We start from the raw sequence: 67,827 nt of genomic DNA on the forward strand, positions 1-67,827 counted from the left end.
CTGTAGCTGAATGCCAGGCCAGGTGAATCTGGCCACCCATCTCATGAAGTCCCTACAAAGTGCTGGAGGTGGAAGCTAGAAACCACGTTCGGAGAGAAGAGCCCACATCAGGTGAGGGTGTCGGGACTCGCTCTTACAGCCAGGTCAGCGAAGGGTCCCAGCTGGCGGTGGGGACAGAGGAAAACGGATGAGTGCAGGAGCTGGGCAAAGGCAGGGGGCTGCTTGGACGCGCAGGACTCGCTGAAGCAGATCATGAGCTTGTAGCTGCAAGCCCGCTACAGTATTCCCATTGGCCCTATGGCAGCGATCGTGGTTTTCTACTGCCCCCTAGTGGAAATCTGTTCACGTCTTTTGAAGTCCTGTTTATCACCGTTGAAACAGTTCCGCAGCAATTACCTGGATTCCTCCGTTCTGATAAAGGGTGGAACCAAGCAGAACAGCAGGGAGTAAAAGGCTTGTTTTCGCTTCTCTGAATTCCACCCTGCCTCCCAGAGATAACCGCAGTGGGGCTCGGAGCGTGCTGGACTGTTATCTGAGCTTTGAAATCTTCAGGGGTATGGCAAGAAAAATTCCGAAACCTCAGCGAAGGATTCTTTTGCTCACGTGTCGCTTCCTGCCTTAGAGAAGATAAGCATTTTCAGACCACAGCAAAACAGCAGTGACGGAAAGAACAAGTTGCTGGAATTCTACTTTTGAAAACTATGATAGAGGCAAAAAGGAAAAAAATGCCTTTGGGGATGGAAAAGCCTGGACGACTAGGTATTTAAAGTTGATGCTGATGTTGTGAATAACTGATTCGGGGATGTTCTTGATGCTGTTAGAACTAGTTTTCCTGTCGTGAATGTTAGTCTGTTTGGGGTTCACTCAGCTGGTAGAGTCTGTAGGTATCTTTAGCCAAATTTGGGGAACAGCCAGCCATATTCCCTGGAGAAGTTTATCAGCGCACCCTCTTTTCCCTCTCCTTCTGGGACAGTGTTGAGTTATGACCCCGCTGTTCTTTCTCCCCCACCCCGTCTACATTGGGCAGTTGCTGCCGTTCTGTCTCGGGCTCGTTCATTCTTCCTTCTGCTCCCTCTAGCACGATGTTGAACCCTCAGGTGTGCTCTTGCATATTTTTTTGGCTGCTAAATTTTTCGTTCCAAAATTTCTTCATTTATGTATATCCCGTTTTTAATGCAGATCCATTTTTTCTTTATTTTTATGGTAGTGGGCTTGAAAATATTTAAGAATAATTCAGGAGATAATGCTAGCGTTTACATCTAAAACGATGTCTTCACTTCCATTCTTTTCTTCACTCAGTTTGAGACATTACTGGTGGTTGATGTGAGAAAAAAATTTTGGTTGCGTCCTGGCCATTCCAGGCATTTTGCTGTGAGGCTGTGGTCTCCCTTTGAGCTGCTGTTTTGGTTTCTGCTGACAGTCCTGCCGGGGCGGGAGCCCAGGGTCCCCCTCAGCCCTCACTGACATCCAGCTGGGGTTTTGGTGCTGCCGAGAGCCCGGTGAGAATTCTGGCTCCCGCTAAGTGTCCTCTGACAGGTGTCATCTGACAGTGTTGTGGTCTTAGCTAATCCAGTCATGAACTTGAAAGCCACGCCTCCCCACCTAAGGGGTCCTGCCCACCCGTGATGCTCCCCTGTCATCACCTGGAACCTGAGAGGGAGTGGCATTGAGTAGCCACTCCCCTGACACGCCCCCATAAAGGTCCATGCTAGGGACCTTGCCATGTGACCTGTCTCTTGGCCTCCCCAGTACCTGCTTGCTCTCTGGCTTCCTGCAGACAGACTGAGGACAGGTATCCCCTGAGCATGGCCCCTGTGTGTCTGTATTCCTCACCCTCTGTTCACTGCTTGGGCAGGACAGTGAAGATGGCAATGCTAACATGCTTTGCATTTCTAATTTGTGTGCTGGCTTCAGGGGAGGTGAGGCCTAGCAGGAGTGGAATGTGGACGGAGAAGCCAGGAGAAGGTGAATGTTGCGGCTTTGTGTGTCCAGGTTGTTTGCTGCGTATCTGTCAGGATAACTGATACTGCTGGAAAAGCAGGGACGTAGGTCTTCAGTTTATTGGGTGGACTTCATGGTAAAGACCATTTGTTCCTCTCAGGGTTTTGATTCAGACTGGATTGTCACAGTGACTTCATTTGCTAATTTCTAGTGGACTCTGTTATCACTAAGCCTGGTTAATAAAGACTCCTTCATATATCCTAGACTTGTGTGATGGTCTCTCTCATACCCCGCAACAGACAGTAGCCCAATGGGGCAGGGAAGAGGAGGTCTCTGCTGGGAGGGGAGGAAGTCTAGGAGTCGAGGACTCTGCGGGGTTGGGGATGGGGCTCCTTTACGTGAGGGATGGACCCTTGGGCTCCCTGCTTACCTTCTCTGACACCACCCTGGGGTGTGTGCATGTGAGGTGTGTGTCAGTATGTGTGTACTGTGTGTACACGTGATGTGTTTGTATGTGCTGTGTATAATGTGTGCATGTTCTGTGTGGCTTGCATATGTGTGCTGTGTATGCACATGTGTGTTTTGTGTGCTGTGCATGCACGTGTGTGAATTGTATGCACGTGCTGTGTGCTGTGTATGTATCTCTGTGTTGTATATGTGTGTGCCTGAGTGGCGTATGATATGTGTGTGCTGTGTATGTGTGTGTGCTATGTATGTGTGATATATATATATATGTATGTGCATGGTGTATGCATGCGGTATGGGCTGTGTATATGTGTGATGTATATACATGTGATGTGTGGTGTGTATGTATGTATGATATGTATGTTTATATGGTGCATATGAGTATGTAGTATGTATGTGTGTCTGTGCTGTGTAAGTGTGTGATGTGTGTATATGCATGGTGCATGTGATATGTATGTATGTGTGCTATGTATGTATGATGTGTATGTGTGTGCTGTGTTTGTTGTATAACATGTGCAGTATGGTGTGTGTATGGTGTGTTTTTTGTGTATTGTGTGATGTGTGCATGTGCCGTGTGTGTACTGTGTGTGCTCTGTGTGTGTGTGTGTGTGTGTGTGATGTGTATGTGTGTGTACTGGCTGTTGCTGCTGGTGGTGATGCAGTGTTTGCTGCCTGGTTACAGCTGGGACGTGCAGGCCCCTGGTGTGGACTTTCCTGGGCTGGATCACAGTCTTTCGTATCGGCTTGTGTTCCTGTGAGGAGAGCAGTTACTGTGTAAAGGTTCCTGTCTTGTTAGGGAACCCCTCTCCCCTTCTCCTTCCTGGGCAATACCATGGGTGCTCCAGGGTCACTGGCTTCCTTGTCTCCAAGCTGCATACATGGAAATGCAGGGGGGGTTATTTCAGTAATTTTGCTTCATTGTTTATGCTTATGCAGAATTACCACCTACAGTCAAGAACAGTTATTTTAAGTGATGCGGTAGTTGACAGCTTGAGTAGCTTCCCTTTTGTTTGTGTCGGAAGGAGAGAAACAGAAACCACCTATTTACACAAAGGGTTTCTTCCTGGTCTTTAGACTAACTCACTGTTCACTGTGCTAATCTGTGGAAGGGAGCCTAAATGTGAACATATGTGTTTAATTTCACTAAATCACCATGAGGGATGCTTTTCTTGAATGGGTGGCTCTCATGGCCTTCAGAAGCGCTGCAACTCGTATTAGTTATTTCACTGTAAAGTTTCAAAATTTCACCTCTTTTGAAAATTTTTAATATGCTGATTATGTTGCTGTTGGACTCATCCTACCTGATTTTATGATCTTGAGCTAATTTACAATGAGTAAATAGAAGACTTGCTACTACCTGCAAATTTTGGGTCACTGAGTTCCATTTCTATGTATGCTCTTTTATTTATTCATTTTTCTATTTACATATTTTAAAATTTTATTTTATTTTATTTTTTAAAAGATTTATTTATTTTTATTGGAAAGTCAGATATACAGAGAGGAGGAGAGACAGAGAGGAAGATCTTCTGTCTGATGATTCACTCCCCAAGTGGCTGCAATGGCCAGAGCTGAGTCGATCCGAAGCCAGGAGCCAGGAGCTTTTTCTGGGTCTCCCACACGGGTGCAGGGTACCAAGGTTTTGGGCCATCCTCTACTGCTTTCCCAGGCCACAAGCAGGGAGCTGGATGGGAAGCAGGGCTGCTGGGATTAGAACTGGTGCTTTTATGGGATCCCAGGGCAATGTAAGGTGAGGACTTTAGCAGCTAGGCTACTATGCTGGGCCCATTATTTTATTTCATTTTTGATGTTGTTCACATAATTGAAAAGGATACATGCACATGAAGATCACTGAATAGGGTTGGGAGGGTCAAGGAATTGGAGAAGGTGGGCGAGACAAATACTTCCAGTTTTCCATTTCTTCCCTTTTCTTCTGAATGGGGGTGGGGAGAGGGAGGAAGAGAGAAGGGACCATTCCCAGCTGCCAAACTATATTAATATCTGGGGATGGGATGTCCACTTGATGTCATTTTAGAAACCCCAAAGTGGAAAAGAATGTTCTAGGGGTTGAGTGGCTTTGATAGTTCCAAGGTGCCGTTGCTCCAAGGTTGAGAAAACTCGTCCAAGGTCTATTGGCTGACAGAGTGCACCCAATGCATCCACTCGCTCAGACACTTGCTGCCAAAACTCAGTCAGAATTGACCCACACTCCATTCTGGCACTCGGATTCGCCAGTTGGTGAGACGGAATGACCCAGCCTGGCCTGCCCCTGACCTGAGTCAAATGTATGCCGGCGGGTACCATATTTTGGCCTAGTATGAGCTGCACCTTGTCTTGGTTCTTGCACTCACCTGCAGAGAGTGTGTCCCGACAGAGGAGTTACCCAAGCTTCTCCATCAGGATCTCTCTCTCTGCTAGCTCTCGTGTACACCAGTGGGGCCATGGGCCAGCCCGACTTAGTCCACCTCCTGTCCTAGCAGTAACAGTGGCCTTTCCTCACTGGCTCTCATCCATTCTAGTGCTTGTTGTTGGCTGCTACAGCCCAGCCAAGCCTGGTCCGCACCCAGACACAGCTCACGCATGGCTCAGCAGGGGCAGAGGCCTAGCCTAGCCCATGCTATACCTATCCTGGTTCTCACGAGCACCAGTGGGTGTTGGATTCCAGCCCAGTCCAGCACATCCTACACCAAGCCCACACTCATGTCGAGGGACCCTGCAGCTATATCCAGACCAGACCGTAGCCCCCACCCTGGCCCTCATGCTCACCAGTGGGGACCAGACTCCAGCCAGGTCATCCCTTTTTCCGCTTTGCTCCCCAACCAGGCCTGCTCTCATCCACAAATCTTTTTTTTTTAAGATTTTTTTTTAAATTATTATTGGAAAGCCAGATATACAGAGAGGAGGAGAGACAGAGAGGAAGATCTTCCATCCGATGTTTCACTCCCCAAGTGAGCCACAACGGGCCGGTGCTTTGCCAATCTGATGCCGGGAACCAGGAACCTCTTCCGGGTCTCCCACGCGGGTGCAGGGTCCCAAAGCTTTGGGCCGTCCTCTCCTGCTTTCCCAGGCCACAAGCAAGGAGCTGGATGGGAAGTGGAGCTGCCGGGATAAGAACCAGCGCCCATATGGGTTCCCGGGGTGTTCAAGGCGAGGACTTTAGCCGTTAGGCCACGCTGCCAGGCCCCATCATCTACAAATCTTGCATGTGCCAGTGGTTGCTCTAAAGCAGCCTGGCATAGTCCCCCATGTGTCTTAGCCTTTGCCTTTGGATACTGCAAGCTGGCCTGACCTAGTTAGCCCTGGTGTTGAAACCTGGCCCTACTCAGTCTGCTCCCATCCCCGGCTCATGTGAACCAGTAGTTGTGATACACTAGCCCGGCATGACCTATACTCCAGCTTGGTCTGCACTCGCCAGTGGTCTAAGGTTTACTTGGCCCTGCCTGGTCCACCCCCTTCCAAAACCAACCCACACACTTGCCAAAGGGTGGGACTACCTTGCCCAGCTTGCCTGACACCTAGGTTTGGAACACGTGCTCACCAGTGGGATCTATGACCCCCGTAGGGGAGTTTCCCAGGTTACCCCACTCAGCTTACTCCCTGACCCAGATCTCACAGCAGTGCTAGGCCCTTACCCAGTATAGCCTGCCCCTCCATCTTGGTTTTGTATGAGCTAGTGGATGTTGCGAGCTGGCCCACCCTACACCTGTTTCAGGATGCACATGCAGGTGCTGCAGCTTGGACCTGCCCAGCCTATTCTCAGTCCCAGTACCCGTGAGTGTTGGTGGGTTCCATGGTCACACCTAGTTGAGCCAGTCACCACCCTAACTCTTGAACGAACCAGCGGGACTTGTATTTCTACAGGGTTGGGCCCACTTATCCCTCACAGAATCTACCCCTGGCCCTGATTCTCTCGCATGCTGGTTAGTGTCATGGCTCTGCCTAATGTGACCTGTCCCCTGTTTTGACACTCAATCAGGTACTGGTATCTAGCTCTGCCATCTAGGCCCCCAGCCATAGCTTTTGTGTGGTCTGGCATGTGGTGATCAGCGATGCTCTGCGCTAACAAGCCCATCTCCAGACTCCCATGTGGGCTGGTGAATCAGTCTGACCCATACAGATCTTCCAATCTCTCCCCTCCATACCACCAGGTCTCAGTCACCTCACTTACCTGCAAGTACAGTGGTCCTGTTGTTAGCTGTCCCTCAGGATTCATTCCTCATTTACATGTACAGTGTCTGTATCCACGCATGTTCCTAGGCAATAATTCCTCACCCCCAAATCCCCAGAGCTCATTGGCGGGCAAACCCTAGTAAAGATGGTGCCAGCTGCTTTATGAGCATCCTGGGGCAGGCTGCGCCCTCTGCCCATCAGCCAAAACTGGCCGATGAAGCGGAGGGTCTGCTCCGCACGCCCGGCCCGCTGACACATGCATCTTAAGGTTGGACCACAAATCCTGTGACCTTCACTGTGGCCAGTTTTGAGTCCAGGGGTCCAGCTGGGGAGTCCCCCAAGAAACCTCACCTGAGGTGACCCCAGATCTGACGCTTGCATGTGCCAACCGTTACAGGGTCCTGGTCAGTCTGTCATCTGTATCAGCCTGTGTACATACTGGTGACTGTAGTTGTCTGGTCAGTTCTGTGCAAGCCGACAGGTGCTGTGGCCCTTCCCAGCCCAGCCACCACAGATCTGGTCCTTATGCATAAACAACTAGGCTGCAGTTATTTTTAAAGACTTATTTTTAAAAATATATTTATTTATTCTTATTTGAAGGGCAGATTTACAGAGAGATATTCCCTGGTTCATTCCCTACATGGTCGCAACAGCCAGAGCTGAGCTGATATGAAGCCAGGAGCCAGGAGCTTCTTCCAGGTCTCCCATGTGGGTGCAGGGTCCCAAGGCTTTGGGCCTCCTCTACTGCATTCCCAGGCTGCAGGGAGCAGTATTGGAAGTGGAGCAGCTGAGACTAGAACAGCAGCCCATGTGGGATGTAGCCACCACAGGTGGAGGATTAGCCTATTGAGCCACCAAGCTGGCCCTCTGTGATTGCTGTTGTCTGTATTTACTTGTTGGGTAACTCAAATGAAGGCAATTCATTTGGGCCCAGCATGATAGCATAGTGGTTAAGATCTTCCTCTCTGTCTCTCCTCTCTGTATATCTGCCTTTCCAATAAAAATAAATAAATCTTAAAAAACATTCCGTGTGGCATACACTACAGAGCATTGTGTGTATAAGCATGACCACATTTGGTTGATACAATTTGTAGCTTTAAATAATATTGTCACCTAAACAGAAGCATATTTCTGTACCTCCATTTTAACATGCACATAAATTATGTATTAAAATTAATAGGCAAAAAGGGAGAAGACTTTAGTTTAAATTCGATTTTGGAATATTTATTTATTCATTAAAAAAGAGGCAGAAAAAGGTTTTTCCACGTTTAGCATAACTGGGTAATGTTCCCAGCTGGCAAAGGCTTCTTAGGAGAGTGCTTCAATATTAGAGTATTTTTTAGGGTTTTGTGCTGATATTGTCATGCTTTTCATTTATTTTTGAAGCTCTGTTTATGAATTTGAAAGAGTTATAGGGAGGGAGAGAGAGGTTGTCCATGCTCTGGTTCACTTCCAAAAGGCTGAAGCCAGGAGCCAGGAGCTTCTTCTGGGCCTCCTATGTAGGAGCAGGGGCCATTTGGGCCACTTTCCACTGCTTCTCCAAGTGCATTAGCAGGGAGCGAGGGTGCAGCCAAGGCATGAGTTGGCACCCCTGTGGGATGCAGGCATCCTAGGGGGCAGCTTTTCTCACTACGATGCAGACCCCAGTGGTAATCTTTGTTTTAGACAAAGGTCAGAGTTTGTGGTTTAGTGGGTTAAGCAGCGACTTGGGATACCACCTCCAAGTACTGGGTTCAAGTCTCACTTCCTCCCCTTCCTGTCCCGCTTCCTGCGAATGCCCCTGGGAGGCAGCCCATCATAGCCCAAGTGCTGCCCACATGGGAGACCTGGATGCAGTTTCTGGCTCGTGGCTTTGGCCTGGCCCAGCCCTGGCTGTTGAGGTCATTTCAAGGAGTGAGTCAGTGAACGGAAGATCTTTGTCTGTCATTCTGCCTTTCAAATAAATATATCTTTTAGAAAAGTTGTAGGACAGGGCTTGATGTGATGGCTCAGTGGCTGAATTCTCAGCTTGTGAGTGCCAGAACCCCATATGGGCGCTGGTTCATGTCCCGACTGCTCCACTTCCCATCCAGCTCCCTGCTTGTGGCCTGGGAAAGCAGGAGAAGAAAGTCCAAAGCCTTGGGCTCTGGGTTTCAGATCAGCTCAGCTCTGGCCATTGCAGCCACTTGGGGAGTGAACCAGTGGATAGAAGAACTTTCTATCTGTCTCTCCTCTTTGTAAATCTTATCTGCTTTTCCAATCTTTTAAAAATTTGTAGGACAATTATATTTCAAAAATCCCAAATAATGACAAAAAAAAGTCTGCTTCTGAGAGACCTAAGACCTCTGACACTTACTGTTGCCTTCTTTATGTTTATTTCAAAGCATTTTATGGTCACTCTATATCTGGGGCTGTGATCACTGCTCACTGTAATGCGCCTGTCTGAATTACACGGCCGATTTCTCTGCAACATCTGTTTGTTGTTGCCTTCCTCAGGTCCAGACCCTGAATTCAGAGTCCGGTAACAGCCAATCTGATTCCTAGATTCCAGAATCTTGGCTCTTCCCTGCAGTAGGGCGCTATGACCCACATGGCCACTAGGTGGTGCCAAATAATAATTTTTTGCTTTCTAAAATGATGTGGACGTGATGACTAGGTGTGTCCTACATGCTCTATACATTTCAGATTAACTCTACACTTTCAAAAGAGATAACTGTGCACCAACACATACGGTGGCAAACACTGACAAAGACTGAGGGCTTTGCTAGATTAATTTTATCCAGGTGAAAAATATCATTTATCCATTTCTTGGTGATTGCAAATATTTCAGAAAGGGTGACGGCATACTTTTTTTTTTTCACCTTCCAAGTCTGGCATGATGCTTTTAATATGCCTATTTAAAAATATTTATTTATTTAAAATGCAGAGATAGATAGACAGAGAGAGCTCTTCCATCTGCTGATTCACTCCCCAAGTGGCTGCAACAGGCAAGGTTGGACCTGGCCTAAGGTGGGAGCCAGAACCTTTTTCTGGGTCTCCCACATGAGTAGAGGGGCCCAAGCACTGTTGCTTTCCCCGGTGCATTAGAGGGGAGCTGGACTGGAAGTGAAGCAGCCAGGACTTGAACTGGTATCCATGTGGGATACCAGTGTCGCAGGCTGCAGCTTTAACCACTACACCACAATGTTGGTCCCAAATATACTAATATTTTTTAAAAAGATTATTTTATTTTTTATTGGAAAATCAGATTTACAGAGAGGAGAGACAGAGAGAAATGTCTTTCGTCTGCTGATTCACTCCCCAGGTGGCTGCAATGGCTGGAACTGAGCTGATCTGAAGCCAGGAGCCAGGAGGTTCCTCCAGTTCTCCTACATGGGTACAGGGTCCCAAGGCTTTGGGCCATTCTCCACTGCTCTTCCAGGCCATTAGCAGGGAACTGGATGGGAAGTGGAGCAACGGGGACACGACTTGGCACCCGTATGGGATCTCAGTGGATGCAAGGAGAGGATTTAATGACTAGGCTATTGCATGGGGCCCCCAAATATGCTAATCTTTAAGAAGCTTTTGTTTCTGAGTATAAAGTATATTTGTCAATTGGTAAGAATACCAATGTAAGCTTATAGGATGGGCTAGAAGACCACGAAAAGTTGTCAGTGTTTGGAATCTATTCTTTCCTTCTAATCTTGGTGACGTGGTGACAGAGAGATTTTACTCCTCTACTCTGGAGCTGTTCCCCGTGCTGTATTACACAGATCCCTCTGGTTAGCTGTGAGCCAACACTCTGCTTTCCCCTCATGCTTGTCTGAAGGTCCTCATCAAGAATTGAGTCTTCTGAAATGACCGTTCTTTCTCAGCACCTCAGTGGAAGCGACTCTATCAGGCATAAGAATAGGTGCTATTGCAGGGAACAGACCTGCAAGAACAGAACTCCAGTGTAACCTGACATCTATTGACGCCTGTCAGTCGGTGTTGGGGTTTGAACAATGGCTTCAGTAGTCCAAGAGCAATAGAATGAAAAACAGAATTGGATGGAACTATTAGCTATGCTTAATTGCTCTGGTTTATATTACAATACTATAAATACTGTTTTTAATGTCCTACTTGAAAAAAAAAACCCCTTTTGGGCCCGGCGGCGTGGCCTAGCAGTTAAAGTCCTTGTCTTGAGCGCGCTGGGATCCCATATGGGTGCCGGTTCTAATCCTGGCAGCTCCACTTCCCATCCAGCTCCCTGCTTCTAACCTGAGGAAGCAGTTGAGGACGGCCCAAGGCTTTGGGACCCTGCACCCACGTGGGAGACCTGGAAGAGGTTCCTGGTTCCCGGCTTCGGATCGGCAACGCACCAGTCGTTGCGGCTCACTTGGGGAGTGAATCATTGGATGGAAGATCTTCCTCTCTGTCTCTCCTCCTCTCTGTATATCTGACTTTGTAATAATAATAATAATAAAAAAACACCAAAAAGCCTTTTGTATATTTTTGAGAGAGAGAGAGGTCTTCCATTTGCTGATTCACTCTGCAACAGCTGGGGTTGGGCTCAGCCAAAGCTGGAAGGCTGGAACTCCAACTGGGTCTCTCTCAGGGTGGCAGGTGCCCACACACTTGGACCATTGTTCAGTGCCTCCCCAGGTACGTTAGCAGGGAGCTGATCAGAAGGGAGGAGCAGAGAATGGCACTGCGCCCTGACATGGGATGTAGTGGCTCAGCCTACCATGCCACCATGCCCCTCTCATACATTTTAATGTAGATTACAAAGTATAACTATTTAGGAGCAATGACTAAAAGTGAATTAGAACATTCCGAAAGATATGATCTGGTCAATTTCATACTTTAATATTGGGAACTATATAGGACAATAAGTTCCAAAATTAGAAACAACGTAAAATTGTGCTAGTTTGATTATTTCATGTCAGTTTAGAATATTTTTTTCGAATCCTGCCTGGTCAAAAGCTGAGGGGCCATAACTTGCTCCAGCCAGCCCTGTTTAGAGGTTAATATGGGGAAAGTCGAAAAGGTGTGGCTGCTTCAGCCTTTTCTATGCCAAAGATAATGCCAAGGTTATGACTTTATGGTCTTGTAGGATATTAACCATCTGGGATCTCCAGCTTGAAAGCATTTTCTTAAACAGGACATGTCTGGCGGGTTTTCAAATACTCTTTGAACCAAGTCTCTTGTATTTTTTCTGGCTCCATGGAGGAGTGTGCTCAGATTTGGGAAAGTCCAGTGAATACGTATCTCTCAGATTTCGGCTTGGAGGCTGGAAATCCTGGAGCGACAGGTGGAAACTCATCTTGGGTCAGTCAAGGCCCACACCATGCCCAGAATGCGTGTGAGATGCCAGCCACCTGCCATCCCGGCCCCCCACGGCTCACTGCCACCCCGGCCCCCCACGGCTCACTGCCACCCCGGCCCCCCACGGCTCACTGCCCGCCCGGCCCCCCACGGCTCACTGCCCGCCCGGCCCCCCATGGCTCACTGCCCGCCCGGCCCCCCACTGCTCACTGCCACCCCGGCCCCCCACGGCTCACTGCCACTCCGGCCCCCCACAGCTCACTGCCAGATGGGCTGTGAGGAACTGGACTGCGCAGTGACCACTGCCCAGGCACCTCTGGTGCCACCACTGTTCCCGGAACTTCACCTTTTAACTAGAGCTTCCCCAAATGCCAGTTGCTAATTTTGTCAGCTTTGCAGTGAAATGAGCACTGGCTGGGGCCGGCTTCCTCCTCTTGCTCACATTTGAGTTGAAGTCACAGGTGGATGGATTTGAGCGATGGAAATTAGTTCCTGGATTTGGGCCCAGCTTCAGATAGGGCCACGGGAAGTGGGTCTTCTGACTTCTCCCGCAGGGAGGCAGGGCTCAGGGGATGGGGGACATTTCAGAAGACAACGTGTTCACAGGCTGTGCATGGTGGTTTGTCATGGACAACAACAAACAAAACTGTTCATGGCAACCAAAAAGCCCTGAAGTGTGTTGCGATTAACTCAAGGATCTACAGAAAATATAGAGCTCTAAAAGTCATTGAACATGCTTCTTAAAGATTTATTTTTGTTGTATAGGCAGATTCTCAGAGAGGAGAGACAGAAAAATCTTCCATCCACTGGTTCAGCCCCCAGGGCTGGTTCAGCTGAAGCCAGGAACCTCTTCCTGGTCTTCCATGTGAGTGCTGGGGCCTAAGCACTTGGGCCATGCTCTGCAGCTTTTTTCAGGTGCAATAGCAGGGAGTTGGATTGGAAGTGGAGCAGCCAGGACTTGAACCGGAGCCCATGTGGGATGTTGACACTGTAGAATGTTGCTTTTACCCACTACACCACAATGCTGGACCCAAGATCAGTGGCTGTCTAGCCCAGCTCACCCACACGTTCACAGAGATAATCAAATGACTACTTTTGTTTTAACTGCTCAGCTCTGGTTGTGTGTTCACAGTGTCTCCTCACTGTCTCGCTAACACACATGGCCTCTGTGTCCATCACCATGGTCCTACAAGTGACGGTCCCTATGGGTCTGCAGGACAGCGAGCCAGGAGAGGAGCTGTTCAACCCCAGGATTTGCACACTCGATCTGGCTCAGCACCTAAGAGTCCCTCCAATCCTGCACCTGACACAGGAGGCCTTTCCTCTTCCCTCCCCACCTCCCCTTCCCTTCTCCAAGCTGGCTCTCTTCCTCTGTCTCCCAGGCTAACAGGTGCAGCGTATCAAAACTTTTTTTCTTCTTTCTGCTTTTTAAAAATCTTTTTTTTTAAATTTTCTTTTTGATATTGTTTACACAGTGGAAAGGGGTGGATGCCCATGTGCGTCTCTGATTACGGTAGGGAAGCTCAGGTATGGAGGAAGGTGGGTGGGACAAATATTTCAGTTTTTTCTTCTGCATCTGCTGGAGAGGAGGAGGACAGGGAGCCAGCTGCTCCTTGCTGTCAAACTACATCAGGACTTGGGGATGGGGGATGGTCATTTAACAACGCCTTGGAGACCCCATGTGGGGAAGAGTGTTCTGAGGGTGAAAAGTTGTTGGTTTTGTTGCTCCAGGGTTGAGAAAATCTTTCCAAGCTCTATTGATTGACCAAGTCCACTGTAGTGCATTCACAGACCCAAGAACATGCTGCTAACTTGGCAAAAAGAATTGTCCAACCTGTTCTTTTTTTTTTTTTAAGATTTATTTTATTTTTATTGGAAACTCAGATATACAGAGAGGAGGAGATATAGAGAGGAAGATCTTCTGTCTGATGATTCACTGCCCAAGTGAGCACAACGGCCGGTGCTGTGCTGATCCAAAGCCAGGAGCCAGGAACTTCCTCCAGATACCCAAGTGAGTGCAGACTTTGGGCTGTCCTCAACTGCTTTCCCAGGCCACAAACAGGGAGCAGGATGGGAAGTAGAGCTGCGGGATTAGAACCAGCGCCCATATGGAATTCCGGCGTGTTCAAGGCGAGGACCTTAACCATTACGCTAGGCCACTGCACCGGGCCTGAGAATTGTCCAACCTGTTCTGATTTCCATTCTCTGACGAGGCACTTGACATCTTGTGCTGGTCTAGCAGAGCTGGTCATTATGTCCCCTGTGTGCATCTGGACATGGTGTCCACCGCACAGGCGTCAGCACCTGAGGAGGCTCAGTGTTACATGCACGCCGAGGTCAGACCACATATCCTGTGATTTTCCTGTGGCTGCAGTCTGAGTTCAGTAGTCTAGTCTGGGAGTCTCCCAAGAAACCTTGTCTGGAGTGACCTCAGACTTGACTCTGTGTGTACCAGCCAGTGCAGGGTCAGGTTTGGCCTGTCACCTACATCAACCAATGCACCTTGTTGCAGCTTGTTCGGTTCAGCCCCATATCTCCTGAGGAGCAACAGGTGGTGCGACCCAGCCCAACCAGCTTGCCTCGCCCATACCAGTGGGTGCTGCAGCCTAGTAGGGGCAACTCTCAATAATCCCCTCAAGGCCCACACCCAGCTCTGCTTTTTGTATGTGCCAGCTTTTGCTGTGGCCTTGTCAGGTCTGTTCCACATCCCATCTGACTTTTATGCACACCCATGGGTGCTGAGCTTAACTCAGCCTACTCCATCCCAAGAAGGGGCCCATACATATACCGATGGCTATCACTGCCTTGTCCAGCCTGAGCTGCCCATAGCCCTGGTTCTTGTGCTCACCAGTGGTACATACAGTAAGTCCAGCATGACTGGCCTGCACCCATTTCGGCTCCCACCAGTGTGTATGGGGGGAGTTACAGCCTAGCCCACTCTGGTCTGCCTCCAGACCCAGCCTACACACATGCCAGTGGATGCTGCAGCCTTGCCCAACCTAGTCTGTCCATAGCCTTTGCTCTCTCACTCATCACTTGGAGTTGTAATCCAGCAGGGGTGTCTCCAGAATTCCCCTACTAGGCCCATTCCCAGCCCTGGGGTCTTGTGCATGCTGATGGGTGTCTTGACCCATCTGGGGCTGGCCCACCCCCAGACTCAGTTCTTGCTGGCAGATGTTGTAGCCTAGCCCAGCAGGGTGTGGGGCATAGCCTGTTCTGGCTCATATGCTTACCAGCGGTGCTGCAGACTTGTCTGCTCTGGCCCACTCCCAACCTTGGCTCTTGTGTTCCCAGTGCCGGCTGCAGCTTAGCAGGGGTTTCCCTACCAGGCCTGCTCTTAGCCCTGGATCTCATGCATGTTCATGGGCACAGTGGCCATGCTTAGCATGGCCAGCCCTCAGTCCTTTATATTTATTTGATGGGCAGATTTGCAAAGAGAGAGACAGATAGTCATCTGCTGGTTCACTCTCCAGATGACCACAAAGGTCAGAGTCAGGTCAGGCTGAAGCCAGGAGCCAGGAAGTTTTTTCAGGCCCCCCACACGGGTGCAGGGGCCAAAGCGCCTGGGCCGTCCTCCACTGCTTTCCGGGCAATCAGCAGGGAGCTGGGTGGGAAGTATAGCTGCTGGGACAAAATTACTTAAAAAGATTAATTTATTTTTATTTGAAAGATAGAGTTATATAGAGAGAAGGAGAGATAGGGAGAGAGATCTTCCATCCACTACTTCATTCTGCATATGCTGGAGCTGGGTCAGTCCAAACCCAGGAGCCAGGAGTACCCAGGCGGGGTGCTGTACCACACTGCTGGTCCCCAAACCTTTTGTTTTAAAGAAACATCTTTTGGTTTTGCGGCTCTTCACTACCCTGTTTTTGTTCTCTTTTTCATTATTTTCTGTTCTTATTTTTATAGATTCTTTTTCCTCATATTGCTACAGGTTTGTTCAACTGTTTTTCCCCCAAAATTTTTGAGAAGACATTTTAAGTCATTTAATGTTGAAATTTCTGGTTCCAATGAATATATTTGAAATTTTAAAATTCTAAGTTGTCCTAATGTTTCTCTGTGAGATATCTTAGCTCAATGCACCACAAGGCCCACTCTGACACTCTGCCTTCCAAATAAATATTTTGCTTTTGTTATTTTAAAATGCTTTATTCTTATTTTCATTTATCCTTTGAAATAAAGTGCTAGAGAGAGAGAGAGAGAGAGAGAGAGAGAGAGAGAGAGAGAGAGAGATCTCATGTGTTTGCTGGCTTACTCCCCAAATGGCTGCAAAGGCCAGAGCTGAGCCTGTCTGCAGTTGGGAGCCAGGAGCTTCTTTTAGGTTTTCCATGTGGCTGCAGGAACCCAAGGACTTGAGTCATCCTCCCTTCTTTCTCAGGCTACAGGCAGGGAGCTGGATTGGGAAGTGGAATATCTAAGACACGCTGCTGCTCATATGGGATGCCCGCAGGCAAGTGGAGGATTAGCCAGATATGCCATCCTGTGTCCTGGCCCCTTTTAATTTTATTCAGAAGGCAGATTCTTCTTCTAGAAGAAGGAGAAGAAGAAGAAGAAGAGGAGGAGGAGGAGGAAAAGAAGGAAGAAGAGGCGGAGGAGGACGAAAGGAAGGAAAGACTGAGGGAGAGAGAGAGAGAGTTATGCCATCCATCTACCAGCTCACTCCCTGAATGGCTGCAGTGGCCAGGGCTGGGATGGGCCAGGCTGAAGCCAAGACCTTCTTTCAGTCTCCTGTGTGAGTGCAGGAGCCAAAGCATTTGGGCCATTTTCTACCGCCTTTGTAGGTACGTTAGCACAGAGCTGGATAGGAAGTGGAGCAGTGGAAACTTGAACTGTTACTCATATGGAGCCAGAGTCACAGGTGGTACCTTCACTCACTATGCCACAACATCAGCTTAACATCTGGCTCTGAATGAACTAATTTTCCTTTTGTCTGCCTTTTTTAATCTTATTTTTGTTGGAAAGACAGATTCACAGAGAGAAGGAGATATAGAGAGAAAGATCTTCCGTTCACTGGTTCACTCCCCAAGTGGCTGCATGTCCGGAGCTCAGCCAATCTGAAGCCAGGAGCCAGGAGGCTCCTCCAGGTCTCCCATGCAGGTGCAGGATCTCAAGGCTTTGGGCTATTCTCCACTGTTTTCTCAGGCCACAAGCAGGGAGGTGGAGGGGAAGTGGAGCAACTGGGACACGAACTGGGGCCCATATGGGATCTCAGTGGATGTAAGGCGAGGGTTTAGCCACTAGGCTATCGCTCCGACTTTTTGTCTGACTTTTTAAGTTCATGATATTTAACAACTTTCAGATTACACGCCAGGAGAATTCTAAGTGTCCTTTTGCTACTAAGTGTTTGTTTTGGGGACCAACACCATGGTTTAGTAGCCTAAAGGCTCTGCCTGTGGTGTTGGGATCCCATTTGGATTCCGGATCCACCTACAGCCTCTCCACTTCCAATCTAGCATCTTGGTAACGCACCTGAGAGAGCAGCAGCAGATTACCCAAGTGCCTGGGTCCCTGAACCCATGGAGAAGACACAGAAGAAGCGCCAGGCTACTGTCTTACGATTAGCTCAGCTCCAGCCATTGTGTCTGTTTGTAGAGTGAACCAGCAGATAGAAGCACTGTCTCTTGCTCTGTCTTCTTCTCTCTGTGCGTCTTTCAAACAAAAATAAGTAAAGCTTTAAAAAGAGGTTTGCCTTGAGAGTTAACCTTGCCCTGCCTCCTCAGGGAGCCGTACACCTGAGGCTTCCAGTGGAGCTGGGCAAGAATGGAAACCCTCCTTGGGGTGGGGTTGCTTCCCCTCTTCACAGTCTCCTGGTTTTGCCTCTTGCACTTTGTAGACTCCCAGAGTTTCTAACTGGGTTCAGTGATATAGAGACATAGGGTTTTTCCCTTTTCCTCTCCTCTTCTCTCCTCTCTCTGTAAATTCCATGTCCCAAGTATTCCACAAAGCAAATTCACCGCCCTCCCCCAACTTATTTTTGTCTGAAAAGCAGACAGACACAATGAGGCATCTTCCATCTGCTGGTTCACTTCCTAAATGCACCCCTTGTGGATACAGCTCCTGGTACTGGGTCAGCCTGAAGCCAGGAACCTGGAATTCAAGCCATACCCCAAGTTCTTGCGCCGTCATCTGCTGCTCCCCGGGGTGCACGTGGCAGGAAGCTGTGATCGCCAGGACTGGAAGCAGTTGATCTGACACCGGATGCAGGTGTCCTAAACAGTCACTTAAGTGTGACATGAAGCACCAGCTTCGTGAGATAAGTTCTCAAACTATTATTTTAAACTTCAAAATAAATTAAACATCATCAGAAGCAAGGCTTTTGTAACTTTAGATGTTTCCAAGCTTGTTTGGTTTAGCCCAAGCTCCTTCTGCCATGGTACCTTGGTTGAAGTAACTGCTTAATCCTTAGCTAAATGGCATTGTGTGTTGGCAGTGTGAGCTACCTTAGAAATCAGCGACGGTTTCTCTCCACAGGAGAGGAAATGAGTGCCTGGCAAAGAACGCACCAGCTGCACTTTGTGTAGCACAGTTATTCAGGCATCTGCTAACAGCTTCCTAACTGCCAGTGCGTTGCTGGGCTGATGGTTACAGACTTCAAGGAACAGATGACATGCGGAGCTCCAGGCAATGGACAGTTCTACTTGCGGGTAGCAGGGAGGGATGATAACTCTAAACCCCAGACCCTAGTCTTGAACTGTGGTCAAGAGACATAATCTTTCTAAGCCCCATCATCCCTCAATAGATACCTAAGTAGGGTATTTTTAAAAATATGCTTATTTTATTTGAAAGGCAGAGTGAAAGGTGGAGAAGGATAGACACAGAGAGAGAGCTTCCATCTGCCAGTTCATTCTCCACAAAGAGAGAGCTACATCAGAAGTGGAGTGGTTGGGACATGAACTGGTACCCCTACGGGATGCTAGCACCACAGGGTGGAGGATTAGCCTATTTGTCACTGTGCTGGCCCCCCAAACCTGCTCCTGATGCAAGCTTCCAGAAAAGATGTTCAGCCTTTTCTTTTTTCAATTTGAGTTCTACAGACTTCATAAAGCATTTGCCCAATGATTTTTTAATTGCTTGAGTTATTGTTATTACTCATTGAAGGTCCCATGTGTCCCCTCTCCAAATGCTGAAGTGTTGATTTGTAATGTGAATGCATACACTGGGGAAGGAGTTCTCTCCCACGTGAGTTTTCTGGTGCTGCTGCTTCTGTGTGTGGCTGTCTTATCCGCCTCTCTGTCTTAGCCTTAAAGGAAGGCGTCCCAACTCCTCACTTGCATCCTCGTCACAATGAGGCTTTGTGTTGATTGTGCTATCTCGCAGTCACTCAGTACAACATGATCTGCGTTGGTTAGATTCCTTTCTACCTCTGGTATATCCAGGACTCAGGCCTGGGAGTGAGGGACAGAAAGTGCAGGCTGACCTCTGGCAGGGAAGGGGTTCCTCCCTAAGCATCATCTCCTGGAGCCCCTCCTCCCCACGGACCACACATCTCACAGAGCCCCTGTCCCCATGGACCACACAGCCTTCTGCTCCCAGAAAGTTTATTACAAAACAAGAAAGTTGAGTTGAGAAGGAATCACTCATCATAAAACTTGGGCAGCTCGTTGCCCAAGATGACTCGGTGGTCCACGCCGGCAGCGGTGATGGTGACCAGGTAGATGACACCCCCACTCGAGCCATCCCGGTTCATAGCCAGAGTGATGGCTGCAGGGGGTTTGGGTTGGAGACAAAGAGAGAGAGATTTAGCTTCCAAAAATGTCTTCTTCCCCTCCTGCCCTTGGCCATTCCCAATTTCCTGCAAACTCATCTTCAGGAGAAGTGAAATTGGTCTTGTGCTGATAAACTGGCTTAAAAAAAAAGCCTTCCCATGGAGCACCTGCTGACATTCATGGAGGAAGTACTTTGATTTCAGGCTGCAAATAGCTTACCTAGCAGTGCACAGATCCTTGGCTGTGTAACAGTCAGCTCCCAGGGACTGGGCCAAGTTGTGCCAGCACGTCACTAAATACACCTCCCTGGTTTTTATGCTGCCCACACCTCCCAGCCTGGTTTACTCAGAATCTCCCGATGTGCCCCTTTCTGTCCACACATCCCACCGAGTCCCCCATGTGAACGTTCAAGTCCATGGCTCCTCCCTGCTCCTCACAGTCTGCTTCCTTCCCCCCTCAACCCTCCCTGGACTCTCCCATCTGGTGAGTTACCATCTGTGGTGAAGCGCCTGCACTCCTCAGGGGACATGCCCGGCTTGTAGGCTGCATCCACGTAACCATAGATGTAGGTGCTGCCAGAGCCACCGATGGCAAACGGCTGTCGGATGAGCATTCCTTCCAGGGTACCGTACACCTGGTGGCGGTGATGGGGACATTGGCAGGTGAGTCTAAACGGCCATCAAGCCTCCACTTCCTGCCATGAAGCTCTAGTCACTCAGGTCCCTTATGGTGGGGACTGCATTGTGCTTTCCATTGCTAGAATAACATAGGATTTTGCCTCCCTCTGTGGGACATGAGGACTCCTGTGGGAGGCACCCACCTGGCCCCCTTCACGCTGGTCCCAGCCAGCTATCATGAGGTGGGCCGACAGGTCCTCCCGGTACTTGTAGGTGATGTTCTTTACCACGTTCGCAGCAGCCAGAACCAGTGGAGGCTCCTCCAGTTCCAACCTGAAGGAGGGGTAAGGAACAAAGGTGGGGATAAAGTTTCTAAGTCACAGCCTCTCTGCCATCACCAGCATCCCTGCCAAGTGATACTTGGAACCCAACACTGCAATAGTTCAAACTCCACTTCCCTCCCGCGTGTGCAGGGGACTATAGAGCTGGGCCTCACCAACTGTTAGGAAGCTTCCAACCGCTCACCCCTGCTTACCTGGCCCCACCCACCTGCCCCTAATGGTAAACTTTTCTTTTGGCTGCAAGAACCCTCCCCTTGTTGGTCAAAGCAGATAAGCTTTAGTTCTGCCTCAACGACCGTGATTTCTCAACAAGATAATTGCCTGATGTTAGAGTGCCACTAGTTTCTTCCTGGTTATATTAGGCTGAGATGGATCTTTTTCAAATGCTTTTCATATCAATTATCTGATTCGCAACAGAACCATCTGATGGGGTAGGGTTGTCCTGTTTCTCTGGTAGGTGCAGACACAGGTTTGAGGAGATTTGTGCTCCAGTTCAAAGCTAACACAAGCAGAAGCCCACACAAGAACTCCTTATTTCCCCGTGCAGAGCTCCTTGGCAGAGCTTGTGGTGTAAGGGCTCCCAGGCTGGAGGAGCTCCTGTGGGTGTGGAGCCTGGAGCCCAGAGTGTCATACCCATGGAGCTCCAGTTGGTAGGCGGCCATGTCAGCAATGGCCTGGGCATCGGCGGCCGAGCCCGAGAGAGCACAGTAGATGCGCTGGTGGAGGGGAGATAGCTTGTCGAACACCCGGTTCACCACCGCCTGTCTGAAGAAGGAGTCAACAGTCAGCAGGGTCAGTCACCCGAGGCTTTCATGTTTATTTGGCAAGAGAACAGTATGACATGCAATGCTTGGATCAAAGTGGGAAACAAAAATAAACCATTTCAAATAAATGAATTACTACGAGTATTACTAAAAATTAGACTCACTTGGAGGCTTTGATTGCAAAAATACTAAATAAAAAGTGCCTCCTCCCGATTTTTTTGTTATTAATCATCTTGAGGGACTGTGTCATGAGCTACAAAATGTAATGCAAATAACATGGACATGGATCCGCAACTCTTGTTTGGCACGTGAGGACGCTGGGTGGGAGGGGAGAAAGGAGACAAAATGAATTAAACTCATGGGAAAGGGGGAAATTCCATCTCCGGTTGCAGAGACTAAGGTTTTTATTCTTAAATTCATACAGAAGCAGGGCTTCCCCATGATTGCCTCCTGTTCGCCTCGGGCCTTGTCCATGGACGTGCGTCCCTGGACACATTCAGCACAGGAACGGGCCACACAAGCATCCATAGCCCAGGGCCTCTGCCGTTAACACAGAGGCTTTTTGCACAGATAGTTCCATCTCCATGGTGTGGCTCCCTCAGTCATTTTGCGGATGAATAAGGGAGACATAGCTCAGCACTTGTCTTCCTTGGTACTCACCCCGCAGACACTCGGGAATCAGAACCCACCACGACGCCCCCATCAAACTCCACCGCCATGATGGTCGTCTGCAGACACATAGGGAGAACGTGTCAGGCTCCAGGGACCTGGGTCCCCCGTGCCATGGCTCCAGGGACCTGGGTACCCCCTGCCATGGCTCCAGGGACCTGGGTACCCCCTGCCATGGCAGATGAAGCCCCCCACGAGAGGGCAGGTGGCTGGCTAAGGTTGACCAGTAGCTCAGGGCAGAGCTGGCTCCAGAATAAGCTCCATCTGCACTGAGCACTCTTTCCACTGTCTCTCTTGCTTCATCCAGTTCCAGGGGAATGTCCCAGCTGGCTGCTATACAGCACAGCACTGCACTGTATCCCTCAGCCTCTACTCTCCTCCCTGGGGTCCTCTGTAGAGAGGGGGACTGGGATGATGTCCTTGGAGACAGACATGGGGGAGGCTCAGCATCCTCCCCCTTGCCCTCCATTTACTCACAGGCGAGCTCCATCAGTGTACCAAGCAACAAGTGGCACTGAGAGGTCACCAGCTGGCACAGCTGGGAATCAAAGCTGGAGGGAAGCAGCAAGGAAGGCACAAGAAGCTTTAAAACACAAGATTTTGGCATGGCAGCTCAAAGGCTAAAAATCTTCTTGCATCTGCCAGGATCCTGTATGGGCACCGGTTTGTGTCCTGGCTGCTCCACTTCCCATCCAGCTCCCTGCTAATGGCCTGGGAAAGCAGTGAAGGATGGCCCAAAGCCTTGGGACCCTGCACCCATGTAGGAGACCTGGAGAAAGCTATTGGCTCCTGGCTTTAGATCGGCTCAGTTCCTGCTGTGGTGGTCATTTATGCAGTGAACAAGAAGATAGAAGATCTTTGTCTCTTCTCTCTTCCTAAATCTGATCTGCCTTTCCAGTAAAGATAAACAAATCTTTAAAAAATATGAACAGGTTTTGGGGGCCAGTGTTGTGGTATAGTGGGTTAAGCCTGAGCCTATGACACTGGCATTGTATATGTGTGTCAGCCTGTATGCGGGCTGTTCCAAAGCGGATCCAGTTCCTTGCTAACGCAGCTGGGAAAAGCAGCAGAAAATGGCCGAAGTCCTTGGGTCCCTGCACCCACATGGGAGACCCGGAAGAAGCTCCTGGCTTCAGCCTGGCCCAAACCTTGACCCTTGTGGCCATCTGGAGAGTGAACCAGCAGATGGAAGACCTCTCTCTGTCTCTGGAACTCTACCTTTCAAATAAATAAACCTCTAACAAAAAGAAAGGTCTCACTTTACAAACTCTCTGACCAAGAAGTGAATGAACACACATCTCAGTTGGGGAAGGCACCAGCACCAAGACAGAAGCCACCCCACGGAATCTGAGCTGATTTTGAGAGTTTGGGTCATTGAAAGATTGAAGGAAGCATGAAGGAAGATGACGACACCCTTTGATTTTTTTACTTCTGTTTTGGAAGAAAGTGGGAAAACCGTTGGCTTCAATGAGGAAGCGGAGTCCCTCAGAAGGCAGATGACGTGCCCAGGGTCACAGAGAAGGAACAGCAGACCTGGGACTAAACCCCGGGGCTAACTCCTGCCTCTGCCTCTACTTCCACTTCCCATTTCTCTGCCCACTTGGCAGCCAGCTCTGTCTGCTACATTTCTCAGGCTCCACAGATCAGCCCATCCAGGGGTAGCTCCACTCAGGTGGGACACAGCTGACCCCCAGCCAAAACTGTCATGTGAGAGCAGAAGCCAGCCAGCCTTGGGGCTGTCACAGGTGTGGAATCCCCCGGCAGGTACCTGGGGCTGCTGCCTCTGAGCTAAGCTGGGGAACCCCGTTATCAGAGCCTGGGCTGCAGGCTGTCCAGGTCTCCACCAAACGCTCATAGCTGTCCCCACGTTGCCAGCAGCACCTCGTCCTCTCCTGCTGGCACTGTCCCTGAGCCCCCACCTCTGGTTTAGCCCCTGGGAACTAGATCAGAGTGAAAGCGAAAGCAGTTTAGTGCAGCTTGCCCTGACTCCTCTAGCTAAAAGTTAAGGCACTCCTCGACTCCGGCCCCAGCCCAGGGAGTGGGGGGAACTAGTCCTTTCCCCGACCCTAAACCACCCCCTTTCTCCAGAAGGACCTCCTAGGTCCAGTGCGCAGTGCAAAACGCCGGCTGCTACTAGCTACTTCCCCGTGCTTCTGTCATTCCCTGCACTCCTCGAGTTTCCCCGGCCGCCCCACCTCCTCCGCCCCTCCGCTTTCCCTCCAGCCCAGGCCCATTACCCCGGTGTGCACTTCGCCGGTCCGGGGCCAGTCCCCCGCAGGTGCTTCAGCCCGCAGCATCCCGGCCGCCTCTGCACAGGTTCGCAGCCCGGGCCAGCGCGCAGGTCAGCGCTTGGCTGGCGGTCCCGCCCCTCGCCACGCCCGCCAGAGGGCGCCCGTGAGCTCCGGCGGAGGCGTGGCGCCCGGGCGCTAACCTGCGCGCCGCAGATCTGCCCGGAGACTGGTGACGCGCCGGCCGGTTCCCTGCATCGGTGGGAAAACTGGCTCGGGGAGCTTCGTGGAGCGAGGGAGAGCGGTCCAGGGTCCGTGTGTGCGTGGAAAGCGAGGCTCCAGGGCTGCCCCCCAAGACCTTGGAGCTGACGTCAGCGCTACTGCCCAAAGCAGCCCGTGCCGCCTCGCCTTATGAGTGGGCGGAGGGCCAGGGCGCGGCAGCCGGCTTTCTGTTTCCCTTTCCCGTAAACCGCTGCGCTTCTTGGTAGCGTCACCCGGACTGGCCGCTTGCAGGGACTTTCCTCGGCCCGGCCCCTGTCCCTCCGCCCTCCGTGCGTCCCGGCGTCCCGGACGGCGCGCGGGGACAGCGGCGACTCCCTGGCCCGGCCGGCTCCCGGGTCCACGCCCGCGCGCCCATGGCCATGGCTGGGGGCCGGTGCCTCGGCCTCTCCCGCGCGTCCTGGGGCGCGTCGCTGCTGCTGCTGCTGGCCGACTGGACGCTGCTGCGGGTCGCGCTGCCCCGGGTCTTCTCGCTGCTGGTCCCCACGGCGTCGCCGCTGCTCCGGGTCTGGGCGGTGGGCCTGAGCCGCTGGGCTGTGCTGCGGCAGGCCGCCCGCGGGCTGCTCCGGGCTGCGCGCGTCCCGGGATGCCTGGCCACTTGGGAGCCGCTGGCAGCGGCGCTGGGCTTGGCGCTGCCCGGACTCGCCTTGTTCCGCGAGCTGGGCTCGTGGGGAAGGCGCGGGACCGCTGACTGCGCCCGGCTCCTGTACTGGGGCAGTCGCCCCGATGCCTTCGCGCTCAGCTACGCCGCCGCCCTGTCCGCGGTCGCCCTGTGGCACAGGTTGAAGGGGCTCGCGCGCCCCGGCGGGCTTGGGGGCTCAGCAGACGCTGTGCGTCGGCTCCTGAGCTTCTTGGAACCGGAGATTCGCCACTTGCCGTTGGTGTTAACCTTGTTGGTTCTCTCCTGCTTGGGTAAGCAGGTGGCAGGGTCAAGGGCCCTGGAGGGTAAGGGTGAAGGAGAGTGGAGTGGGTCCTGGCGCATGTGGATCAAGGTGTAGACCTGTGGGCTGTAAAGAGCTGGGGGCTGTGATGGGCATTAGGTTTCCTAGAGGCCTGTTCTGCTCCAGCCCTGCGCCCCAGGGTGCATCCTGTCTCTAGGCCGCAGGACTTGGCCTCTGACAGGCCTCCTTGATCTCCAGCCTTCTTAGTTAACCTGCAGGAAGGTGTGATGGGGCAGCCAGAACACTGTGCAGCGCAGGTGGCCTCTTCACCTTTCTCCAGGGTCACCGTGAAGGGGCCGGTGGGGGCAGGCTGGTTCTGGCTGGTCACGCTCCCCTCCCAGGCCGACACCTCTCTCCCCTCTCTCTTGCCAGGGGAGATGGCCATCCCTTTCTTCACAGGCCGCCTCACTGACTGGATTCTCCAGGACGCAGCAGCCACCACCTTCATGAGGAACATAACTCTCATGTCTGTTCTCACCATAGCCAGGTCTGGGGGCCGAGGATGGGGAGCCTGGGAGAGAGGGAGCTGGAAGTTGGGCTGCCAGCACAGGGTGCTTCTGCAAGGGGCTGGGGCCTGGCGACTGCTCCCTAAGCCCTCTCCCTGATTCCATCTAGCGCGCTGCTGGAGTTTGTGGGTGATGGACTGTACAACAGCAGCATGGGCCGCTCGCACACCCACCTGCAAGGAGAGGTGTTTCGGGCTGTCCTGCGCCAGGAGACGGAGTTTTTCCAACAAAACCAAACAGGTGCCTCATGAATCTCACCGTCTTTCATGCTCCTTCTCCCCACTCTTGGGTCACTGCTTACAACCCCTTGGCTTTCTGTGATGTCTGCTGTTTGCTTTCTAATGAGGATGTTAAGCATTTTATCCTGGTTGTCTTGCTTTGCTGTGTAAAACAGCATCAGCTGATGCAGCACATAGCAAAATTAAGATGGGATCATTGCTTACCTGACATGTGCAACTAGCAAAAGCTGTTCTTTACTTCCAGTTTCTTCCTGTGGAAAGAGTACTATGTATTTAGAAGGAAAAAAAATGTTGATTTTATGTGAAAGTCAGATTACAGAAAGGGAGAGACAGAAAGATACCTTCCATTCACTGTTTTACTCCCCAAATGGCTGCCATGGCCAGAGCTGAGCCAACACAAAGCCAGGAACTTCTTCTGGGTCTCCCAAGTGGGTGCAGGGTCCCAAGGCTTTGGGTCATCCTCCATTGCTTTCCCAGCCCACAAGCAGGGAGCTGGATCAGAAATGAAGCAGCTGGGACATGAATTGGTGTCCATATGGGATGTGGAACAGTAGGCTGCAGCTTACTCCTGCGTGTCCCTGTGCCAGCCCCTCACTGTGTATTTTGATCCCAATCCAGGAATGGGTATAAGCAGATTACAATATTGCAAAAGACTTCTTAAGATAACATTGTTGTCCTTGAATTATAATATGTATTTAAACTTATTTTATTTTAACTACGGATAATTTCATGCATTCTGAATGCTAGTGCCTAGTGCTTAGTGTGAAAGTCACAAGCTGTTGGGAAAAAGATACACGTTGTGTTCATCTGTAATTATCATACAGTTATGGGGTGTTATGTGCCAGTAGCTGATTGGAGAGTTATGTCTCTTCCCATCAATATTGCTAAAAGTTGTGATTTTAAATCCTCTGTCCACCACTAGTTTCACTAGTAACTCTGCTGGGCTAAGTTACTCCCCACTAGTTGGTGTAAGGGTGCCACCTTTACACCGTAGCACATTCTAGGTGTCGCTCACCCGCTGCTCCCTGAGGTTCTGAAGGATTGGAGGCATCCTGATGAACTAAAAGTTTCCATAACGTGGTCTGTTGAGAAGTCCTGGGCTTTCTGTGAGGGCCTCATTCAACCTGTAACTTCTGTTGGAGAAGAGAGTTCACTAGCAGCCTGTACACTTTCCAAAGCACCAGCTGCTTTTATTCTTTCAATTTGATCCTGACTTCAAGCATACACACAGCATCTCCCAAGGCTTCCTGTGCGAAATTGCTGCTTCCCCAACCCAGTACCATTCTCGATTGTTGCACATTCATGTTTCCCTGTGAATTTGCACACCGAAACAGAGTAGGCCCTGTGAGCAGTGTGTCTGGGTGGTGTTTGCCCACAGCAGCCAGGACAGAAGCTGGCAGGGTGGGCGGATGCCAGGGCTGGGAGCAGGTTGCAACCCGATGCCCCATGGTACTCCACAGTGCCATGTTCACAGGAGTTGTTGTTATTTTTTGAGGTATCTCAGGAGCAAAATATTGTCTCTGGCTCCCCAGTGTGGCTGCACCAGGTGAAAGCCAGGAACCTGAGCTTCCTCTGCGTCTCTCAGAGGCCACTGCTTTCCACAGCTTTCCCAGGCCATAAGCAGGGAGCTGGATTGAAAGTAAAGCAGCCGAGACTTAAATGGGTGCCCATAGAGAAGGCTGGCCCTGCGGTTTGTGGCTTAATCTAATGTGCCACTGTGCTGGCTCTGAAAAAGCTGTGTTTGAAAATTTCTTTCACAGATACTTAGGTGGAAATCCAGAATTTCAAATCTGGAAATTTTATCATGAAGTCCAACCACTTCCCTACACAGAGGGAAATCCTACATGCCGGCACTCGCTTGGTTGTGTGCGACCTTGAGAACCACCTGGGGCTGCAGCCCAGGCTCTGGATTCCCGAGGCCCATGCTTGCCACACGCTCCTGCTGTGCGCCCCAGCTCAGGTCAAGCAGAAGCTCTGCCTGCGTGTGTAGTGTGGAAATCAGAAATCTCAGAGAAGCAGAAGTTCATGTGCACACCTGACAGTTCAAATGAAGGTCTCTGTCCAGGATCACTCCCGTGAGCACCCCTTCTCCCTGCACTGAGATGACCAACCTCCCCCGGCGTTTGTGCCAGCCTCCTGAGACCACCTTGCTGGCACCCTGTCAGTTCCTCTCACCACCTAGGACCCTCCTCACTCTCTCCACTCTCTTCCCCCTCCTGCCACAGGTGCCATCACATCTCGGGTGACAGAGGACACGTCCACCCTAAGCGAGTCTCTGGGCCATGAGTTGAATCTGTTGCTGTGGTACCTGGTACGAGGGCTGTGTCTCCTGGGGTTCATGCTCTGGGGGTCGCTGTCCCTCACCATGGTCACACTGGTCGCTCTGCCTCTGCTGTTCCTTCTGCCCAAGAAGATGGGGAAATGGTATCAGGTATGTGCTGGGAGCTGGCTCAGCCCACGCAGACCCCGCCTCCCAGATGCAGGTCCCTTTCCTGGAACCCTGATTCTCCATGTCCCCGGGGCTCCCTAATGCTGAAGGTGTTCCCAGGTTGCTCAGCGGGCTCTTCCTGTTCTCTGTGCCTTCTGATCCCTGTCTACTGCTAGTAATACCATCTCCAGCCTACGCTGAATCACAGTGCTTTCTTCCGCATCACTTTAGTATCGGGGCCAAACCATGTCCCCGTCTCTTGTCTCATGCCCCTCTGCCTACCCTTAACCTTTAGCGCCAACCAGGTGGCTTAGGTGTTCTTACCCGTGTGGCTTCTCTTGTCTGTGTCTCCGCAGGCACTGGAAGTGCAGGTGCGGGACTCTCTGGCGCAATCCAGCCAGGTGGCCCTGGAAGCTCTGTCAGCTATGCCTACGGTCCGGAGCTTTGCCAACGAGGAGGGGGAGGCCCGCAGGTTTAGGCAGAAGCTGCAGGAAATGAAGACGCTCAACCAGAAGGAGGCCATGGCCTATTCGGTTAACCTCTGGACCACCAGTGTGAGCACTGAATGTTTGTTCTCTTGTTCCTGATATGCCCGCATCTCGTTCCCCCTCTGGGAGCTCAGTGTTTCCACCCCACCAGTGTGAGGCTTCGCTTCTCTGTTCAGTGCGCCTGGTTCCCCACCATGACACTTCCTTTCACTGCAGCTGCAGAATGCGCGCCATCAGGAGAGGTGGAGAGATGCTGTGACTTCTCAATCTAAGACCTTCTGGTGCCTTTCAGGGGGCACTAAGGGAACCGTAACTTCCTGGGTCTTGGCCTCCTTGGCACTGGTTCTGTGGATGAACTACTGGAAGCCAGGGATAACGATGAGGCCATCTGTGATGTCATGGGAGGAGAACTAGACTAGCCATCGTTAGCTCCTAGTTGGGAGTCCACATCATGGCACAGCATGTGAAGTTGCCACTTGAGCCACCAGCATCCCAAGTCTCAGAGCTGACTTGAGTTCTGGCTGCTCACTTCTGATCCAGCTCCCTACTATTGTACCTGAGAAAGCAGTAGACGATGGCCCAAGTACCTGGGCTCCTGCCACCCACATGGGCGGCCTGGGTGGAATTCTAGTCTTCTGGCTTCTGCATGGACAAGCCCTTGGTTATTGTTTCCATTGGAGGAGTGAACCATCCGATGGAAGATTTTTCTGTCTGTCACTGCATCTGTGCCACTCAGCCTTTTAAATAAACAAATCTGGAAAAACATATGAATTCTTAGTCTGCTGCTTCACTTGCTGGTTCTGGAGCACTGGCAAGAAGGAGTTTATCTTTGAAACTGTTACCTCATTTCAAAAAGTGACCTTTTTAAAACAAGTTTTGTTTAATTTTTCTTGCTTGGTGCTTTGTGAGCCCTCTTGATTTCTCTACTCTAACCCCCCTTCCCTGTGTTCTCTCTCCAGATCTCTGGGATGCTGCTGAAGGTGGCAATCCTGTACCTGGGTGGGCAGCTGGTGACAAGCGGGGCCGTGAGCAGTGGGAACCTCGTCACCTTTGTTCTCTATCAGATCCAGTTCACTGTGGCTGTTGAGGTGAGTGTGCTGCAGTTCCGTGTCCCAGCGCGGTTCCTTCCCTGTTTTGTCACTTCTGCACTTCCCTTCTGCTCTTCACACAGCTCTCCTAAGGCTGGTGAGCAGATCAGGTGTCGGCACTTCCCCCTCACTGTTCTTCCCCCCTCCCCACCCCAGGTCCTGCTCTCCATCTATCCCCGTTTGCAGAAGGCTCTGGGCTCCTCAGACAAAATATTTGAATATCTGGACCGGACCCCTTCCTGCCCACCCAGTGGTCTGCTGGTCCCCAAGAGCCTGGAGGGCTGTGTCCAGTTCCAAGATGTCTCTTTCGCCTATCCAAATAATCCAGAAGTCTTGGTGCTGCAGGTACAGTCTGCAAAACTCCGTATCTCACTGCCCCAGCCCTCAACGCTGCCCTCCACAGCTCCATTCTGTTTTCAGCCGACTTCATAGAGTATTTCCTTTCCAACCCTTCCAAGGTAATGATAAGTGTGACCAGGTCCATAAACTCCAACCTTAAGAATCATTTTGGGCTTCCAAGGAAGATGGGAGGAGAAGTTACAAAGAGAAGGCTCTATTGATCCAAAGAATTGCTGCAGCAAAATGCATGTCTCCAGTCTTCCATCCTTCCTGTTGTTTTCCCTGTGTGAGCTTTTCTAGTTCCTGGTGGCACCTGCTCCAGGGATGTGTCATCATGGTTTACTGCCTTCACTCGTGTTTTTAACTCATTGTCCACCTCTTCCACCCTGGGTAGACCTTATCTCAAAAGCTATGTCTGGGGGAGAATACTTCAAAAAATTCATGAAAGATGAATATTGTGAAAAAAAACTATGCATGGATATCAATGCACCGAAGCAAATTATCTTTTCATTTCACTTTCCACACAATTCCAGAAGTACTCTTGTATTCTGCCATTTTTTCTCTTTCTTTGGGGTAAGACATCAGAAGACAGTGACTGTGACGAGGCAAGGGACCTTGCTCTGTCCCTCACGTGTGATTCTCTGGCCTCCAGGGGCTGACATTCACACTCCATCCAGGCAAGGTGACTGCGCTGGTGGGACCCAATGGGTCCGGCAAGAGCACAGTGGCTGCACTGCTGCAGAACTTGTACCAGCCCACCGGGGGGCGCCTGCTGCTGGACGGGGAGCCTCTTCCCCAGTATGAGCACCACTACCTGCACAGCCAGGTGAGCCAGGAGGTGGTCCGGGGTGGACAGGAGCAGCAGGTGAGATGAACTCAGTGAGTTCAGGGATGAGGTGGGGGTGTGGCCAGGAGAGAGGGCCTGTGGCTTTGGGACATGCTGTGAGGTTGGAGCCTTCGGCCTGCTGCCACATTCCTCTGCATCATACCCTGTCGCAGGTGGCTGCAGTGGGGCAAGAGCCACAGTTGTTTGGAAGAAGTCTTCAAGAAAACATTGCCTATGGGCTGGCGGAGACGCCAGCTATGGAAGACATCATCGCTGTTGCCACAGAGTGTGGGGCCCATCATTTCATTTCTGGATTCCCCCAGGGTTATGACACAGGTACCCACACAGCTCTCCTGAAACTCTAGTCAGTCCTGCTTTTATTCTTGAGTTCCTTGTACCCATGGACATGGTTGTGAAGATGGAAGATCTGGTTCCTGGGATTGCTTCGCTCTCGAAGCAGTTTGTCTTCCCAGAGCCTCCTCTATGCAGCCAAATCTGCCAATCCTTGGTGTGTGTGTGTGTGTGTGTGTGTGCGCGCGCAATTGTGTGGAGACCCAGCTGTTGTGTGTGTGTGGTGTGTGTACCCGTGTGGAGACCCAGCTATTGTGTGTGTGTGTCCTTGTGTGCACCTGTGTGGAGACCCACCTCTCGTGTGTGCATGTGCCTGTGTGGAGACCTGGCTATTGCGTGTGTTCTTATGTGCACCTGTGTGGGAACCCAGCTTGTGTGTGTGCATGGATGTGTGTACCTGCATGGAGAGCCCTCGTGTGTGTGTGTGTGTGTGTGTGTGTGTGTACCTGAGTGTAAACCCAGCTCTCATCTTGGCTTTTGTCTCTGTAGATGTTGGGGAGGCTGGAGGTCGGCTGTCAGGGGGTCAACGACAGGCAGTGGCCTTGGCCCGAGCCTTGATCCGGAAGCCACGAGTGCTCATCCTGGATGATGCCACCAGTGCCCTGGATGCAGACAACCAGCTCCGGGTGAGAGCACTGATTCTTTTGTGCCTGTGGCCCACTCAGTCTGGTTCCTGTCACTCATCCCAGATTAGTCGCACCAGCATCATAGCTGTGCACAGTAGTCCCTGGACTTCCGCACTCCTGTTAGCTTCCTGCAAACCTTGTAGCTTAAAAGTCCAAGTAAAGAAAAGACCACCCTAGTAATGTGAACATGAATTAGGATTGCATGCTAGGTACGCACTGTGTTGGCCACGTATTCAGCATGAATCCTTGTGAACTAGGCACTGTCATCCTCATTTTGTGCACAGACAACCTGATGGGGGCTGAATGTGGCTCTTGAGTTGCAGAGCCGGGACCCAAGTTCAGGTTGCCTCACTCAGATCCTCGAACTCTTTACTTCCTTAAGACTGCATGTGCAAGTCCCATGAAGAGGGTTGGTAGCCTGGCACTAGAATGGGATTCTTCAGGGTCCTGGGGTTGCAGGCAGGATCCCAGGAGGTCTGTCCTGGGGCCTGTGGTGTAGCTCTCTTTGTGTGCTGTGAATGGTGCCCAGCTGTGACACAGTCCCCGCCTTTCTGCAGGTGGAGCAGATCCTGTATGACAGTCCCAAAAAGGACTCTCGCGCTGTGCTTCTCATCACTCAGCGCCTCAGCTTGGTGGAGCGGGCACACCACATCCTGTTTCTGGAAGGAGGCAAAGTCTGTGAGGAGGGCACCCATCAGCAGCTCATGAAGAACAGGGGCCACTACTGGGCCATGGTGCAGGCACCAGCAGGCGCCCCGGAGTGACAGCGAGCTCTGGCCGGCACATTCCATCTGTTCAGCTCTCCTTCTTGGCACGATGGAGAACTTAGCAGCAAGGTGTAGAGTGGGCATCTTGGAGTTGCATCCTAAAATGGAACGTCTGGGAGATTCCGGGAACGTGCTTTGACTGCTGCTGTCTCCTGTCAGCCTCCCCCCGTGTCCCAGGCTTCCTGGAGGGTGGACATGGGCTTTAGCACAGCTCAGTGCAACTCAGTTCCTGGGGCAGAGGAAGCTGCTTGGGTGCAGGCGGGACTCCTAAGGACAGCTCAGAAAGCCAGAAAAGGAAGACTGGCTCTTCCAGCATGGTTCAGGATACACCCTGGCCAATAAACGCCCTGTAGATGTTAGTATTTGTAATAAAATCGGTGTTTTGGTTCATGCTGTGTCCTGTTTGTATGGCACTGATAGACTCACCGGCTCCTGCCTGTTCCAGCAGCGTGGGCTCTGCGATTAGCATCGCTGATTTCTTTTTTTTTCTTTTTTTTTTTAAAGATTTATTTTTTTTAAAAGATTTTATTATTATTGGAAAGCCGGATATACAGAGAGGAGAGACAGAGAGGAAGATCTTCCATCCGATGTTTCACTCCCCAAGTGAGCTGCAACGGGCCGGTACGCGCCAATCCGATGCCGGGAACCTGGAACCTCTTACAGGTCTCCCATGCGGGTGCAGGGTCCCAATGCATTGGGCCATCCTCAACTGCTTTCCCAGGCCACGAGCAGGGAGCTGGATGGGAAGTGGAGCTGCCGGGATTAGAACCGGCGCCCATATGGGATCCCGGGGCTTTCAAGGTGAGGACTTTAGCCACTAGGCCATGCCGCCGGGCCCATTTTAAAGATTTATTTTTATAGCAAAGTCAGATTTACAGAGATGAGGAGAGACAGAGAGAAAGATCTTCCATCTGATGATTCATTCCCCAAGTGACCTTCAATGGCGGGTGTTGTGCTGATCCGAAGCCAGGAGCCTGGAACTTCCTCCAGGTCTCCTACATGGGTGAGGGTCCCAAGGCTTTGGCTGTCCTCTACTGCCTTCCCAGGCCACAAGCAAGGAGCTGGATGGGAAGTAGAGTCACCGGGATTAGAACTGGTGCCCATATGGGATTCTGGTGCGTTCAAGGCCAGGACTTCAGCCGCTAGGCCACCACGCGGGACCCAGCATCGCTAATTTCTTGAGCTCTAAGTACACCTCTAGCCTTTTCCATTTTTTGTGAATCCCCTTCTCGCCTCCTCTCCACCACCTCCGCCTTGCACAGCGAGAAGGCAAGCATGCTGCTAGCCTGCTAGCTCGCTGAGGTGCCCACACTTCACCGCCACACGCCACTGGGGCTTCTGGAACAATTGCTCAGCCACTGGCAAGTGGCACCACCCCAGGCAGCAGCGAAGCAGCCCTCCAAGTTCTCTGGTGAATGCCCTCCTCCTAGGCACGGTGACGGAGGCAGTTGCTGGGCAGATGGAGCGGGCGCAGGTTGCAAGGAAGGGCGGGGTTTGGAGGCGTGGACCCGGCGAGGCGAGGCGAGGCGAGGCGTAACACTCGGTGGGGAGGCGGTCGGAACGCTGCAGGCAGTTTGCGGACTTGGAAGCTCCGGCGGGTGCTGCAGATGTGCGGGGTTGTTGGGTGGGAACCAAGTCTCAAGATTCAGGGGTCGCACCCTCTCACTGGGGTCCACCGTGTGGCCGGTTCCTCCGGACCTTCCTCCTGGCTCTGCTCCGTGACTGTCAAGTGATGCTCAGATGAACAGCCGAGGAAAGGGGCCCCAGTCACTTGCTGGCCTTCTCCCCCCCAGGAGGCCGCACCCCACCCATTCCTGTTGTGTTTCCCGAATACACCTCTTCAGCAAGCGGCTCTGGCTGAGACCTTTCACCAAGGGTCTTCCAAAGGTGCCCCTCGGTTCGCCTTTTTCTCCTTGCCCTTGGCCACCCAGTTCCCAAACTCCGGGGCAGGTGGAGCGCTGAGTCTGTCCCCCAGCACGAAATTCCCGGCTCCGTCAGCCGCCTCGGGCTTCTTGGAAAAGGCACGGGGGTGTAGGGAAAAGGCCGGTTCCCTCCCTGTGCGTTGCGCGGCTTTCGCTTTCACTTCCTCCTGCAAGAGCCGACGAATCTCCGGGTGTCGGGCCATCATGGCGCTCCTGGACGTGTGCGGAACCTCGGGAAGCTGCCAAGAGGAATGGACCGTCCCGGCGGCAGGAAGCAAGTCTGGCTCGGACCCGGGACACTACACCTTCTCCCTGCACTCTCCGGAGCTCGCCCTCCCGCGGGGGATGCAGGTTGGCACAGCGAGGAAGCCCTGAGGGCTGAGCAAGGGAAGGTCTGACTAGACGTTGCCCTGCCGAGGCTGGCACACTCCTGTGTTCAGCGAGCTCAGCAACCAACTGGGAGCCGCCACCTGGGTCTGGGGACCAGAGGGCCAAGGAGGTGCAGATTGTGGCAGAGAGTGAGCCGTGAGGAGGGGGAGCCCCTGGGAGGACCAGGGAGCTTCCTTGTTCTTGTGCCAGGGCTAAGGTGACCTACGTTATGGGGACTGTGCAGAGACTGTGCCTTGGTGGAGAGTCGTGCCTCCGGGGGCTGGACACCTCTGCCCTGCGCTGCAGTGTGACTCATTGAGTTTAGGTCTCAAGCTTCTTTCGGTGCAAGGAGGATGCTGAGATCCCAAAGGTGCCTTTTGGGGGATGAATGAATGGAAACCCTATTCAAGTTTTAGTTACAGTAGCTTGGGTTCCCTTCATTGTCTTGGCTCAGGAAACATGGGACAGGTGGGTGTCTGACTTGCTTCTCTCCAGCCCTGTCCTTCCTGGGATTATGTTTAGCTGCATGTTACCCCCTTTGCTCACTCCCTATCTCGTGCTGAGCTGTGCAAGCTCCCACAGCTCCTACCTCTTCTCTCTCATCAGCCTACTGAGTTCTTGCAATCTGTGGCCCAGCATGGAGACAGAAGAGTGCAGATCGAGATGGCCCACGGCACCACCACACTTGCCTTCAAGTTCCAGCATGGAGTGGTGGTTGCTGTGGACTCCCGTGCCTCGGCGGGGAGTTACATTGGTGAGTGTTCCCCGGGGACAGAGTCTGCGGAGCTGGGCTGCCCCTCCCAACACCACTCACACCGGTAGCCCAAAGCTGACTGATGACGCACAGGGAGAGGCATGAGACCCTTCCCCTTGCCTCACTCCCCTCTTCTTCCAGCCACCATCAGGGTGAACAAGGTGATTGAGATTAACCCTTACCTGCTGGGCACCATGTCTGGCTCTGCAGCGGACTGCCAGTACTGGGAGAGGCTGCTGGCCAAGGAATGCAGGTGAGCCCAGCCTCCTGTCCTCGTTTTCAGCTGGTGGCCATGGAGGACTTGCAGGGGGGTGGTGTTGGGGATCAGTGCCTAAGGGTCTGCTGCTGCTTCTTCCCCCTAACCCCTGAGGTCTCTCTTAGTGCTGTGGCAGATTGTGCAAGCAGCCTTGGGGTGAGAGTATCCCCACACCTCAGCCACATGCTTCCTCAGTCTTAGCCCTGGCACCCTCGACCCCTGTGGAAGAGTCGGCTTTTCAGCTTGCTTTAGATCCTGTACATTTCACATCTTTCCCTGATGGTTAGATCCTAGCAAGTCGGTCTCCAGCGCTATGTCCCCAGGCAGTGGGAGAGAGCTAACTTTCTCAGTGCCCCTCCCCCAGGCTGTACTACCTTCGGAATGGGGAGCGCATCTCCGTGTCAGCTGCCTCCAAACTGCTCTCCAACATGATGTACCAGTACCGTGGCATGGGCCTCTCCATGGGCAGCATGATCTGCGGCTGGGACAAGAAGGTGAGCGCCCCCCGCGCTCCCAAGGATGAGACAGCCCGTCCCCCCTCCCCACCACAGAGCACTTGGTTCTAGGACTGCTTTGATATTCTCTGCACCGCCATTTGCATTAAAAACTTGACCCTTTTATTAGAATGTCTGATTCCACGTTGGTTCTCCCTTTCTATTTCATCGTTTAGATGACTTTACACAGCACTGGCATAGTTCAAATGTCCATTTGTAATTTTCATTTTAAATACATTCTATTTTCATGAATTTTACTTCCTTATTTTTAAAATGTATTCGAGAAGAAGGGCACCCATCTGATGGCTCACTCTTCAAATGGCTGAAGTGGCTGGGGTTCAGCCAGCGGAGGAGCTGAGAGTGCAATGCAGTTTTCTGGCTGATTGGTGGGGACTCAGCACCTGCATCCTCCCAGGGCTTGGCAGGGAGTTGGAATCAGGAGTGTGAGCCAGGAATTGATAAGGGGTCCAATGTTTTAGCTTTGTGTTATCCACTCAGCCAGGTGCCTACGCCCTGCATTACACTTTTCAATCCACAGCTCTATGACTGGCAGCAAACCTCTGTGCTACTAACAAGCCCCTCATCTTGAGTGCTTCCTTCCTCATCTAGGGCCCCGGACTCTACTACGTGGATGAGAATGGGACGCGGCTGTCAGGAACCATGTTCTCCACTGGCAGTGGGAATACATACGCCTATGGGGTTATGGACAGCGGCTACCGGCCGGACCTCAGCCCCGAGGAGGCCTATGACCTGGGCCGCAGGGCTATCGTGCATGCCACCCACCGAGACAGCTATTCTGGAGGCGTGGTCAATAGTAAGAGACCTTGGCGGAGGGGAAGCAGACATTGTGCTTAAAATGTATTTATTTGGAAGGGAGGGGGAGGATGGTGGTGGGAAGAGAGAGAGAGAGGAGAGAAAGAGAGGAAGTCTTTCATTGGCTGATTTATTTGCCAAATACTGGCTGGGTTGGGCCAGGCCAAAGCCAGGAGCTCCATCTGAGTCTCCTTCCTGGATGATGGGGTCTTCATCTACTGCCTCCTGTGTTCGTGTCAGCAGGAAGCTGGGTTTGTACGTGAAGTGGCTGAGCGTTGGGGACCAGAGCCAGTCCCTGTGGCTGTGGGATGTAGGGTCCCAAGCAGCAGCGTAAGCCATTGTGCCACAATGTGCATCCTGGGGATGAGAATGAAGGTCAGGGAGCATCCAGAGTGGGAAGTGCATTGGCACCCTGCGGGCACTGACAGCTCATTCTGTTCTTCTCTCCCGCAGTGTACCACATGAAGGAGGACGGATGGGTGAAGGTGGAGAGCACAGACGTCAGTGACCTGATGTACCACTACCGGGAGACCATGCAGTGATGCTGTGACCATCGGCCAGGCTTCCTTGGCCCCTGCCTGGCCCACTCAAGGACCAGCACCAGCTTCAAGCCCAGGAGGAGGGGCTGCCAAGCGGCAGGGAACAGGCTTAGCAGGCTACAGGGGTGGCGGGTACACCCTTGTGTGTTTTCCCTGTCTAGGGAGCCCCCTGAATGCTCCACTAAGCACAATAAAGCAGAACGGTTAGCGATGTCTTGTGTTGTGGCTGTGGCTATTGGGAGAGGGATCAGGAAAAGAGACTTCTAGGGAAGGGACTCAAACTTGTACATCCCTGTGTTTCCCTCCGGGGTTCCTTCCCACATTTGACTTCCAGGATCCTGGCTGGCTGACTGTTGCTGTGAGTGGACACTGGTCTGTGGCTTTACTCATTTGAGGCTTCTGTCTAAAGAGATTCAGCCTGTGTGGTCCATGGACAATGGCTGGGGCTACTGGGGAAGGGCACCTGGAGCAGGGATTCCTGACAGAGAGATGATGAAGCTCCCTTCTTATGGCGATGTGGAAATCGTAAAGCTGTACTTGTGACCCCAAAATGCACTTGGAAAACACTGGCTCATGAGCATCAGGATGGATGTTAGGCGTGCAGTTTCCTGTGTGTCCTGCCCGATGGCAGGTGACAGGATGATTAAGAGGGCCCCTTAACATGGAGAGGATGAGGGAAAAAAATTGCATGACCCATGTTAGAAATGAGAGGCAGATTTTAAAAAAAGATTTATTTATATTCATTAGAAAGGCAGATCCATAGAGAGAAGGAGAGATGGAGAGAGAAAGATCTTCCATCTGTTGGTTCACTCCCCAAATGGTCACAGTGGCTGGAGCTGAGGTGATTCGAAGCCAGGAGCTAGGAACTTCTTCCAGACCTCTCACTCGGGTGCAGGGCCCCAAGGCTTTGGACCATCCTCAGGAGCTATATTGGAAGTGGAGCAGCCAGGACATGAACTCGCACCCATATGGGATGCCAGTTCTCGCAAGTGGAGGATTAGCCTGTTGAGCCTCCACGCTGACCCCAGAAGGAGATTTCCTAAACATGCTGGGCATGGGGAGGAGCATGGACTATAGACCACATCACCTCCCAAGGCAGAGTTAGAGGAAATGTCTGGGAGCAGGAGGCAGTAGCTGAGGGTGCAGTGCTTTTCGTTGTGGCAAGGTCTTCTTTTAAAAAAATTATATGGGTTTACTGTGGTAGCTTAGTGGCTAAAGTCCTCGCCTTGTGTGTGCCGGGATCCCATATGGGTGTCGGTTTGTATCCCAGCTGCTTCACTTCCCATTCAGCTTCCTACATGTGGCCTAGGAAAGCAGTTGAGGATGGCCCAAAGCCTTGGAACCCTGCACCCGCGTGGGAGATCCAGAAGAAGCTCCTGGCTCCTGGGTTCAGATTGTCTCAGCTCTGGCCGTTATGGCCACTGGCGGAGTGAAGCAGCGGATGAAAGATTTTTCTCTCTGTCTCTCCTCCTCTTTGTGAATCTGACTTGACAATAAAAACAAATAAATCTTTAAAAAAAAATCTGAAAGTCAAAGCTAGAGAGACAGAGAGGGCCACACACACAGAGACACACACAGAGATCTTCTGTCTGCTGGTTCACTCCCCAGTGGCCCTAACGGCCACACTTCATTCGGGTCTGCCATGTGGCACTTGGGCCACCTCCTGCTGCTTTCCAAGGTACACTAGCAGGCAGCTAAACCAGAAGCAGAGCAGCCAGCGCTCAGAACTGGTGCCTGTGTGGTGCCAGGGCCACAGTCAGCAGCTTTACTCCCTACACTACAACATTGGCTCCCAAGGGGGTGAGATCTTTAAAATCCCAGAATGTACAGGGTTAGAAAAACGCTAGTGCTCCCCTACTTTAGACCTTTAAACGTAAACTGACTCACTGGGGGCGCACTGATCACATCTCAGCAGTGGGCTGGCATTTCGGCGAGCCTCCCTTTGAGGACCACCTTCTCCGTCTTCACCTTCTCCTCCTTCTTTTCGAAATAGGTTCAACCTGAAGAGTCACTCTTAGAATCTGTAGAATCAATGAATTTGTATATTTTATAGGTGGCTTTGGGTCAGGCAGGGTCTGTAGAAATCTGATTATTGGTATAATCCGGGATAAATTCACCAGGAAACCAAATGCAGCGCTGGGCTCTCCCCTCTTGTGCCCAAGGCACTCTGGTGGGAACATGGAGTGCCAGCGGAGAGGTGTCTGAGCATGTGCCGGGCTCAGCGGGGCGGCTGGGAAGCCCAGGGCACCCCTATTTTCACAGCCTGTAAGTGGAGAGACCCTTTGGCCACGTGACAGCGGCTGGGACCTCAGAGTATGGTTGTTTTTACTCCAATATCTTAAAACCTAAACTTGCAAGAAGCCAAGAGGACACTTCTTAAAGCAACTTTGGAGCTTGAGATGGTACACTTGAGCAAATTCAGTGTTTCTCCAACTAAAGAACATGCCAATCCATACCACAGCTTTACCACAGGCGATTGTACTTTTCGGAGAGATCCAGGGACGCCGGGCACGCAGGTGCAGCGCACTCTGGTCTCGCGCGCCCCCGCGTGGCCGCTGAAGCCCAGCGGGAGCAGGGATGGGAAGCGAAAGCGAAAGCCAGGCGCGCCCGGGGAGGCCTCGCTGCCAGGCGTAGGGGGCGGCCGGGTGGGGAAAGAGGCTGAGCTCGAGGCAGCGGCTTCAGAACTCAGTCCTCGGGCCCCAAGGCTCCAGGGCCGCCGCCGTCGCTGGTGAGTTGATGCGGACAGAAACTGGTATGCTAACAGAGACGTCTTAACTTGTTTCTCATCCCACGCCCCTGCTTGGACTCCTGTGCTCTCGGGAAAATGTGTGTGTGTGTGTGTGTGTGTGTGTGTGTGTGTGTGTGTGCGCACGCGTGTGTAATGTTGTGGTAGTGGGGAGATGCGGGTGAAGGTAAGATGGGACTTCTGAAGTCTCTGGAGCGGGTTGGGCAGGGTCTGGAGGACTTTCCCCACTAAAGTGTGAGCCTGAGCACCGCCTATGCGGGAGGTGCGCGCTACGGGCCCTGGGGTACCAGAGCCTGCGGGGGCAAGGCTGGAGCCAGCCAGGAGTGCCTGGACGGGGCGAGCACAGGCGGGCACCTGCAGAAGCCTGAAGACCCGTTATCAGCTCCCCGAGAGCTCACCTTCTGCCTCTAGGTCGCGCCATGCCCTTCCCGGACCTGAGACCCTGGGCCTCTTTGCTGCTAGTGGACTTGGCCTTACTCTGGCTGCTTCGGGGGACCGTGGGGGCTCTGCTGCCCCAAGGACTCCCTGGACTTTGGCTGGAAGGAGCTGTGCGGCTTGGAGGACTATGGGGGTTGCTAAAGCTGGGAGGGCTGCTGAGGTTGGTGGGACCTTTGCTGTCCCCGCTTGGCCTGGCCACCCCGCTGTTTCTCTCGCTGAGAGCCTTGGTGGCAGGGGCCGTGAGCACGCCTCCAGTCCGAGTGGCCTCGGCGTCCTGGAGCTGGCTGCTGGTAGGGTACGGGGCAACCGGGCTGAGTTGGGCCGTGTGGGCCGTGTTGAGCGCCCCAGGAGCCGGGGAGAAGGCACAGGGCCAAGAGAACAGCCGAGCTCTGATGTGGAGGTTGCTGAAGCTGTCCAGGCCAGACCTGCCCTTCCTGGCCGCCGCCTTCTTCTTCCTGGTGTTGGCCGTTTTGGGTGAGTGGGGACGGATGTGTGGGGCTGGAGATAGGAGAAAACCTTTTGCAAAACCAATTATAGCGCATCATGCCTCTTGCAGGTGAGACCTTAATCCCTCACTATTCTGGGCGTGTGGTTGACATCCTGGGGAACGATTTTGACGCTGAGGCCTTTGCCAGTGCCATTTTCTTCATGTGCCTCTTCTCTGTGGGCAGGTAGGTAAAGGGAAGTGTGCCTGCAGGCTAGACCCACTTCTACGAGCCCTCACTTCCCTAATGTAGCTTCAGAACCGTTCAGGCACAACTAGTTAAAATATGCACTCATGTGTTAATTCACCTTACATTTATCCATCCATCCATTCCCTCCCTCACGTGTCTGTTCAATATCACTGACGTTCACGTCACATCCAGATCTCCATGTCCCTGCCATGCTCAGTCCTGCAAGCCTAGCTGCCTGATATTCTCACTGCCCCCAACCTTCCTGTACCCAGAACCCATCCCACATCATGCTCCCTCCTGGCCACTGGGTGGGCACACCCCTCTGTTTATTCCACTTCACAGAACTGCCAGGTAGCGGCAGTGGTGGGCCCGGCACCCACCTGCCGCTCCGTCTTCTACTCTCTCCTCACTTTGAGTGCCAGCACCCAGTCCCTCAGAGTGTCACTTCTGATGATAACAACAGCTGCTTGCACGTCACAGCTGCATTTGTATCAGCAGCTCACAGAGTACCTGCTTTTAGGCTTTTATCCTTTTTCCCCACAGATGGAGGATGCAAGGTAGGGGAGGGAAGGGGTCTTTGCTGCAGTTCCCATCGTCAAGCCTGGTGGCCATGAGGAGCAGGGGAGGAGAGCCCAGGGCAGTGGCAGTGACGGGAGGCCAGCTCGGACGCAAGCACCGGGCTGGTTGTTTTGCTGGTGTCTTGCCGGCCTCCCTGTGTCTGGGCACAGCACGGTCCTGATGCGTTCTTGTGAGATGGTACATGCCATGCCATGGTTTATCTTCTCTTCTTCCTCTGTCCCTGCCCGTGCCTCATCTCCTGCCCCCATCCTTTCTTTCTCCATTGCCCTTTGTGGCTGCTCTCCCTTCTCCTGGACTCTGTCTTCTGCCCCCTGTACCTCACCCCCTGTGCCCCCTCCACCTCTCTGCACTGCCCCTGACTGCCCCACTCCACTCACCCCCACAGCTCGCTGTGTGCAGGCTGTCGAGGAGGCTTCTTCACCTTCACCATGTCCAGAATCAACCTGCGGATCCGAGAGCAGCTCTTCTCCTCCCTGCTGCGCCAGGACCTGGGCTTCTTCCAGGAGACTAAGACAGGTGGGGCCTGGAGGTGGGGCCTGGGAGGCCCCTGGCCATTACTAGCCTGTTTTCACCTGGTTGCCAGGGCCTGGAGCTCCTGGTCTATCTTCTGGAACAGGCTGGGGATGAGGGTTACAGCCCCTGCCCACCTGTGCGAGGGGATGGGCAGAAGGGCACTCATGGTGGTTCCTGATCCGCTGCTCTTGCTCGTCTCTCCAGGAGAGCTGAACTCCCGGCTGAGCTCTGACACCTTGCTGATGAGCCGCTGGCTGCCGCTCAACGCCAACGTGCTCCTACGAAGCTTGGTCAAAGTGTTGGGGCTCTACGGCTTCATGCTGCGCGTGTCGCCCCGGCTGACCCTCCTCTCTCTGCTCCATGTACCCCTGACCATAGCAGCAGAGAAGGTGTACACCAGCCGCCATCAGGTACTTGATGGGGAGTCCTGGGGCAGGAGCAAAGCTTGGTGGTGAGGGGACATCCATGTTTGTAGCCAGAGGGTCTGCTGTGGAAAGAGACGTTGTTGCTTTGGTGCTGAGTGGAAGGGATGTTGTATGCATAGACCTCACCTTGTTTATCCAGTCCTCTGCCAGCTCCGAAGGCCTGTGGCTCCCCTGAAAACATGTGCGGGGGCCATTTTTCTGGGAGGATAATTGGGTTCCTCCCAGCCATGTTGGCGATCTGAATTGAGTTCCTGGCTCTTGGTGTCTTGGGCATTTGTGGGGGAGGGCAGTGGATGGGATCTCTCGTCTCTGCCCTGCCCCCTTCAGTTCAAGTGAGAACTAGAACTTGCAGCTTCTCTCTGCTGTGTTTTATATTGTTATCCAGTCACTCTTTCTCCCCTTTCACGCCCTTCCAGTCTCTAGCCATCACTGTTACAGCGTGATTAGAGTTTAGAAAGCTCCTTCTGTGTCTGGTGTATTCTATATAACATAGTGATCTCTAATTTCACCCATTTTACTGTAAATGTCAGGATTTTGTTCTTTTTATAAAATGTTCACTTATTTGAGAGGGATAAAGAGAGCTTCCACCTTCTGGTTAACTCCCCAAAGGTCCGCATGGAGTGGGGCTGGGCCTGGCCAAAGCCAAGAGCCAGGAGTTTGCTCTGTGTCTCCTGTGACGGTGTCAGGGACTCAAAGACCTCAGCCCTCATCTGCTACCTCCCAGGGTGTGCATTGGCAGGAAGCTGGAGTTAGGAGCCAGAGACAGGAATTGAACCCAGGACTGTGGTGGGTGATGTGGGCGCCCTAACCTGTGGCTTAAACATTAAGCCCAATGCCTGTCCCTAAATTGCATTCTTTCTTAAGGATGGATAGTATTGCATTATGCATTCACATTTCCTTTATCCATTCTTCCACTGATGGCCATTTAGGTTGAGTCCTTGGCTCGTCCTGTGAACTGTCCTACCATGAGCATGGGAGGGCTGACTTCATCTTTGGTGTACTGACTGCATCTTTAGATACGGATGTAGAGTTTAGTGCTGGGTGATTGGTCATGTTGAGGGTTTTAGAGGAACCGCCTTGCGGTTGTACTAGTTCTTATTGAAGAGAAAAGCAAGGAGTTTGCTGCCTTTAGATAGATGGGCGGAGCACCCCAGGGGCTGGAGTGAGGCTTGAACTTGCCGCCTTCTGCTCCCCAATCCACTCTCATCTCTGCTGTCTCCCTTTTCCAGGCAGTGCTGTTGGAGATCCAGGACGCAGTAGCGAAGGCGGGCCAAGTGGTGCGGGAGGCCGTGGGTGGGCTGAAGACTGTGCGCAGTTTTGGGGCCGAGGACCATGAGGTCTGTCGCTACAAGGAGGCCCTGGAAAGATGCCGGCAGCTGTGGTGGCGTCGGGACCTGGAGCGAGCCCTCTACCTGCTCCTGCGGAGGGTGAGGTGGTGGAGTGGCAATGATGTAGGGAGGGACCCCAGAGTGGTCAGGGAAGGCTTGGGTGGGCACCCGGAGCTGGGCCTGGGGTCCCTTGCAGACCGGTGGGGACAGGAGGAGGCAGGATGTGGAGCCCCATCTCAGCTCATCGTTGTCTCGTCCCAGGTGCTGCACCTGGGCATGCAGGTGCTGATGCTGCGCTGTGGGCTGCAGCAGATCCTGGCGGGCGAGCTCACCCGGGGAGGGCTGCTGTCCTTCCTGCTCTACCAGGAGGATGTGGGCAGCTACGTGCATGTGAGTGACCTGTGTACCATACTTGGGTGGGACTCTTTTCTTCTGGTCTCCTAAGTCTCTTCAAAATATTAAATAGCACAAAAAATTCCAACCAGTTTTCTCATGGAGAATTTCAAACTAATGTCCCAGGAAGAAGAGACCTGCATGAGATTATCCCTTGCTGTAATGGTTTTTAAATTCATGATCAAGTTTGCTTGATCTGTAGTTCCCTCCCCCTGCTTCCTCCTACCCAAATTATTTTGAAGTAAAGCTGAGAAAGCATACATTTTCATGCATAACTATTCTAGAATGTGTCTCTAAAACATATACATCTTAGGCAGATGACCACAAATCCATTTGCTCATGCTGGAAAAACGAACAATATTTTTTTAAACTCACCTGATACAGCCAGTGGTCCAATTTCCGCCTGTCTGCTCTGTGTTATAGTTCCTTGGGCCAGGATTCAAATAGGGTCCACACATTGTGATTAGCTGATAAGTCTTTTAAATCTGTCCTTTTCTCTTTCTCCCCTCCTCCTTCTCCTTGTTTTTCTATAAACATTTGCCTATTGCATTTTGTTTGTTGAAGAAATAGCTTATTCTGTAGAATGTTATTTTTTTTAAAAAAAGATTTATTTATTTATATTACAAAGTAAGATATACAGAGAGGAGGAGAGACAGAGAGGAAGATCTTCCATCCGATGATTCACTCCCCAAGTGGCCGCAAGGCTGTGCCGATCTGAAGCTGGGAACCAGGAACCTCTTCCAGGTCTCCCACGCGAGTGCAGGGTCCCAATGCATTGGGCTGTCCTTGACTGCTTTCCCAGGCCATAAGCAGGGAGCTGGATGGGAAGTGGAGCTGCTGGGATTAGAACCAGCGTCCATATGGGATCCTGGTGCGTTCAAGGCGAGGACTTTAGCTGCTAGGCCACACCACCAGGCCCAAGAGTGTTACTTTTTATGATTTAGATTCTGTTGACTGAATCCTTGTGGTCTTAATTACTTATCATTTATTTATTTAATGGGGGGGATAAAGAGAGAGAGAGCTCCCATCTGATGATCACCTCTCAAGTGCCATAACGGCTGGTCTGGGTGGTAGGCATTGAGGGAAGCTGGGATTGGGGAATGCAGCCCAGGTCTGCCACATGGAGAGCGCAGGGAGTACTGAGCATTTAGGGTGGCCTCTGGGTGTGTGCATTAGCAGGAGGCTGGAGTTCTGAGTTAGGGATGGGATTCCCAGTATGTGAGACTCCAAGCTTGTGGTGCCGCAAGCGCTAGGCTCTTAAAACCTACTCCTAAAGTGTTATTTCATAGGCTGCTCTGTGGCTGCCCGGCTTGTCAGTTGTCAGGTACCTGGAGAAGGTGGTTAGGTCCAGGTCTTCCTGGGTGGCGTGTTCTTCCTCTGTCCCGGCCTGGATGTCTCCATGGCCGCATCAGCCCTCGATGTTCAGTGTTTGGAGCCACTTCCTCGTCAGAGCTGCGGGGGGCAAGACTCTGGCATTGTCCAGAGATGAGTTAGGCAGGGTGTGTGTTCATGCTCGTTAGTGCTGTGCATCTGCAAAAACCATGGGGCTGTGTGTAGTCATGCTGTCAGTGTCGTGTGCAAAGAACACACAGCCGTTGTGGGAGAGGCCTGGAGCAGAAGTGATGCTCTGTGGTGGGATGTGGAGTGGAGGGGAGGGCTGTGATCTTCTCATTTGTGGATTGGAGTGCTGGGTGTCCCCACAGCCCTTAGAATGTCCGGAGTTCATGGCCAAGGGTAAAGAATGAGTGATGGCTGGGCAGGTGGGGGCTGGCTCCTGGAGGAGGCATGGTTGGGTAGACTGGGCCCGCTCCTTTCTTGCAGACGCTGGTGTACATGTGTGGGGATATGCTGAGCAACGTGGGAGCTGCGGAGAAGGTGTTTCGCTACCTGGACCGGCAGCCAGATCTACCCCCAACAGGGACGCTGGCTCCTCCTACGCTGCGGGGGACCGTGGAATTCCAAGATGTCTCCTTTGCCTATCCCAATCGCCCTGACAAACCTGTCCTGCAGGTGCCTGAGGGAGGCCACAGGGAGGGAACCTGGCCCCTGGGGAAGAAAGCAGGCCCTTAACCCTTGCCTGGTTCTCCAGGGGCTGACTTTCACCCTCCGCCCTGGTGAAATGACCGCCTTGGTGGGACCCAATGGGTCCGGGAAGAGCACAGTGGCTGCGCTGCTGCAAAACCTGTACCAGCCCACTGGGGGGCTCCTGCTGCTGGACGGGGAGCCCCTATCGGCCTATGAGCACCACTACCTGCACAGCCAGGTGGGTGGGCCGTGAGAAGAGGGAGAGGTGGCCTAGGAGACCTGCGGGGGCATCCTCGGGGCTTGTCGGTAGGCACGGGGCCGGGAGGGTCCCTGCGAGAGGCTTACACTGATCCTTTGCTGCCGCCCCTACTACAGGTGGCAGTGGTTGGCCAGGAGCCTGTGCTGTTCTCCGGTTCCGTGAGGGACAATGTCGCCTATGGGCTGGCTAGCTGCAGCGACGACGAGGTGATGGCTGCCCTCCGGGATGCCTGTGCTGACGGCTTCGTTATGGAGATGGAGCGGGGTATCTTCACAGGTATGGTGCGCAGACAGCGAGCCTGCTCCTTGGGTCCCAGGGGCAGGTGGGGCATGCTCTGGGGAGTGAGGGCGGTGTCCGTGTGGCTTGCTCTCTCCCTGCCATCCCTGGCGCCCTGAGTTCTCGGGCCTCTCTGTCTTGCTTGGGGGTCTTGGTGTCCAGGGAGCAGAGCCGTATGGGCCCCGCCCCATTGAGTCCCCTCCCACCTGGCCCTCCTCCTTGCTGGCTGATCCAGATGGTGGGTCCCCCCAGAGCGCCTGTTCCTCCTGGGGTTAGGGGTGTGTGAGGACTGTTGCCATGGTCACTGGTCCCCCAATCTCTTCAGATGTTGGGGAGAGAGGGAGTCAGCTGGCAGTGGGGCAGAAGCAGCGCCTGGCCATTGCCCGGGCCCTGGTGCGGGACCCGCAGATTCTCATCCTGGACGAGGCTACCAGTGCCCTGGATGTCCAGTGCGAGAAGGCTGTGAGTGCTGGGGCCGGGGGGCCGGGGGCCATGTGTGAAGGCTGTGTATGTGAGGTGGGGGTGGAGGGCCAGTGTCCCTCTGTGGGAAGCAGGTGGCTGGGGTCTGTTCCTTCCTGGGTCCAGGTACTGGAGTGGAGAATAAGGAAGTGTGAGGGCACCCTTGAAGGCTCCATGGACCCCCCATCTTTCCCCCACAGCCCAGAGAGGAGGTGGTGCCCTTCGGTCCAGTACCCTTCCCCACATCCCCTGTTGTGCCTTTCATCCCCCTGGGTCCCAAGAGCTCACTTGTGGTGGTGTAGTAGGCTGTTTCCCATCACCATAACAACTAAGACAACCAAGGATGAAAGAGGATTAGTTAGGTTCATGGCTCAGAGGTGCACAGGCTGAGATCCGGTGGCCACGTTGGTTGGCCCTTAGGTGAGACTGGAGCTGGTCATGGCCGAGCCATGCAGAGAGGAGGGGTCGAGATGGGGGCTTTGCAACCACCCCCTTCTGAGTGTACACCTGGTGTCCTAAGGACCTGTCACAGGGCCCACCTCCTAAGCACTACAGCTGGGTTAGTTCTACCCCGCTGGTTCCATTCATTTATGGTTTGAGGGATGGGGCATCTGTGTGAGTTCCGGAGCTGAGTCTTGCTCGGACTGTGGCCAGGGCCTGTGACAGTCCCACCTCCCTGAAGCCTGCATGTCCTCTCCCTCCAGCTGCAGGACTGGAGATCCCGTGGTAACCGAACAGTGCTGGTGATCGCCCATAGGCTGCAGACACTACAGAACGCCAACCAGATCCTGGTGCTGAAGCAGGGGCAGCTGCAGGAGCAGGCGCAGCTCCGGGAGGGCCAGGACCTCTACTCGCGCCTGGTGCAGCTACAGCAGCAGCTGCAGGACTGAGCCCGGGAAGCCTGGCTCTTCTTGGTGCCACCTCGTGACCTGTGACCCACAGTGGCTCCTGCGTTGCTTTTCCCTGGTGCTGAGCCCTGGGTGGGTATGCCTGGGAGCTGTGGCAGAACGGAGGTGTGGACCCTGTGTGCTTTGGTGGGGTGGAGGAGGCCAGAGGGGATGGGATGTGTGCTCTCTGGGTCTGTAGACCTTATTTCCTTGGGGAACAGAAGTTGTTGGATTCAGAACTGTGTGTTGTGGCATAATAAATATATTTAAAATTGTTCCATTAATATGTGTATGCTAACAAATATGTATTTCGTGAAAATACAGATAAATACAAAAAGAAAAAGTAGAATTGCCTGTTGTTTCACTTCCCAGAGGTAGCCATATGGCTCTTTTGCTGGTCAGCCTGCCAATCCTTTCTTTTGTTTGTTTTTTAAAGATTTATTTATTTTATTACAAAGTCAGATATACAGAGAGGAGGAGAGACAGAGAGGAAGATCTTCCGTTCGATGATTCACTCCCCAAGTGAGCTGCAACGGCCGGTGCGCACTGATCTGATGCCAGGAACCAGGAACCTCTTCTGGGTCTCCCTCACGGGTGCAGGGTCCCAAGGCTTTGGGCTGTCCTCGACTGCTTTCCCAGGCCACAAGCAGGGAGCTGGATGGGAAGTGGAGCTGCCGGGATTAGAACCGGCGCCCATATGGGATCCCGGGGCTTTCAAGGCGAGGACTTAAGCCGCTAGGCCACGCCGCCGGGCCCAAGCCTGCCAATCCTTTATCTGTTCTTTGAGATCCGAATTTCCTGTGTGATATAAATATTCCTGAGGCCACCTTGCAGTGCCACCAAGGCCTGATGTTGGGAGCAGCTGGGGTATGACCTGTTAGAGAACCCTTCCTGGGTATAATGTTGTTATTAAGATAGATGGAGCTACCATACCATTCACAGTTTTAATGTGAGTGGTATGAGTGGTAACTGTGATGGCCATTTTTCATAGTCTACCACTTTATGTGCTTACCTGCAGCCCTCTGAGGTCACCGACTCCACTTTGCAGACGGTGGATCAGATTCTCAATCAGTGACGGCCAGGGTTCCCCAGTGGTGGAGGCGGGGCTTGAATTCAAGCCTGAGTTCAGAATCCCCACTCTGAACCCAGAAATGTCCCTGCGTGTCCTGGTCGCGGATGTGACTCACATTTAGTGCTAGACATTGCCTGCTGCTGTGGCCCCCTGCGGTTCTGAGGCTCCCTGTGGTTCTCTGGTCCAGCCTTCACTCATTGTCCAAATGATCTCTTCCCCAGAGAAGTTTCTCTGCGTGGACTCCCTGCTCCAGCTGCTCTTCACAAACTCTTTTTTCTTTCTAGAAGGCACATAGGATGATGTCACTTCTGTAAACCATGTCAGGTGCTCCTGTCCCATCCTGCTCTGATCTTTGCAGAACATAGTTTCCCAGGCCTCCTGTCTGTCCTTCCCTGTGGCAAGCAGGTGCAGCCACAGCCTCCTGCCCCCTGGGTACCATTGTGCCTCCTTGGCCAACCCCTATCCCAACCCTTCTGATTTTCCACAAGTTCAAGACTTAGGGTTTCGATCTTCCTTATTGTCTGAAGACAGTGCCCGTCCCAAGAACAGTTTAGCACAGCCCTTATTACATCCTACTCACAGCCTTTCCCCTTTCTTATCCTTCCACAAGGCCCCGAGCTCTCCAGGGGATGGCTATGTGTCTTTATTTTCTGCCTGGCTCAAGGGCCCACATTCACAGAAGACAAATTATGTGAAAACATTCCAGTCCTTCCCACTCATGCCAACCATTGAGGATACAATGTTGCAAATGTCACTGGTTGCTGGGCAGGACTGACTGCCATTCTAGGAAAGAGAAACTTTGGCATTCCGGGAAATGGCGGGTTCTTTCCAGTGCCAGCGATGACTCTCTACAACCACTGCTGTAGAGGTGTTGTTCTGCCTGGCGGCTGCTGGGAACAAGGGGAGGTGCCAGCAGGGACTGTCACAGACCAGCCTCTGCCTCATCCTGTTGTTGCTGCCCCTGCTGCCCCACACCCACCCACCTTCAAGATCTCACTGAGGGGCTGAAGTGAGCGCATGGAGATGCCTGGCATCATTCTTCCTCCTTCCCACAAAATGTGCTTTTTCTGGTTGTAAAATGGAAATAATCATTCCTGCCCCTTCCAGCTTTGTACAAGCTGGAGCCCTCGGCAGACATTGATGTAAGACAGCCTCGGATGGTTCGGAGATCTTAATTCTCTAAGCCTGGGAGGTGTCTTGTAAATAAGGTAGCAGTCACATCCTTACAGGTAGAGTGCCCGGCCTGCAGTCGTGCAAAAAGGCAGCTACAGCATGGAGCTGTCAAGTCCCCAGACGCAGTGCAGGAAGAGGCAGAGGAGCCTTAGAGCTGTAGGGACCCCCAGACTTAATAATCTCAGGAGGGAAACTCCCCAAGACACAGGGCAATGTTCCCTGGTCATCAAAGGATTCAACCTGCAGAGCGATCTTGGCAAGGCTGTTGTTGCGGGGCGGGGGGCAGTCTGGTAGCCATTGCTACCAGTCATTCCTCTGCCCCAGAGTTCACCCTTCCTGTCCTGTCATCATTCATAATTGGATTTCCCTGTGCCATGGCTTCCTCTTCTGCTGGTCACCATTGGGGTGTTGCTCAGCTAGCCAGCCATGCTGCCCCCTCCTGTAAATGAAGACTTGAATTGAGAGAGAAAAGCTTAGGGAAGTCAAAGTATCTTTCCCCAACCCTGCTTCAAGTGAAAACAACACAAGTATCAAGTTCTTTGGGTCCCTGCCCCGGGGGGATGGCCTCTGGGGTGTCCATAGGGCACCTGTATGGCAGGAGTTGTCAGGATGTTGAGGACAGACCTAGGAATGAGGGAAACACATCTCCCTTGCATTTTGTTTCTGAGTGAGTTAAAGGACTCTGACGCCATCTAGTGGTCCTGTCGTGGTCCTGCTGCGAACATAGCGCTTCATAGAATGCTACGAATTGGAATAATGAACATCCATGGGGGCTAGTGATGTGGTAAATGCCTGACAGACGCCTTATTTCTTTGTCATCCAGATAATACTGTGAGGTAGGTACCTTGATTATAAGAAACAGAAGATAGAGTTTTAGAAATATTTATTAAGTTGCCTAGATAACACAGCTAGGAAAAGCAGGATTTGCCCAGATTTTCCTAACTCTCATGTAGATTCTCTGTATCCACTTGTCTCCCCACTATTCTACTTGTTCAATATACAATGTATCAATTTATTTACATAGAAAATAGATGAATGTAGTTTAAAATTCAAAAGACAAAAATGCTCACAGAAAAGACTTGGAAAAACTCAACTTCATCCTAGCCCATGGTTTGGCAAGCATCCTTTATGTTTGTCTTTCTGGAAAAAACTTAACATTTATTTTATATATATGATACATATATATATATATGTATATATATACATATATATGTATCATCTCCCTATTTTTGGAAGTAGAAACTCTGTAACTCTACTCTTCTGAAATTTATTTTTTAAAAAGTGTGTGTGTGTATGTGTGTGTGTGTTTGAAAAGGGGGGGGGGGAAGAGAGAGAGAGAGAGAGAGAGAGAGAGAGAGAGAGAGAGAGAATATCTTCTGTTTACTGGTTCACTTCCCAAATGGCCACAGTGGCCATGGCTGTCAGGGAAGAGCTGGATCTCTACTCTTGCTTCCCAGAGTGAAGGGACCAAGTACTTGGGTCATCTTTGGCTGCCTTATCAGGTACATTAACAGAGAGCTGGGATTGGAAACAGAGTAGCTGAGACTCAAACACACTCAGATAAGGGATATCAGCATTTCAAGTGGCTGCTTAACTCACCAGAGCCCAACACCAGCCCCCTAAACTTTACTGTTGAAGTTAAAATACTTGACTGTGCAATATTCTATTTTATAGAAATACCGTATTTCATGAAACTTACTTCCTTTTCCTGGTGGGTTGTTAGGTTATTGAAAATCTTTCACCATTGTCAGAGGTGTGCTGTACGGACTTTAGACTGCTCATGGACAAAGATGGGACGAAGTCCTAAAGGGAGAGTTACTGAGCCTAATAGATACTTTATTAATATTGAGAGACATTGCACAGCTGACTCTCAATTTTGCATTGATTTATACTCCCAGCAGCAGTGTGAGTTTATCTGCTTCCTCATATTCTCAGAACACAGATCCCTTATAGTTTGCCAGTTTTGTGGGCGAGAAGTGGAGTCACGGTGTACTTGTTTCATGTCACTGTTCTGACTGACAACAGTGCCCAGAGTACATTTACTGAGGTGCGAAGGAGAGGGGCGTGGCTATAACGTTAGCCAGGTCTGTTTCAGCTCCTCTGACTCCTGTTCCCAGCCGTTGGAACACAGCCTGTGTGGCTCATCTTTAGTCTCCTCACTCTATTCCTTGTGTGCTTGGGAACTGCTGTCCTGGTGAGAGGTACAAATGGGATTTAAGAGGAAACCTGAGACCCTGTATGGGGGATTTGGTCTGTTGAAATAGAGTAAGCCTCTGATTTACGATTTGCTGTTACTACTTCAGTGTAGGGCATCTCAGCGTGACTCAAAATTCCCAAGTCATTCCGTCAACTCCCGTGATAACCACGCTCTACGTATGCATCAAAACATTTTTCTTTAAAAAAGTGAAGAATCAAGAAAAACATTTTTGCATCCTTCCTCCACTCAGTGAAGCAGTGTGAAGGTTTTTATTTGTTGTGTATACCAGCAACTTTAAAGACATTCCAGTTAACCTTTTGGTTTCACTGTTTATTTCTGTTCTGTAATCTTCATATATTAGATTGTCCATATTCTCTAAGTCTCTGTTATGTCATTTGTATCAAATACTAACTTTATCATAAACTCTTCCTAGATGAAACTACAATTTGGTTTCTTTTATGTATCCAAACATTATAATATCAATTTTAAAATCATTTTAAATTATATTTTTGACAATCTTTACATAGTTAATTACGGTAAAAAGGTTCAAGGGCTATAGGGAAGTGGGTAAGACTATTATTTCCATATTGTTTCCTTCATGTATCGGAGGTAAAGGGGGACATTGAGGGAGAAGCCCCACCCAGTTTCCCACCCACCCCAAGTCCCGGATGTGGGGCATGCTCTGAGATCCTTGCTCAAGTGGTTTTAATAGTTCACCAGTTATGAATCGCTGCCAGTTTCGCCAATCCAAGCACGATGAGGTTGTTGAAGAATCCACTGATTGACATAGTCCATCAGAGAGTCTTCATTTGCCCAGTATTTCGCTGCCAACATATAGCTGAGATGGTTGATTGACTTGTTCTGTCTTCTGTCTTTTCATGGTTAGGGTTCTGAGTCCAGCATTTCGATTGGGGAGATCCCCAAAGAAACTTTGAGGTATTCCCAGACCAGATTCTTGTATGTTCTAGCAAGCACAGGGCCCGGCACAGTCCATCACCATGATCAGCTGGTGGTTGCAGTTGCTGGGTTGGTTCTGTTTTCAGTCCCGACTTCCACTGGAACCAATGGGTGTTGCAATCCAGCCTGGTTCTGCCCAGCACACACTCGGCCCTCACATCAACCAGTGGGAGCTGCAGCCTCGTTGGAGCAACTCACAACCCCCACCAGGCCCGTCCCCTACCCTGGTGTGCCAGTATGTGTAGCAGACTAGTCCAGTCTGTCCCACATCCCATTTGGCTCTCGTACTTGTCAGTGGGTATTAAAGCTTAGTTCCATCTAACCAGCTCAACTATCCAGCCCTCATGGATGTTGTTGAGCGCCTCTCTGTCTAGCCACCCCAGCCCCTGTCTTAGTTTTCATGCCCTCCCTTGGGAGTAGTAACCCAAGAGAGAGGAGACCACTATTTTCCTCCCGGGTCTCTCTCAATCCCGGTTTATGCACTCTTCGGGTGGTTCTGTGGTTTGACTTGACAGAATTAGCCCCCAGTGCCAGCTTCTGCCAGCTGATGCTGTGGCTAAGCCCAAACAACCCTCACCCACTCTAATTTATGCTTGCACCAGTAGGAATAATCCGCCCAGCCTGGGTTTTCCCTGATCTAGTCCACATGAGGCACACAGGTGTTGTAGCCCTGCTTAGTCTGTTCTGCCCCCATCCCAGCCCACGCTCACCAGTGGGAGTAGCTGTCTGGTAAGGGGACCACCCCCCTTATTCCCCTGCCAGCTCTGACCCCTCCCTTCCTGGTTCTCATGCATGCTGGTTGGGTGCTGCGGTCACATCCGGTACAGGCAACCTCACTCCCAGGTGTTTCAAACACACAAAAATATGGCATGGAAAGGCAGATTTTCAGAGAAAAGGAGAGACAGAGAGAGAAAGATTGTTCATCTGCTGGTTTGCTCCCCAAATGGCTGTAACAGCTGGAGCTAAGCCAATTTGAAATCAGGAGCCAGGAGCTTCTTCCAGGTCTCCCATGAGGGTACAGGATCCCAAGGCTTTGGGCCATCCTCTACTGTTTTCCCAGACCACAGGTAGGAAGCTGGATGGGAAGTGGAGCAGCCACCAGGAAATGAACCAGGACCCATATGGAATGTTGATGCTGCAGTGGGAAGATTAACCAATTGAGCCATTACCCCAGGCTGTACACCTTTTTTTTTTTTTTTTTTTTTTTTTTTTGAGTCAGAATTAGAGGGAGAGAGAGAAAACTTCCATATGATGTGTTTAATTCCCCAGATGGCTGCAGTGGCTGGTGCTTGGGCCCTTCTGAAGCCAGGAGTAAGGAGCTTCATCTGGGTCTCCCATGTGCAGGGGTCCAAACTCTTGGACCATCTCGTGCTGCTTTCCCAGGCACATTAATTGGAAGTGGAGCAGCTGGGACACGAACAGGTGCCCATATGGGATGCCAGTGACACAAGCATCGGCTTTCCCTGTTATAACGCAATGCTGGCCCAGTGGATACTTTTTTGGGATAAGGAACAAGTCTGGTTTATTGTTGGGTGGACTGTAATATCTGTGTCAATAAACGATACTGAGAACTCACTCTGGCCCACTTTGGCAAAAAACAAAACAAAACAGAACAAAACAAAGCAAACCCTTTCTCAGTTCACAAACACATTTTCTCTTGTCTCCTTTCTAGCTGATGTTATTTTATTCCCGGCTAAGTCAGTGGAGGCGATGCGCTGCGGGGCTCTCCCGGCCCCTACGTTTACACTCTGCCTGTCTGGGCAAGTCCTCCGTCTCATTCCTGAGTCTCACGTGGTCTCCAGTTTTTTCAGATTCCATTCACCATTTTGGGGAAATCCTGTCTTTGGATCTTCAGTGTCTCCTGTGTACAGATGCCTTCCACTTAACTTAGCCCTTGTAAAGCTTTTCCTATCTTAGAGCTATCGTCTCCTTAGCACTTTCTTCTTCCAAGTGATGGTGTCACGGTTCCCCTTGTATGCACTTCTGAAATTCTTTTTCTTTAAAAAGGAAGCCCTCATAACTTTATTTTTCCCTTTAATTTATTTAACTAAAAGAATTTCAAGATTGAACAGGTTTAAAATTTTCCCATGTTTACACCTTATTATATATATACATGTATACTATTTTCTTTGAAAACAGAGATACTAATGTCACATATTATGGGATTCATGATAATCCTAAAATATGGAAAGAAAGGCATTTTATCAGGTAGTTGGTATAATTCAGTGAGGACAATATTTACACCTATTCATGCATCAAATAGTATGACATCCATGAAAGTTTTACACTTTATATGTATCAGCTCCCACATGCAAGAGAAAGGTGGTAGTTGTTCTTCTGGGTCTGATTTGTTTTACTTATGATGACTTTCTGTTGTATCAGTTTTGTTGAAAATGTTAGGATTTCATATTTTTTTTAATATTCCACCATGTATTTATAGTACAGTTTCTTTATCCAGCCATCACTTGATGGACAGCTAGGGTGATTTCTTATCTTTGCTTCAGTGAACTGGCTGCTGTCGACATGGCGATACAGGCACTAATTCTTGAGCTTACTTCACTGTCTGTATAAACTTCTAGAGGTGGAATAGCTGGATGATACACTGATTATATTTTCAGTGTTTTTCCCCCAGTAATCTCTAGATTGTTTTCCATGATGGTTGTGCTAACTTGCATTTCCTTCAATAATGCACGCTTTCTCCACGTACTTGCTAGTGTTTGTTACTTTCTGATTTTTCGGTAGTAGTTGTTCTAACTGTAGTAATTTTTCACTGTGGTTTCTACTTGCATTTCACTTGTGGCTATTGATCCTAACCATTTTTTTTTTATGTTTCTGTGGGCCATTTGCATTTCTGCCTTTGAGAAATGTCTATTTATACATTTTTTCCCACTTCCTAACTATATTGTACTTTTAAACGATTTATAGATTCAGTGCACTGTCAACCCAACACTCCAGGGCATTCTTCACAGACCTAGAAAACAGTCCAAAAACTCTTCTGGAAACACACACACAGAAACTCTGAATAGTCAAGGCGATCTTGCAGCGCCCCTTCCCCGACTCCACTGCTGTGTTCACCCCCAACCCTGGGTCCACGTGTGCTGGTTGGGTGCTGCGGCCCAGACTGGCATGGCCTGCCTTGCCTCGGCATTTGCCAATGAGTGCTGAAGCCTGGCAAATGAAACCAATGTATCATAATATCAGATTTCAAGACACATGGCAGGGCTATTAGAACCAAAACAACATTGGATGGGCTTAAAAATGGACACGTAGGCTAAGAGAACAAAATAGAAATCCCCTAAGTAAACCCATGCATCTTTGATATGGGCTTCTTATTATTGATTCTTGCTAGGTCACGTTTGCCTAGCGATGGGCTTGAGGAGAATGTATATTTTTTGTATGAGCCCCATTTGTTCTACAGTGTTGTTTTAATGTTAAATGTTTGCTTTTTTCTTTGGATGATCTGTCTGCTGCTGAAAGTAAGTTGTTGAAGCATGCTACTATTACTATATTTTTATATGTTTCTCCCTTAATTTCTGTTCATATTTGACTTAAGTGTTCAAGTGTTCCATTTAAATGGTCGTATGTTTTTGATGAGTTGATTCCTTTGTCATCATGTAGTGACTTTCTTTGTCTTCTGTGACATTTTTGCCTTGAAGCATATTTTGTCAGATACAAGTACTGTCATCCTCCTCTCTTTGTTACTGTTTGCTTGAGTTTCTCTTTTATCCCTCTGGTTTTGCGTAAGACTAGCTATTCATAAAACTTAAGTGGGTCTCTTAGAGGCACCGTGTGGCTGGATCTTGTTTTTGCTTAGTCCATCAGCCACCCTATGTCTTCTGGTTGGAGAATTTATTCTATTTGCGTTTGTCACTATTCTGAGCTGTTTTCTGGTTGCTCTGTAGCTGCTTTCTTCAATTATTTCTCTTGGTTTTCTTAGTGATTATTCTTTTCTAGTGCTCTGTTTTGATTTTTTTTTACTTCTTGTTTTCTGTAACTACTACTGACTTTTTGCTTTGTGGTTACCGTGAAGTTTCCAAAAAATAACAGGCTATGCAGAATATATACAATATATAGCTGATACATACAAATATGCATTCAATAATAAGCTAATAGCAGTTTTACTTTAGTTGTTAATAAACAAAGCAAACCTAACACTTATATTCCATCACCTCCAACTTAAAGTTTTCGATGTTGTATATGCCTTAACAAATAGTTGTAGTAAATGTTATTTAAAAAATATTAATTTTATTTGAAAATCCAAATTACAGAGAGAGAAGGAGAGATACACAGAGCGAGATCTTACATCTGCTGGTTCATTCCCCAAATGACTGCAATGTGGCCAGGCCTTGGGCCAACCTCTGCTGCCTTCCCAGGTCATACCAGGGAGCTGGAAGGAAAGTGGAGCAGCTGGGACATGAAATGATGCCCATATGGAATGCCAGTGCCACAGGCTGAGGATTAGCTTGCTATGCCATCTTTCTGGCCCCATGAATGTTATTTTTAATAACTTTGTATTTTAACCTTCAGGCTGAGGATAGGTGGTTTAGATACCACTGTTATAGTATTGTAATATTCTAAATTTTACTGTGTATTTATTTTTGCCAGTGATGTTTATACTTTTGAGTTTTTGAGTTTTTTTCTGTCACTTATTAGTGTCCACTGGTTTTGGAGTGAATAACTCTCATCACCCTTTCTTGGGAGCATAGGTCTCAGGATGACCTCTCATTTGCTTGTCCAGGAAGGCACTTCCCACGCCTTCGTCCCGATGAACAGCCTTTCTGGGTGCAGTGCTCCTGGGTTGGCTGTTTTCTCCTCCCCACCCTGGGTATGTCATCCCACTCTCAGCTGTGAGCTTCTTTGAGAAGTCTGTTATCAGGTGTGCAGCAACTCCCTCGTGTGATATTTGCCTCTTTTCTCTGGTGGCTTTCAGGATCCTCTCTTTGTCTGCTTTTTGGAAGTTACATGATGATATTCCTTGGTGTAAACTTGTTTGCATAGAATTTGATTGGAGACTTTTGATCTTCTAGATACTTGTATACTGTTATTTCCCCAACTTTGGGGAGTTCTGTGCTATTATTTATCTAAACAAGCTTTCTGATCTTTCGTGTTTCTTTTCACCTTGACTCCAGTGGCTCTAGTATTTGTTCTATTCATACTGTCTCATAAATCCTCTAAACTTTCTTCATTTTCATGTCTATTGTCACCCCCGTGTATTTTCAAACAACTTTGTTTTGCACTTACAGATTCTTCTGTTTGATTAATTCTTTCACTGCTGCCCTCTTTTTTTTTTTAAAGATTTATTCATTTTTATTACAGCCAGATATACACAGAGGAGGAGAGACAGAGACGAAGATCTTCCGTCCGATGATTCACTCCCCAAGTGAGCCGCAATGGGCCGGTACGAGCCGATCCAATGCCAGGTACCTGGAACCTCTTCCGGGTCTCCCATGCGGGTGCAGTGTCCCAAGGCATTGGGCCGTCCTCAACTGCTTTCCCAGACCACAAGCAGGGAGCTGGATGGGAAGTGGAGCTGCCGGGATTAGAACTGGCGCCCATATGGGATCCCGGGGCTTTCAAGGCGAGGACTTTAGCCGCTAGGCCACGCCGCCGGGCCCGCTGCTTTCTATTTTAAAAATGTTAACTTACCGCATTTTTAATTCCATAATATTTTAAAGAATTTTTTATTCTTATTGGAAGGGCAGATATACAGAGAGGGGAGAGACAGAGAGGAAGATCTTCCATCTGACCGATCACTCTATAAATAGCCGCAACGTTGGAGCTGAGCCAATCTGAAGCCAGGAACCAGGAACTTCTTCCAGGTCTCCCATGTGGTTGCAGGGTCCCGATGCTTTGGGCCATCCTCGACCGCTTTCCTAGGCCACAGTCTGGGAGCTGATGGGAAGCGGGTCTGCCGGGATTAGAACCAGTGCCCATATGGAATGCTGGTGCGTTCAAGGCAGGGACTTAAACCACTACACTTTCGCGCCGGGCCCATAATTCCATAATTTTAAAAAATAAAAAATTCTTCCAATGATTTATTATTTTCTGGTTTAATTGAATTACTTTTTTCTGTGGTTTCTTTTTTTTTCTTTTTTAAAGACTTATTTATTTTATTACAAAGTCAGGTATACAGAGAGGAGGAGAGATAGAGAGGAAGATCTTCTGTCTGATGATTCACTCCCCAAGTGAGCCGCAACGGCCGGTGCTGCAACTGATCCGAAGTCGGGAACCAGGAACCTCTTCTGGGTCTCCCTCACGGGTGCAGGGTCCCAAGGCTGTGGGCCGTACTTGACTGCTTTCCCAGGCCACAAGCAGGGAGCTGAATGGGAAGTGGAGCAGCCGGGATTAGAACCGGCACCCATATGGGATCCCAGTGCATTCAAGGCGAGGACTTAAGCCGCTAGGCAAAGCCGCCAGGCCCTTTCTGTGGTTTCTTGAAGTTCAGTGAATTCTTCAAAGCAATTTTGAAATTTTGCCAGATAATTTGTCAACCCCATTTCTTTGGTATCAGCCATTTGGTAGATTATTGTGTTCTTTTGCTCTCAGGCACACCAGGATGGCCTAGAACCCGTGGCTGTGATCCGGCCTGGCTTGGGGCAGGACTAAAGATACAGTCTCACATTTTCCCAGAGCCTGAGACCTTAGGGGCTGGCTTGGTGTAGGGTCAGCCCAGAGTCGTTATATTCAGGGGTAGATGCACAGCCTGGGACCAGCAATGCCAACCTTATGCTGGGCACTGTGTAGATTGTGAGGTACAGAGGCTGGCTGGTAGTGGGTAGCCTGAAGATGGAGTCTGCCAGGCCAGGAGTTTGGTGCCTTGGGTGTATTCCTAGTGCTGGGTTTGGTTGGAGTGTCTGGTGCTGGAGTCTGGGGCAAGGACTAGGGTTCCCCTTTCTTCCTTCCATCATGCACAGGGTCTCTCTCCACACTGTGCTGCTTCGGTTAGAGGAAGAAGTGACATGGATTATGCAAAACTGTGCTTCCTACTCTCTTGAGTGTGTCTCTTCTGAGTACTCGGCTACACCCACATGCTGCTAATTTCTAACCTGGTTTCCTTCATGCTTGTCAGAGTGCTTTTTTGCATGGAGTTGTTCCGTTTCACGTTGCTGGCTGGGGTGCCAGAAGGCCCTATCCTGCCATCTTACTGGTTGTGCCCCCCTTCCTGCCCCTGTACTTTCTTTTTTCTATCCTTAGGAACATTTCTGCTGCTTGAGATTCTTTTGCGACTCCTCTGCATATTCCTCTTGTTCTCATGGCCCTCTCCTGCTTTCAGGAAAGGGTCATTTTCTATCTCCTCTATTCCTCTGTAACCCTCACCACTTCCTGACGTTTACACTCCAGAATGCTGTCCACTTTCCCTCTTATTTACACATCCACTGTCAATGTCAGCCACTCCATAGGAAGTGAGACCCATTGGTCAGAGCAGGCAGGGGGCAGTGCCACATGAGGACAGCAGGAGACACAACAAGCAGCCTGCCCAGTCATCCTAGGACCTCATACTCTGTGGAATACCTTGTCCTTCTTTGTCCAGTCCATTTTCCACATATCTGAGCTACGGTCAGTGATTCTGCAGGTAAACAATTCTTGAGTGGTATAACGCAACCCTATGGTACTCTACCCAGCACCTAATGATGTAATACTAGTCTCTTTTGATTGGTCAGCAATCTGTGAAGTTTCCAATCCGGGGAAGGCACTAAGTGATCTCTACTCTATAAACTGTTTTTGACTCAGTGGTGTGGTGCAAGTTCCAGTCTAAAGTGGCTGATGAATTTATTGTTTCATTTCTTTTTTTTTCTCCCCAGAATGGATTCCATGTGGCGCCGCTGGATGTTGGCTCTGCTAGTGAGTCTGACCTGGCTGCATTACTCCGGGGCTCAAGACAGAGACTCTCCAGGTAAGAGAGGCACTGCTGTCAAGGTGTGCATTCTACCGTTGCCATGGGGAGGGATGACTTTTGCTATAGATCCGGACCAGAGGTGGGATTAGACTGGACCAGAGGTGGTTTCTGGTTTTAAAGAGTCATGACAAAGGAAGTACTCCTTCCCACAGATTCAAGGAATCAGGAGGCAACGGGAGGAAAACATTTAGTCTTGTTTGCATTCCTTATTGTATCAGTGTCAGCCAAGGGCACGGTAACAGCTGGTGCAGGTGCAGTATGAGAATGGCTGCCACTCCCAAACCCTATTCTAATGGTTACCATTGTCTCTCTGTTTATTGAAAAGTGGGTAGATAACATGAACTTGGAAGTAAAGGTGACTTCTGTTACCTATTAAGATCTGGTTAGAGTGGCAGCACATTTTTTGTAAGAAGATTTATTTATCTGAAAGTCAAAATTACAGAGAGAGAAGGAGAGATGGGGGAAGAGAGAGGTAGAGGAAAGAGGGAGAGAGAGGGAAACAGAGGGAGGGAGAGAGGAAGGGAGAGAGAGGGAAGAGAGTGGGAGAGAGAGAGAAGGGAGAAAGAGGGAAACAGAGGGAGAGAGAGGGGAGAGAGAGAGAAGAGAAGAGAAAGAGAAAGAGAGAAAAAGAGAGAGAAAGAGAGAGAAAGAGAAAAAAGAAAAAGAAAGATCTTCCATCCACTGGGCCATGCTGAAGCCAAGCAGCCAGGAGCTGCTTCCAGGTCTCCCACGCGGGTGCAGGGTCCCAAGGCTTTGGGCCGTCTTCTACTGCTATCCCAAGTACTAATATTAGCAGAGAGCTGCTGGATCAGAAGTGGAGCAGCTGGGACTTGAACTGGTGCCCTTATGGGATACCAGTTCTGTGGAAGGTGATTTCACCTGCTGTCCCACAGCACTGGCCCCAGTAGTACAGCTCTAAGTAAGAGAACTTGTCTACACTACTCATGTTCTCAGGTTCCTGAATGTGAGTTGTCAGTTATTTTTCTAGCTGAAGACACAGAAGATGCCAACACAGGACAGTGTCAGACCTGAAAGCACTTGTCTGTGAGCGGAAACAGGATGCACTGAGCTAAGAACAGAATCCCCTTTGAATGTGTGAGTTTCATTCAGCACAAAACGGGAACAAACCTGGGGGGAAGGGAATCATTGTTCTTAGAGAACAGAAACCTCTCCGAGCTTATAACATGTCCACAGAACCACACAACTGGAAAAGGGCAGCAGATTTAAAATAAGGATGACAAGTTCAGACTCTCTCTGCCTTCCCAGCCACTCTCCCCCAATTCCCCCTCCCAAGTTCAGCCTGTAGAGGGATGTGGAGAACTAAGGGTTCAGGACTTAGAGGTGGACTGCCCCGAGACTGGCTGCTGAAGGGGAGATGGGCAGGTGGGCCCGGGGGCATCCTCCTGTGGCCGTTGGAGGAAGCCTCTGAACTGAGAGCTGAAAGTGAGTTTGCAGCTGAAGATAGACAGAGGTCCTCTTCCCAGAGTTTCCTGAATTTTCTCTCAAGTACTCAGAATGGGGTCACTCATGCTCAGGGAGTTCACATTCAATGAATGCCCAGGACAGAACTCTCCATCCTTCCCTCATCTCCTTTCCCACTCTCGGCTCTCCAAAGAGATCCACTCCAAATGTGGCTGGGTGGCCTTAGTAGGAGGGTGGCTTAAAAAAAACACCCATCATGGTTTGATATTGTTAAGACATTTATATTTTGGGGTTGGCACTGTAGTGTATCATTTATATTTTGGTGCCAGCATCCCATATGGGTACCAGTTAGAGTCTTGGTGGGTCCTTTTCTGATCCAGCTCCCTGTTTATGGCCTGGGAAAGCAGTGGAGGATGGCTCAAGTGCTCGAGCCCGTACACTCATATGGGAAACCTGGAAGAGGCTCCTGGCTTCAAACCAGCTCAGATCCAGCCATTGTGGCCATTTGGGGGGCGGCGAACCATTGGATGCAAGATCCCTTTCTCTGCCTCTTCCTCTCTTTCTCCATAACTATGCCGTTAAAATAAAAATAACCTTTAAAAATTGTATGAAGAGTACAATTGTATTAAGAGTACAATGTTGCTTCCCACTCGCACCCCGCCCCCTTCAGCCCTGCCTCTTCCTTTCTTTCCTGCATGACAACTGCTTCTCTTCTCAGCACCATACGGCGAGCACACTGAGACCCAAAGTTTTCTTCCTCTTAAAATCCCTGTGGTCAGACATAATTTATCAAGCACGGAATTTTCCAGAGGTGGGGACTTTCATTATTGTTTTGCAGAAGATTTTGTGATTCAGGCAAAAGCTGACTGCTACTTCACCAATGGGACAGAGCAGGTGCGGTTCGTGGTCAGATTCATCTTCAACCTGGAGGAGTGCCTACACTTCGACAGTGACCTGGGACACTTTGTGGCCCTGACGGAGCTGGGGCGGCCTGATGCCGAGGCTTGGAACAGGCGGCCCGATATCCTGGAGAGGAGCAGGGCGTCTGTGGATCTGCTCTGTAGACGCAACTACAAGCTGGGAGTCCCGTTCACTGTGGGGAGAAAGGGTGAGAGCAGGTGCAGTCTGGCCGGTTTGGGGACCCCCCCCTGGGAAAACCCAACCAACTGGGAGCTTCCCTGTGAATGATGATGTTCTGTTTCAAGATCCGTGAGTTACAAGGGAGACTGTGGGTGTGTTCTGCTATCAAGGGTGTCTCCCCAAGTATCCTCACCCATCAGGTCACTGTGGCCTTGGTCTGAGGTTTCGGGGCCCAAGGGAGCGGCCCTTGTGGGAGCTCCTGAGAAAGGACACCAGGGGTGTGAGAGTTCCTCCAGGAGCCCTGTTCTCACCGTGTCTCATTTCCTCTCCCTTCCTAGTGCCACCAGTGGTGACAGTGTCCCCAGAAAGGACACCCGTCCTGCACCAGCACAATGTGCTGCTCTGCTCTGTGACAGGCTTCTACCCAGGGGACCTCAGAGTCAGGTGGCTGAGGAACGGGCAGGCGGAGACTGCTGGGGTCATGTCCACCGGCCTCATCAGAAATGGAGACTGGACCTTTCAGACCACCGAGATGCTGGAAATGACCCCCGAACTTGGAGACATCTACACTTGCCTAGTCGATCACCCCAGCCTGCTGAACCCCATATCTGTGGAGTGGAGTAAGAATTAGTTTCTTGTACACTTTGGGCTCAATTCAGAATTATACTGACCATTGTGGGGCTTGTGACGCCTCCACATTTATCTTGGTCATGGCATGGAGTCTTCTTTCTCCTGATCTAGGGAAATCACAGAAACTGGATCTTTGGGTTGGGCGGGGGGAAAAAGTGTTAGATAAGCCATCCTCCCGCCATCTCATAAGGAAGGCAGTTTCATCACATCAGAGTTGTTCTCAGCCCTGCGATCCGTCTCCTCTAATACTTTGGTCCTAGTGTTTAGGGGACATACTTATGGGCTGTGTGAACCAGTGACAAATGGGAGGCAACTCCAGTGACACAAGTATTGACCTCAAGAACCATTTTTAGATTTATCTCTTCTCTAAGCAGCTTCGGACTTGGTGCCCAGTGCAGGCTATGGGATCTCATGTTCATGCACAGAGTATTGGGAGTGTTTGCTAACTAGAGTTCTCCTTCCCACAGGAGCTCAGGTTGAACATTCCTGGGCAAAGATGCTAAGTGGAGTTGCAGGCTTCCTGCTTGGGCTGATCTTCTTTTTGGTGGGCATCATCACCTACCTCAGGGCTTGGAAAGGTAATGACCCTGTCACCTGCCCTGGGGCTTCCCAACTCCCATTTAAGTCCTTAGCATCAACGGTGTGAGGCAGAGGTGACTGGCTATGCTTGTTAAGCATTGCCAGGATAGGTGTCCCTAAAGCCAGAAATGTCCCTGGTCAAGTGCATTGCAGCCATCCCTCCTGCCTCAGGACAAGTTCGACATCTAGTATGAATAAGGGCATTCCTGTCTTTCTGCTTTCCTCCTAGGCTGCATGGAGACTCAGCGGTCTGCTGCTGAGGTAAAGTCTCTTGGTGACACATCGTGCTGTCTGTTCTCTGGTCAGAGGGAGAGTTCGTGGGGGTGAAGGAGGGCGAGGGTGGTTCTGGCTGCGTTGTGTTGTCTCTTGAGTGCCCAAGGTGGGCAGGAGGGGCGGTCTCACAGGACTCCTTCACTGTTCCCCGCAGGTCTCAAGAGCTGGTTTTCCATCACAGCCATACTGAACTCCTTAACTGGATCTTCTCCCAAAAGCCAGAAGTGAGCAGCCCAGGCTCCAGGCGGCACAAAGCATGGTCATGAGGACCCTGTTCTGGGACTGACCCTTTGCCATTACCCCTGGAGGAGTTCTGAATTGATTCTAGTTTTGTGTCCTAAGATGGTGCACTCTTTTCCCATGCCCCTTCTTCCTCTTACTGAGGCCTTATTAGCCCCATCCCCAAGGATGCGGTCCAGAAATTTCTAGAAAAACAAAGATCCTTCCAGACCTAAACTACCTTCTTTTCCATGATCCAGCCCTAATTCTCTAGGTCATGAATCCTCATCTTCCAGTTGCAGCCCCCACAGTTTGCAGAAGACAGATGCTCAGAGCTGCTGTTTTTTCACCATTTTCTAAAAAGATTTATTTATTTTTATTACTAAGTCAGATATACAGAGAGGAGGAGAGACAGACAGGAGGATCTTCTGTTCGATGATTCATTCCCCAAGTGGCCGCAACGTTGCTGCACTATTCTGAAGCCAGGAACCAGGAACCTCTTCCGGGCCTCCCTCGTGGGTGCAGGGTCCCAAGGCTTTGGGTCATCCTCTAGTGCTTTCCCAGGCCACAAGCAGGGAGCTGGATGGGAAGTGGAGCTGGCGGGATTAGAACTGGCGCCCATATGGGATCTTGGCACGTTCAAGGCGAGGACTTAAGCCGCTAGGCCACCATGCTGGGCCCTTCACCATTTTTTAAACAAAAAGATTTTTATTGTGAAATAAAGCAGAAATATGGGTAGTGTGAAGAAATGTATGATTTAATGAATTATTTAAGATTTAACCCTTTTAGTCATCAACTAGATCAAGAAACAGATTTTTGGGCAGGGTGTTACGGCACAATGGGTTAAGCCATTGGCCAGTTCAAGCCCAGGTTCCTCCCTGCTTCTGATCTGGGTTCCTGTTAACTCTCTGACAAGCAATAGATGATGGTCCAGGGGCTTGGGTTCTTGTCACCCACATGTAGTTCCTGGCTGTGGGCTTTTGGCTCAGTCCTGCCTCTGGTGTTGTAGGGACTTGGAAAGTGAACGGAAGATTCTCCCTTCTCTATCAATCACAACTGCTTGCCTTCCCTGAAAAGCAGACCCGCCTGACTTTGATGGCAAATCTTTTTTGTGGTCTTGAAAAAGTCTACTCACCCA

At 50.9% G+C, this 67,827-nt stretch overlaps 5 protein-coding genes across 9 annotated transcripts; 4 read left to right on the forward strand and 1 right to left on the reverse strand.

Annotated features, from left to right (window-relative positions):
* Positions 1–19,359: 19,359 nt before the first annotated feature.
* Positions 19,360–24,377, reverse strand: PSMB9 (proteasome 20S subunit beta 9). Its single transcript, XM_004590256.2, has 6 exons — positions 24,173–24,377; positions 21,927–21,994; positions 21,136–21,267; positions 20,365–20,494; positions 20,037–20,178; positions 19,360–19,539 (listed from the first exon to the last, which is right to left on the reverse strand). Exons 1-6 carry the CDS (start codon positions 24,230–24,232, stop codon positions 19,412–19,414), a joined length of 660 nt encoding a protein of 219 aa, XP_004590313.2. The 5' UTR covers positions 24,233–24,377; the 3' UTR covers positions 19,360–19,411.
* Positions 24,378–24,647: 270 nt separating this feature from the next.
* Positions 24,648–33,431, forward strand: TAP1 (transporter 1, ATP binding cassette subfamily B member). The gene is made up of 11 exons (XM_058664792.1): positions 24,648–25,354; positions 25,756–25,870; positions 25,999–26,129; positions 28,354–28,559; positions 28,913–29,110; positions 30,004–30,132; positions 30,289–30,477; positions 31,124–31,297; positions 31,471–31,633; positions 32,138–32,274; positions 32,832–33,431. The coding sequence occupies exons 1-11, from the start codon at positions 24,799–24,801 to the stop codon at positions 33,036–33,038; spliced, it is 2,205 nt and encodes a 734-aa protein (XP_058520775.1). The 5' UTR covers positions 24,648–24,798; the 3' UTR covers positions 33,039–33,431.
* A 1,685-nt stretch (positions 33,432–35,116) lies between these two features.
* On the forward strand, positions 35,117–38,400 carry PSMB8 (proteasome 20S subunit beta 8). The gene is made up of 6 exons (XM_004590451.4): positions 35,117–35,314; positions 35,939–36,086; positions 36,228–36,339; positions 36,707–36,836; positions 37,446–37,650; positions 38,103–38,400. Exons 1-6 carry the CDS (start codon positions 35,168–35,170, stop codon positions 38,189–38,191), a joined length of 831 nt encoding a protein of 276 aa, XP_004590508.2. The 5' UTR covers positions 35,117–35,167; the 3' UTR covers positions 38,192–38,400.
* A 2,426-nt stretch (positions 38,401–40,826) lies between these two features.
* TAP2 (transporter 2, ATP binding cassette subfamily B member) lies at positions 40,827–49,463 on the forward strand. 2 transcript variants are annotated; one of them, XM_058664815.1, is made up of 12 exons: positions 40,827–40,940; positions 41,346–41,846; positions 41,929–42,043; positions 43,011–43,141; positions 43,343–43,548; positions 44,793–44,990; positions 45,153–45,281; positions 47,106–47,294; positions 47,374–47,547; positions 47,685–47,844; positions 48,170–48,306; positions 49,008–49,463. In XM_058664815.1, exons 1-12 carry the CDS (start codon positions 40,925–40,927, stop codon positions 49,191–49,193), a joined length of 2,142 nt encoding a protein of 713 aa, XP_058520798.1. In that variant the 5' UTR covers positions 40,827–40,924; the 3' UTR covers positions 49,194–49,463. The 2 variants fall into 2 exon arrangements, with proteins under 2 accessions (XP_058520798.1, XP_058520806.1); XM_058664823.1 differs by having other exon boundaries at positions 40,899–40,916.
* A 12,614-nt stretch (positions 49,464–62,077) lies between these two features.
* On the forward strand, positions 62,078–67,145 carry LOC101535219 (HLA class II histocompatibility antigen, DO beta chain). 4 transcript variants are annotated; one of them, XM_058664845.1, is made up of 7 exons: positions 62,078–62,162; positions 62,392–62,483; positions 64,747–65,016; positions 65,327–65,608; positions 66,086–66,196; positions 66,427–66,458; positions 66,625–67,145. In XM_058664845.1, the coding sequence occupies exons 2-7, from the start codon at positions 62,393–62,395 to the stop codon at positions 66,658–66,660; spliced, it is 822 nt and encodes a 273-aa protein (XP_058520828.1). In that variant the 5' UTR covers positions 62,078–62,162; position 62,392; the 3' UTR covers positions 66,661–67,145. The 4 variants fall into 4 exon arrangements, with proteins under 4 accessions (XP_058520828.1, XP_058520822.1, XP_058520844.1 ...); XM_058664839.1 differs by lacking the exon at positions 62,078–62,162 and having other exon boundaries at positions 62,307–62,483; XM_058664861.1 differs by lacking the exon at positions 62,078–62,162 and having other exon boundaries at positions 62,307–62,483; positions 65,405–65,608.
* Positions 67,146–67,827: the final 682 nt, after the last annotated feature.

The sequence above is a fragment of the Ochotona princeps genome, chromosome 1 (assembly GCF_030435755.1).
Source record: "Ochotona princeps isolate mOchPri1 chromosome 1, mOchPri1.hap1, whole genome shotgun sequence".
Classification (NCBI taxonomy): Eukaryota; Metazoa; Chordata; class Mammalia; order Lagomorpha; family Ochotonidae; genus Ochotona; species Ochotona princeps.

Excerpts from the sequence above, each read along its gene's own strand:
- TAP2 (XM_058664815.1), top strand. Across the intron at positions 43,549-44,792 it reads TGTACACCAGCCGCCATCAG|GCAGTGCTGTTGGAGATCCA; the intron begins GTACTTGATGGG and ends TCCCTTTTCCAG. Across the intron at positions 47,548-47,684 it reads ACCACTACCTGCACAGCCAG|GTGGCAGTGGTTGGCCAGGA; the intron begins GTGGGTGGGCCG and ends CCCCTACTACAG.
- LOC101535219 (XM_058664839.1), top strand. The coding sequence starts at position 62,354 with ATGAATTTATTGTTTCATTTCTTTTTTTTTCTCCCCAGAATGGATTCC. Across the intron at positions 62,484-64,746 it reads TCAAGACAGAGACTCTCCAG|AAGATTTTGTGATTCAGGCA; the intron begins GTAAGAGAGGCA and ends ATTGTTTTGCAG. Across the intron at positions 66,197-66,426 it reads CTACCTCAGGGCTTGGAAAG|GCTGCATGGAGACTCAGCGG; the intron begins GTAATGACCCTG and ends CTTTCCTCCTAG.
- TAP1 (XM_058664792.1), top strand. The coding sequence starts at position 24,799 with ATGGCCATGGCTGGGGGCCGGTGCCTCGGCCTCTCCCGCGCGTCCTGG. Across the intron at positions 25,355-25,755 it reads GTTGGTTCTCTCCTGCTTGG|GGGAGATGGCCATCCCTTTC; the intron begins GTAAGCAGGTGG and ends CTCTCTTGCCAG. Across the intron at positions 31,298-31,470 it reads ACCACTACCTGCACAGCCAG|GTGGCTGCAGTGGGGCAAGA; the intron begins GTGAGCCAGGAG and ends ACCCTGTCGCAG.
- PSMB8 (XM_004590451.4), top strand. The coding sequence starts at position 35,168 with ATGGCGCTCCTGGACGTGTGCGGAACCTCGGGAAGCTGCCAAGAGGAA. Across the intron at positions 36,340-36,706 it reads CTGCTGGCCAAGGAATGCAG|GCTGTACTACCTTCGGAATG; the intron begins GTGAGCCCAGCC and ends CCCCTCCCCCAG. Across the intron at positions 37,651-38,102 it reads TTCTGGAGGCGTGGTCAATA|TGTACCACATGAAGGAGGAC; the intron begins GTAAGAGACCTT and ends TCTCTCCCGCAG.
- PSMB9 (XM_004590256.2), bottom strand. The coding sequence starts at position 24,232 with ATGCTGCGGGCTGAAGCACCTGCGGGGGACTGGCCCCGGACCGGCGAA. Across the intron at positions 21,995-24,172 it reads CCGGCGAAGTGCACACCGGG|ACGACCATCATGGCGGTGGA; the intron begins GTAATGGGCCTG and ends ATGTGTCTGCAG. Across the intron at positions 20,495-21,135 it reads TACCAACTGGAGCTCCATGG|GTTGGAACTGGAGGAGCCTC; the intron begins GTATGACACTCT and ends CCCCTCCTTCAG.